This window comes from Furipterus horrens, unplaced genomic scaffold, assembly GCF_987537825.1.
Source record: "Furipterus horrens unplaced genomic scaffold, mFurHor1.1.pri manual_scaffold_5, whole genome shotgun sequence".
Classification (NCBI taxonomy): Eukaryota; Metazoa; Chordata; class Mammalia; order Chiroptera; family Furipteridae; genus Furipterus; species Furipterus horrens.
Genome location: NW_028327175.1, coordinates 122,423,128 through 122,490,927, shown reverse-complemented (window position 1 = coordinate 122,490,927; position 67,800 = coordinate 122,423,128). Strand labels below are relative to the sequence as shown.

Below are 67,800 nucleotides of genomic sequence, written 5' to 3'. Positions count from 1 at the left end.
GAACAGTAACAGTGTCAACCTCATAGGACTGCTGTAAGGATTAAATAAGGTGATATAAGTAAAGTGAATAGAACAGTGTCTGGTACAGAACAAGTGCCATGAAAGTGTTTGCTGCTATTCTATGCCAATATAGTGATGATTGTTACTCTGAGGGTGTCAGCAGTCCCAATGTCTCTGCCAGGGATCCCACTCTGCTGTTTGTCCAGGGCCTCCTCCCTCTTTTCATCTCCTGAGCCCCATTGTGCACCAGGTCCTTGGCTAGTGGCCTTGCTAACTCCTGCAAATCTCTCATGCCTCCACTTGGATCTGACACACCATACATTTGGCTTATTTATTTTATGTATTGCCTGTCTTTACCCCCCTGCACCCTACTAGAATGTAAGCTCCATGAAGACAGGAATTTTCACCTGCATTATTCACTGCTGTGTCCCCAGCACCTACAACCGTGCCTGGAACACAGTAGCTGATCAATAACTATTCATAAATGAATGAAATTATTTATTTTTAATATAAAATTTATATAGCATTTACTATGTGCCAGGCACCAATATAAGCACTTCATAAATATTTACTCATTTAATCTTCATATCAGTTCTGTGAGATAGATTGAAACTGAGGTACAGAGATATTAAGTAACTTGCCCAAAGTTACCCATTAGTAAATGAGAGAGCCAGGATCTGAACCCAGAAAGTGAGCTCCAGAGTCTATGCTCTTAACCAGTACACTATGACCCAAGGAAAGTACTAACCAGAGGTGGCTCCTGGTGTTCCATCCACCTTCAGGGACTTGCTGCCACCTATTGATGCCCTGCTTTGGATTATTTGTGGGGAGGAGGGGGGCAGGCTGCCTGCAAGACTGAGCCTTCTCCCCTCCCCTGACACAAGGTCTCTTCATTTGGGGCTGACAGCTGGGGATGTTATTGGTTCTCTTCCCTCTCATGTTTAGCTGTGTCCTCCATAGGCAAAGGTATTCATACATGTCTCAAGTAAAGGTCCTCTGTTCACTCCACAAATGTCTATGAAGCTGTTTTTTTGGCAAGCCCAAGGGCCACAGAGATGAAGCCCCTACAACTTTTTCCTCATGATGTGCTTTGGGCCAAACCTTGATCACTACTTAGAGCTTCATCTGAGAAACTCTCCTCTTCAGACTCCACACATATTTATATGGCTTTAACTGACATCCATATGCTAGCTCTCAAATCCATATCTCAAACTCAAAATTTTCTCTTGAGCTCCAGATCCCAGAATCTACTTGCCTCCTGACATTCTAGAGGTCCCACAGGCATCTCAAATTTAGCGTATTCCAAAGAGTATGCACCATCAACCCCCAACCCCAGAGAACTTCCTAAACCAGCTTCTGATCTTCCTGTTTCCTCTCTACATGGGTGACCTTCTGTCACCCATGCCATAACCTCGGCCTTAAACTTCATTCTAAAGGTGATGGATACACAATTGTCAGGATAAACTCCAAAATATACTAGAAGAACATATGGGTAAAATATTTTATAACTCTTGGTGTGAGAAAGGCCATTCCAACTACAACTCAAAATTTAGAAAATATAGCCCTGGCTGGTGTAGCTCAGCTGGTTGTAGTGTTTCCCCATAACTGAAAGGTTGCAGGTTTGATCCCTGGTCCAGTCAGGGTGCGAGGCAACCAATCGATGTTTCTCTCTCTCCCTTCCTCTCTCTCTTCCCCGCTCTCTAAAAGCAATGGAAAAAAATAAATAAAAGTCCTTGGGTGAGACTAAAAAAATTTAAACAAAATTTAGAAGCTATAAAATAAAACATTGATATATTTGTCTACATGAAAACATTCTGGCCTTGGCTGGTGTGGCTCAGTCGGTTGAGCACCGGCCTGCAAACCAAAGGGTCGCTGGTTCAATTCCCAGTCAGGGCATATGCCTGGGTTGCAGGCCAGGTCCCTGGTTGGGGGCATGCAAGAGGCAATCACACATTGATGTTTCTCTCCCTCTCTCCCTTACTCTCTCTCTAAAAATAAATTTAAAAATATTTTTAAAATAAAAAATATATCAAAAGGAGAGAAAGAAAAAAAGAAAGAATTCTGCATGGCAAAAACATCAAAGCAAAATCAAAAGACAAACAACAAACTGGAAAAAGTATTTGCAGTTCTTATCACATACAAAGGGCTAAGATCCCTACTAGTTAAAGAGCTCCCACATATTGATAAGAAAGACCAATAGTTCAATAAAAATGTGAAAAACATAACATCACAAAAAAATCATAAGGATTTAAATGTATATTCAGATGTTCAACTTCACATATAATAAGAAAATGGAAATTAAGACAATACTAAAATAACTTTATTGACTAGCAAAAACCCATATATTTGATAAAACACTCTTAGCAAGACTATGGGGGAAATAGGGACTTTGGCCCATTATTGGTAGGAATAAAAATAATACAACCCAGACAATATCAAAATTATAAGTACGTATACACTTTGAACCAGCAATCCTATTTCTCAATCTGTCTGAAAGGTATTCCTGCTACATCAGTTAGCTACTACTTCGTAAAAAAAACACCTCAATACTCACTGGCATAAAACAATGATTTATTATTTCTCCAGATTCTAGGGATGGCTGGGTGGTTTTTCTGCTGGTCTTACCTTAGATTACCAAAGTGGTGACAGTCAGCTGGCACCTCTGCTGGAGCTGGATAACCCGTGACAGTCTCTCTCACACCACCATGTCTGGGACCTTAGCTCTAATGGCTAGGTGGGATGGGACGGGGTGAGATGGAATGGCTGAGCCACTCTTTCCGTGTGGCATTTTACCCTGGGTTTCTTCATAGCACAGTGGCCTCAGGATTCCAAGAGGACGAGAGTAGAAGCTACAAGGTCTCTTGAGGCACTGCTCAGAAGTTATACAACATTACTGCTGCCGTATTTTATTAGTCAAAGCAAGTCACAAGTCCACACCAGCTGCAAAGAGTAAAGAAACAATTTTAATTCACATTATGAAATAACACATACAGCAATGTTCTTCATTGAATATTATCTGCAATAGATCAGAAATTTGTCCATCAGCTGGTATATAGTTGTCAAAAAGAATGAGAATGCTCATTATATATGAATATGAAAGTACTTCAAAATCTATTGTTAGTTAAATATTAAGGTGTAGAATGAGTGTATCATGCTACTGTTACACGAGAAGAAAGTGTGTGTGTGCATGTATTTGCTTGTATTGTCATAAAGAAATCCTGTAAAGTACATAAGAAATTAAAGTGGTTCCCTCTGGGCGGTTCATGAAAACAAGGTGGGGGGGGGGGATACAGTTGTTAGAGTAAGAATTTTCACTGTAAACCTTTTATGAACCTTTTATTTTTTGAACTATGTTAAAGTATTGCCTAAGTTATTATATCAAAGAAAGAATTGTAGAGCAGTACCTTTTTTAAAAGATTTTATTTTTAGAGAAAGGGGAAGGGAGGGAGAAAGAGAGGGAGAGTAACATTGATGTGAGAGAGAAACACTAATTGATTGCTTCTCTAATGAACTCCGATCAGAGACCTAACCCGAAACCCAGGCATGTGCTCTGAACAGGAAGAAGTCCAACTGGTGACCTTTCACTTTGCAGGACAATGTCCAAACAATTAAACCACACCGGTCATGGTGAGAGGTACCTTTGAATAACTTTAAGAAAAGGAACACAGGAAGCAATAGAGAAAAAAGAAAAGGAACAAAGTTCTATCAGCTCAGGCTGCTATAACAAAATACCATAAGCTGGGTGGCTTAAACAACAAATATTTATTTCTCACAGTTCTGGAGACTGAGAAATCCAAGATCAAGGTGCCTGCAGATTCAATTCTTGGTAAGGGCTTTCTTCCTGACTTGCAGATGACCGTCTTCTTGCTGTCTCTTCATGTGGCAGAAAGAAAAGGCTCTAGTGTCTCTTCCTTTTCTTACAAGGGCACTAATCCCATCAGGGGCCCCACCCTAGTGTCCTCTTCTAAACCTAATTACATCCTCAAAACCCCACCTTCTGATATCATTACTTTGGGGGTTAAGGCTTCAACATACTTGTGTGAATTGGGAATAGGGGTGATAAATATTCAGCCCATAACAGAATGGTATGGACAGACTTGCATTTTACAAAGATTCCTCTGGTGACCATGTACAGGGCCACCATAAATGGCTGTGCCCATGTGCACTACACAAGACACGGCACAAGTAGGGCACCAATTACATTGTAGACATCATATATTTGAATTTTTATTATAGCAATTATCTGAAAAGGGACATCTTTTTCTACTTGCACAAGGATACAGTAAGAGTTGGCAGTAGCCCTGGCTACATTAAGGTTGATTGGCAGATAAGTTAGAAATCACCCAAGGCCAAAAATAACGAGGCCTAAACTGAGGCCTGGAGGTGGGGATGGAATGTCCACTAAAGAGACAGCCTATCATAGACAGCTGCAGATTGGAAGAGGTGGTGAGGGAAGGGGAGGGTCCTAGATCACTCCTGGGTCTCTGGCATTGGCTGTATGGCTCTGCCTCAGGCAAGTCCGCTGGAATAAGAGATCTTTAAATAAATTGCTTTTATAAATCACAGTAATGGGGGTAGGGGAAATTAAATAAATAAATCACAGCAACAGACTTTTAGAAAATGTAAAAACACCATTTACAAAAATAAATAGTACCTAAGTAAATCTTCTAAAAATATGTTAATATCCTTTCTGAGAGAAATTTTTTAATTTTTGTGGAAATACTTTAAAGAGGTCCTAAACTAATGATTAGATATACTATGTAAATGGATAGGAGACTAAATATTGGAATGACATCAATGTATCTACAAAGTCAACGCCATAATCCAATCTCTGCTGCCTGACATTGACTCTGGTTTTGGTGAAGAGAAAGACTGGACTGAGCCTCCCAGGAGGCAGATAACCAGTTCACCAGGAAAATGTTTCAACAGTCCAGGATTTCTGCCTGGATTGGATCCCAGCTCCTGCATTGAGTAAACTGCTTGAACTCTTGTGCTTGAGTTTCCTTATTTATGAATGGGGATAATAGCAGTAATCTCAAATGGCCATTGCAAAGATTATGTGAATTAATAGATATGAAACAGTTTAAATGGAGCTTTGCATGTGATAGGTACTATATAAGAATTATATATAATTATTATTATTAATATTATGAATATTATATTCACCATGAAAGTTTATGATAGTTGAAGGGGCATTGGAAATAGTGAGGAGAGGGATATGCTACCAAATTCCAGGAGCCTAAGGAATAAAACCTGAAAACTGGATGTAAGGGGGTGGAGGAGTGGATAGGGGCATCCACCAGAATAACAGTGCTCATTCACCTCTGCTTAGATTGAGATTTTCAATTAACAAATGGCTTCCATGCTTGTTTTCTCAGTAAGTCCTTTCACACTGTGCCTGAGTGGTGAGCAATATAGCTCATTTTACAGATTTGGAAATTAGGGCTTAGAGAAATTAGGTGGCTGGCTCTGTGGGGCAGGTTGATGTCTGTTTTGCTCACTGCTGTGTTTCTAGCACTACAGCATAATGATGGTACAAAGAGTAGAGCCTCAATAAATACTGGTTAATGGGTGAATAAGTCAAATGGTTATTCATTTTGTTGTTTCTGAGCACAGCAAGTGTCATAGGTCTTGTGCCACGTACCATGGGGAGGCAGAGATTAATGAGATGGGGTCCTTGAATATGAGGCACTCAGAGTCCAGTATGTTGATAAACTGTGTATAAATTTCTCCACCTGAAGCACTGAGTCTTCTTTGAAGGACAGATGCTCTGAGAGGTAACCCAAACCTGCTGCAAAAACAGAGCTTTGCTGTGTTGAGTCAGTGAAATTTGGAGGATGTTTCTTACACGGCATAACCTAGCTTAGCCTTGTCTACCTGATAAACCATGGTTCCCATACTTGACTGAAAATAAGAATTGCCAGAGATGAACCCTGTTTGTGTGGCCCAGTGGATTGAGTGCTGGCCTGTGAACTGAAACATCACTGGTTCAATTACCCATCAGGGCATGTGCCTGGGTTGCTGGCCAGGTCCCCAGTTGGGGCTGTGCGAGAGGCAACCTATTGATGTTTCACACAGAGGTTTCTCTCCCTGTTTCTCTCCCTCCCTTCCCCTCGCTCTAAAAAGTAAATAAATAAGATCTTTTTAAAAAGAATTGCCAGAGGTGATTGTTAAAAACCAAGATTTTGCCCTGACCCTGGCTGGATAGCTCAGTTGGTTGAAGCATTGTCCCATACACCAAAAGGTTGCGGGTTTGATTTCCGATCAGGGCACATACCTAGGTTGTGGGTTTGATCCCTGGTCAGGACGAATAAGAGAGGCAACCGATTGTTGTTTCTGTCTCATATCAGTGTTTCTCTCTCCCTCTCTTAATCATATTCAAAATAAACATTTTTAAAAAAGAAAAAGAAAAAAACAAGATTCCTGAATGAAAATTTTCAAGGTAGAGGCCTAGCAATCTCTATATTTAGCAAGCTTTCCCTTCAGCTTCAGGAGAGTTAAGAAAGCTTCCAACAGCTAAACTCTGAAAGAAGAGTTGGTCCCTGGCCGGGTAGCTCAGTTGGTTAGAGCGTTGTCCTGATACGCCAAGGTTGCAGGTTCAGTCTGTGGTCAGGGCACATACAGGAATCAACCAATGAGTGCACAAATAAGTAGAACAACAAATCAATGTCTCTCTCTCGCCCTCTTTTTCTCCCCACTTCCTTTCTCTCTAAAATAAATAAATAAATAAAGAAGAAGAGTAGAATTTTCATTTGGGAGTATGAGAGTACAGGGTGTTCAGGGATCAGGAACAATATAAAGAAACACAGGGAAGTGGGGAAATGCGCAGACTAGCTTGGGACTGGAATCAGAGAGCATTAGGGATGATGGTGTGGCGAAAGTGCAGAGTCAGATTAGGAAGTCTGAGCCATGGGGAACTGGGGACATTTTGAGCAGAGGCCAGCCTGGTTATACTGATGCTTTAGAAAAGCTACTCAGGCAAGGAGACTGCACAGGAGGTGAATGTGTGGTCCAGGCAACTCACCTGATAGAGTTATTGGGTAGACTTCAAGTGATCATAGATGTGGTGAGTTCAAAATCACTGAACAATGAGAGGAATTACCATTATTGTTGCATCGTGTGTTGTGTGTCTGTGTCCATCTTTAGAAACGTAGTCAGATTTGAGTTGCGCACCTTCCACTCATACATTAATTTAACAAGTGTGCATTTATTGAGCACATACTATGTGCCAGCTGTCATAGTGACACTGGAGAACCAACAATAAGTAAAACAAACAAAAATCTCAACCTCTGCCCTGGCTGGTGTGGCTTGGTTGATTAGAGTGTCTCCCTGTACTTGGGGGTTCAATTCCCAGTCAGGGCACACACGTAGGTTGTAGATTCGATCCCCGGTTGGGGTGCATATTGGAGGCAACTAGTGGATGTGTATCTCTCACATCTATGTCTCTCTTTCTCTCTCTTCCTCCCTCTCTCTCTCAAATCAATAAACATATATTTTTCTTAATGTAAAAATCCCCACCTTCATGGAGCTTATTTTCTTTGTCTTTATGCCTGGGTAAAGGTGTGAGGAAATACGGCATTCACTTACTCGTTTAGTCATTTAGGTTTTTAGTGAACATCCACTTTGTACCTGCCCTTGTGTTGGTTGCTGGGGAGAAGCAGACATGAGTCAGACCCAGTCTGGTCTAGTGGGGAAGTAGACCCAGCCCACACCTCAGAAAATTGTCTGCCTGGACTGCCGGGAGAAGCCTGAACTGGGTCTTGGAAATGACCATCAGAGAAGGGGTGAAACAATGTACCAGGCAGAGGAAAGGCACATTGAAAGACTCCAAGGTGTTTGGGATCCGTAATTTTTTAGTGTGGTTAAGGCCTCAGGTTCGTGGCACAGGGAAGGTCGTGGTAGGAGAGATGAGGTGATGGTGGTGTGATTCAAATGCCAGAGCAGCTACTGAGTGTAATCAGGGGCAGTAGGGACATGGAGTTATTGGTGCAGGGGACTGATATTATCACATTGGTTTGGGGGACAATCACACTGGCAGTTGGGGAGAAAGATGGACACGAAAGAAAGGGGCCACAGGTGGAAAGACCAGATAAGAGGCTTTTCTGATGGCCCAGGTGAAAGCAGATGAGGGCCTAGACTGACCCAAGGCGGTGGGGATGGAGAGGACCCAAGAGGCAGCTCTGGATTTGGCCATTGAGGGAGAAGCTATAACATTGTGGTTTTATAAGAATGGGCTTTATAATTTAAAAATGCAAGTGAGAACCTGAGCTCTACCCTTTACTAACCTTGTGAACTTGGATTCATTATTTAACCATTCTAAACCTCAGATTCCTGACCTGTACACTCCAGACAATAGCAGTAGCTGCTATGAAATTGGGAGGATCATGTAGACTGCTCAGCATTGCACCTGGGACATGTTGGATGCTCATGGATAAGGGAAGGTGCTAAGAACAGCTCTCTGTTGGCTTTGAGTGTCAGGGTGGATGGAGGGGCCTCTACAGTTGTGGCAGTTCCAACATCAAAGCCTTGGCCTCACTCACTAGATTATGGATCTACTTATATCTCCGATCACATCTTTTGTTGCTGTGCCCTTGGCACTCTGCTCAGTGCTCAGGCTCATAGTAGGTGCTGCCTTTGAGTTGCTGACATGTCGATACAGCTGAACCTGGGGAGGTGAGAGGGTAAAGAAAGAAGAGAACCTGGCACTGGGCCCAGGGAACCCTGCTGTTGAGGGGCTGTGGGGAAAGGGAGGAGTCTGTAAGGAGCTGGGAAACAACAGCCAGAGGTGGGTTTTTTGGGGGGTGGGGTGGGGTGGGGGGGTAGAGACAGGTGGCAGATTGGGAACCAAGGAGGGGAGGCATTAAAGAAGAGAACGGTCATCAGAGTCATATGTCCCTGAAAGGCCTGACAAATGGTTGATGGATTCGATATCAAAGAGGTCACTGGGTACTTGGCAAAAACAGGTTCAAGACCTGTTGGGGGCCAAAACCCATTGCAGGAGTGGAGTTGATGTGATTCTAAGACATGGAGATAGGGAGGGGAGAGGTGGGCATCAAGGAGCAGGATGCAGGGTACTTGGATGGTCAGGGGTACCAGAATTCCCCTCCCAATAGGGATGAATTTCCATTTTAAGTTAGAACTATCTAAAGATATAGGCCAGGAGTTCTGGTTAGGTAGTGAGCATCCTGTCCCTAGGGGTAGACAAGCAGAGCTCTGAGACACCCTGTTGCCCAGGGACTCCACTTAAAGTTGGGAAAGCTGTTCAAAACACATGACCCTTGTCCTTCTCAGCTAAGCGTGGCTTCCTTGCATCACAAAAGCCACCTAGAGGGTCAGTCTTGCTATTTCTAGTGTCCAAAGAGCCTCCTGAAGGAACACGTGCGCGCGCGTGCGCGCACACATACACACACACACAGAGGTGGTTGGGCACAGGCTCACACAGATGCTCCTACAGACAAAACATAAAATTTATCTGTATCTCCTGGTGTCAAGGGATTCACAGCACCTCTCCTAGGGTATTCATTCTCTTACCCCCTCTTGCTACCGTTCCACCCCCAACCGCAGCATCTCTGTGCCTCCTGGCCGCATCTCCTCTGTCGGTCTCCACAGATCCCCCTGTTTCTCCGGCTCTGCCCTTACCCACCCCCTCCAGGACTCTTCAGTTCTCCTCTCCCTGGGTCCCCATCCCCCGGACTACAACCCCCAGGCGCCCCCAGACCCGGGTGCTGCGCATGCCCCCTGCTCTCCGCCACCTCCCGGTCCCCCCCTCCCTCCCTTCCTCTTTTCCTCCCTCCACCCCCCTCCCCCGCGCCTCGGCTCCCGCATCCCTCCATCCAAGCCTGTGCCGCAGCCGCATCGCCACCGCAGCCCCAGCAGAGCCCAGCCTGGTCCAGGCCCCTGCCCCTGCTCAGCTCTCTGCCTGCCGCCCCCGGCCCCGCCCCCGACCGCGGCGCCTCCCGCAGCGGCGCTGCCCCCCAGCGCCCTCAGACCCCGGCCTCCAGCACCGAGGCAGGAGGTAGGAACAGCAGCAGAGACAGGAGGACGAGGCGGAGGAGGAGCCGTCGCAGGATGAAGGATCGGACTCAGGAGCTGCGGAGTGTAAGCTTGGGGGTGGGGAAAATGTGGGGAGGGACCCCAGTATTTCAAGAGCGCGTGGGGGTGGAGTGGGGCAGGCGCTGGGATGTGGGGGCAAATGATGACTGGAGGTTGGTGGCAGGGGCACCACAATATCTGGAGGCACCTAATGTTCTCCAATGAACCTGCATTTTGGAGACAGTGGCTGTTAGGGGGTGGAAGCTGGTAAGACACAAGGGGCAGGAGAGATCTCAGGGGTCTTGGACACCCCACATGCCCAGGAGGCCTCCAGGGTCTAATCTGGAGATGGGAAAGAGTGAATGTCAAGAAGGAATTAGAGATGCTGTCAGCCCCAGGCTGAGTCTAGTGGGACCCAGAAATGGGGGATGATGTGGGAAGGACACAGGTTGGGACTGAGATGCCAGCACCTGGCAGTGAATGAAGTGTGTGTGTGTGTGTGTGTGTGTGTGTGTGTTGCTTTCCATGGGAAGAAGGGGGCACCACAGACACAAGGATGGAAAGGGCTGCTTCAGGAGACAGCTGGAGGGCCAGGGCCTGAGGTGGGGTGACCCCAGAGGTTGGAGGTGGGGTTGCAGAGAAGAGGAGGAAGTTTCAGGCACAAGGCCACGGAATTGGGTTGTATGACGGACTGTGCTCTGCGAGGGGAACAGGGGTATCCTGACAGTCAGGCGGGCGGATGTGGGTCCCTGCTCTGCAGGCCTGAAGGGGCCAGGCTCCAGGAGTCTGGCCAGGCAGTAAGTTGTGTTTGGGTGACAGGAGGAGGAAGGTGGCACTGGTGTCTGCAGCGAAGGCTGCCATTTGGAGCGGCTGGGGAGTGGGAGCTTGATGAGAATGGTTTCTTTGGTGGGGAGAGTACTGGCGGATTTGGAGAAATGACCTGGGGCTCCAAGGAGGCAGAGCTGACAACTTGCTGTGTGCTCAGTCAGGGCTTGTGGTGTTATGTTAATAAAGTACTAGCCCAGCCTACCTACTCCATTTGACAGATCAGGAAACTGGGGTTCAAAGATGGGTAGGAACTTGCCCAAGGTCACCAAGCAAGAGGGTGGGAGAATCAGACTGGGGTCTGGGTTTTCTGTCTGCCAAGTAGACATGTATCTGCTTTTTTGGACTTTGAAAGAGAAGTCTCAGTATGGGGTAGGGTGGGTGTAAAAAAACTGTCTTTGGAGAGCCCCTGGATTTTGGAGTGAGGAACCAGGTTACTACTGAAAGACAAGGGGACGGGGCTGGGAGGCAATTGATTGTTGTCTCCAGGGAAGGTGGGAAGGGAGGAGGAACTGGTAGTTGAGGGAGGGAATTTTGAAGATTTATTTCTGTATTAAACTTACTGAATAGGCATCAGGACAATGACAATAATAAAAATAACCAACATTTATGTGCCAGACACTGTTCTAAGTGTTTTATTACCATTAACTTATTTTGATTGTCACAGCAACTCTAGGAGGCCAGAAGTAGTCTTATTCCAACTTATAGATAAGGAAACTGAGGCCCAGGGAGGTTAAGGAGCTTGACCAAACCCACGTAGCTAATAAAGGGCAGCCAGGCAGGCCGGCTCCATTGGTGCTCTAAACTCCCCTTCTCTCCAGATACAGTCTTCATTCAAAGCAGGTTGCCGTCTATAATCTTTTAGACCTTCACCCATGTCATGGAAAGGTAGGTGGACTGAGAGACTACCTCATTTTATAGTTGAGGAAACTAAAGCCCAGAATGGTTAGATAACTCGTCCAAGGTCACTCACACAACTAGCAAATGGAGTTTACATTTGAACCCAGATCCCCTTCTGACAAGACTAGCTATGACTCCCAAACCCAGAGAAATGGAAAGTGCATTGGGGTGAGATGGTGCAATTGTGGTGTGATTAGAGAGGGAGGGAGGAAGGGAAAAGGGATGGAGGAGGAGGCAGGGGATGGGAGTCTTCATCTGAGTGGGTCAGGGGACCCTGCCCAAAGGTGAGGATTCCTGTCTGCTGGGGCTTTTGGAGGCAGCCAGGTGGAAGAGGTGGGAAAAGTGGTGTGGAGGGGAAAGGGGGCTGGGCGAGTGCTGGTGGCACTGGTGTTAGTCACAGCTCTGGGAAATTGGAGGTTTGGGAGGGGTGGGTGGGAGGAAAGAAGCTGCCAGATGCTAGGAGTGCTGAGGGTCTCCCTGCAAGAGTGAAGAGCAGGGGGGCTGGAAAGTAGGAGAGACTGGGCAGGGCCCTCTAAGAGGCTGAAAGGGATGGGGTCGGGGGCACTGGTGGGAGGGAATGTCATCCCAGGGGGCCTAATTGTCTTTCCAGCAGTACTTTAGAGTTCCCAAAGGGTTCTCAGATATGTTTATCACATAGCTGTTAAGGGCACAGTTTTGGGAGTTACACCATCTGGGTTCAAATCCTAGTAGCTTTGCTACTTCCTGTGTGTCCTTGGGTAAATTGCTTAACCTCTCTGATCCTCAGTTTCTTCACTTTGCAGAGTTATCCTAAGGGCTGAAATTAGTTACCATACAAAAAGTACCTAGAAGAAGGCATGGTGACCAGCAATGCTCTATGAGAGTTTGTTATTCTATAGCTGACTTATTTCTCCTGAACTCCTGAGATGGGCTGAATGTGACCCTAATTTATTTTAGAGTAAATTGAGGGCCATAGGGGTAACCTGAATTGCTCAAGGTCACACAGCTGTTATGACAGGCTCAGGGTCAAACCATAGTTTTCTGTTTCCAGTTCATCAGTCACTTTTGGTTGGGAGCTGGGAGGTGCTAGGCTGGAGTGGAGCATGAGGTCAGAGTTAGTCAGCTGGATTGGTGTCCCAAGATCCAAGGACTGGGGCCAGGAATAGGGGCCAAGAGGAGAAGAGGGGGAGCAAGTGAGGTAAAAGGGTTGGTGGGAGAGAGAAAGCACAAGGAGACTCCTTGTGGGCTAGAGCCTGTGAGGTGGCTGTGGAGTGGGAAGGCAGGGGACTAAGGAAATGCGGAGACTGGGAAATGGGGAAAGGGGAGGCCTGCGGTGAGAGAGGCTTGACTCTGAGGCCTGGTGGGAAATGGGGACTGTTACAGGACAAGTGCTGTGCCCTGAGGGCAGGGACTGAGTCAGATGTGTAACACGCAGGTATGGCCCGGCACAGTGGGTGCTTTAAAAAGGCAGACTTAAAATAACAAGTGAAGAGTGGCCCAGTTTGTACAAGAGGGGGCGAGGTCCAGAGAACCCTGGGTGACATACTAGTACGGCCAGCTGCACTGGGCTTGTTTCTGCTTTTCAGATGCAGCCAGTTCACCCCTGCTTTTGAGGACCTTTGCACTCGTTCCCTTCCCTCTGCCCAGAATGCTAGTCCCTCTGTTTTGAATGTTATCCCCTCTGCCTGGAACACTCTTCCCTCTGCCTTAAATTCTGTGTCCCCCAGATTGTGGCACAGCTGACTCCTTCAGGACTTAGCTCAAGTGTCAAGCCCCAGAAAAGGCCTCCCTGACCATCCTGCGTAAAGCCACTCCTGTTGCTTGTTTCTCTCAGTCACTTCTCCTGGTTTATTTAGCACAATCTGAAATTGTCATATTCATTTTTCATTGCCTGTCTCCCTCCACTGGAATGTCACCTCTTTGGAGGCAGGACCTTCGTCCTGTATCGTTCAACGCTTTTCTCAGCAGCACCTCAAAGAGAACTTGGCACAGATCATACATACTTGTTATGTGAATGAATGACTCAGTGAGGCAGAGGGAGGTTGAGGAAGGGAGTAAGTAGTAAGGCAGGGAAAGTGGAGGAGAGAGGCTGGGGTGGGAGGGCAATGCTGGATACTGGGAGGAAGAGAGGCCCAGGTCAGGGAGACAGGTGGATGGAAGGGGATTACAGTGGAGACAAGCTGCTGTCTCTAGAACAAGTGATGCTTGCATCCCTGAGGAGCACATGTGAGCACATGTATGTACATGGGCCCATGTGTGTTCACACACACACTGTGACTTTTCTATTACCCAAGTCCTGGCTCTTTTCCTCCTCTGTTTTAGTCACCCTCTCACCATCTGTCTCTGATCACTGACTTGCTGGCTCACATTGTCCCTCTCCTCCTTCGATCTATGCATCTGTCTGTGTTATCTCTTGCCACTACCATACAAAGGGCCCTTGTCGCTGATGGGGAAGGAGCCTTTGGGTATGACTACGCCTATTCCTAAGGCAGTTCCAGAAGATACCTGGGACCTCTTCTGTCTCTCATTGAATCCTCTCAAGTGCTGGAGGAGTTGTGGGCAGTAAAGAGCAGAGTGCCTGGGTTCAAATCCAGGCACCTCCCTATCAACACCCATCAGCTGTATAACCTTGGGCAAGTTACTTAATCCCACTATGCCTCAATTCCCTCATTTGTCGAATGGGAATAAGGATAGTATCTACCTCATGGAATGGTTGTAAGGATTAAACAAGAAATTCAAAGCAATTATAATAGGGCCCAACTCATTCTTATCTTCTTCATTTTGCACATGAGGAAACAGGCTTAAATTGTCCATACAGTGGATCAGGCATTTGATCATCTTCCAGGTAGTCTCATTTTCCCATAGTTGACTTTATTTTAGGCTGGCCAACTTCTTCCAGAAAGAGAGGCTGTGCCCATTATTAAACACATATGCCTCAGAGCAATGAGGGCCCTTGATGAGCACCTTTACCAGCCCACCCATTTCCCAGCCAAACTGGGGCCCAGAGAGGGGTTGAGAGTCTCTTAGGGTCACACAGCAAGTTACATGGAGCCTCAAATGCCTGTCTTCCTGTGTGAGCTCTTCCAGCAGCCAGGCACCTCTTGCTGCTTTTCTGTCTTGGCCACACGAGTTCAACAGTAGTGAGGACACAGCAGAATGGACTCTGAGGCCGAGAATAGAAGGATGGAGGGGAAAGAACCTGGGATTTAGCACCGGACAGGTCAGGTCCCACCTCTGGCCTTATTTGCTGTGAACCCTTAGACAGGCCAGACGACTTTTTCTTCTTTTTTCTTTTAAAGATTTTATTTATTTATTTTTAGAGGGAGGGAAAGGGAAGGAGAAAGAGGGGGAGAGAAACATTGATGTGTGATAGATACATGTGTGGTTGCCTCTCACACGCCTCAACTGGGGACCTGGCCCAAAACCCAGGCATGTGCCCTGACTGGGAATCGAACGTGCGACCCTTTGGTTTGTAAGCAGGCACTCAATCCAATGAGCCACACCAGCCAGGGCCTAGACAACTGCTCTGAGCCTGTTTCCTCATCTGTAAAATGGGAGGGGAAGGGAGTATTACTCCCTCATTGAGCATTAATTCTCTTTCTGGAAGCATGAAGCATTTTTCCTGCCTGGGTTCATGCCCCCCCGCCCCATTTGGGGTAGATATCATTGCCATTCATCAGGCTGAGACTCAGAGGGGAGAAGTCATATGTGGCCTTCTAGCTGCTGACTTGGATGAGTTCTTTAGCCTCTCTGTGCCTCAGTTTCTCCATCTATAAAAGGGAGATATAATAATATCTACCCCAGGGGGTCATGCATAAGAATTAAATGGATAAATATATGCAGAATGCATAGAATGGTATCCATAACATGCTATGTAAATGTTTGCCATAACTCTAATTATGTTGGTCAATGATCCTGATAGTTTTTTTTTAAACATTTTATTTACTTAATTATTTTTATTTTAAAATTTTAAAAATTTTATTGTTGTTCAGTTACAGTTGTCCCAGTTTTTCCCCTATTCTCCCCTGCCCTGCCCCTATCCCCACCCCCTACTCCCATTCCCACAATCAATCCCCACCCTGTTGTTCATGTCCATGGGTCCTTTATATTTGTTCCTTGAATGGACCCTTCCCCTTCTTTCCCGTTATCCCCCTCCCCCCTCCCCTCTGGTCACTGGCAGCCTGTTCCTTGTTTCCATGTCACTGGTTCTGTTTTGTTCGTTTGTTTGTTTTGTTCATTAGGTTCCACTCATAGGTGAGATCATATGGTATTTGTCTTTCTATTTATTTATTTTTAGAAAGAGGGGAAGGGAGGAAAAAAGAGAGGGAGAGCAACATCAATCAGTTGCCTCTTGCACACCCCCAACAGGGGCCTTAGCCCGAAACTCAAGCATGTTCCCTGACTGGGAATCGGACCAGTGACCTTTTGGTCTGTGGGATGATGCCCACTGAGCCAGAGCAGTCAGGGCCCTTGTAGAATTTTAATGAAGATTAAATGAGATAACAAAATGGTAAGGTCTATGCAGAAATGCTATTAAATGATAATATTTTGCCAGGATTTCAGGTCACAGAGCCTCACCCAGACTGGGCCTTAGCAGGAGCTACCTGAGAGGGAAAATAGCTGGTGGCAGATTTGCTGGAAAGAAGTGGTCTGGTGTCCAGACTTAAGAGGGGCTGTGTGGAGGCATGCTTTACATGCCTGTCATCTCCCTGCTCCTTTTAGCCTGGGTGCTCTCAGGAAAGTCACTTTTCTTCTGACCTCCTATTCCCTCATCTGTGAAATGGGGACAATGATATTTGTTTAGCTCCGCCTTTCTCATCAAGGCTATAGTGGTGAGGATCAGAAGGGATTATAGGTGCCCTGGCTGGGTTACTCAGTAGGTTGGAACATCGTCCCCTGCACCAGAAAGGTTGTGGGTTCGATCTCTGGTCAGGGCACGTACCTAAGGTTGCAGGTTCAATCCTCGGTCGGGGCATGTACAGGAGGCAACAGATCGATGTTTCTCTCTCTCTCCCTCTCTCTCTCTCTTTCCCTCCCTTCCTCTCTCTCTAAAATCAATGGGCATGTCCTTGGGTGAGAAATGAAAAAAAAAGGCGTGGGGATTATAGATGCAAAAGTGGTTGTGAACTGTAGAAGATTGTTAACACTCGGCTCTTTGTAATTGTTACACCAAATAGGTCCTACTTGGGTCCTCTACCTTTCTTCCTGTCTCAAGGACAGGTGCCTCAGAGCAGAATCTAAGAAACCGGTTCTGGGAATAACAGGAGAGAAGGATATTAGACTTTAGGAAGTCTAAAGTCAGCATGGGGAAGGGAAAGAGAGAATAAGAAAGTGAGAGGCCTCATGACCTGTGGGCAACAGGGCTGAGTTTTGTACTTGAAGGCAGAGAAGGCGCAGAGGACGGGCTTTTGGTGCCAGGGGAAGGAGTCCTCTGGGGGCAGCTGGCTTTTTGAGGACAGAGCATCATGGAAGGCCGGTAGGTCCTCAGAGATGAGCAGAGCATCCCAGAGTCTCTATAAAGACCAAGGTTTATCAAGGTAGTCCCGGGTCAGGTGGAGGCTTGAGAAGCCAGAAGTCCCATCAGAGTCCCCAAGCCCTATCTGGTGCCACCCCTACTTCTGGGGCAGCTGTGGGCAGAGATGGAGGAGCCTCCCTTTCCCGATGGATATTTGGAATTGTCTGGAAATTACATGTAAATGCCGAAAACACTTTCTGATGTGGTGTGGGGCCCAGTGTCTGTGGAGAGAATTCCTGGAGTCTTCGGGCAGGGCTGGGGCAGTAAGCTGGGGTGACTTTAAGAGTGTCCGACTGGGCCTTCTCTGGGCTTTCGAGTTCTTTCCAATGCTGCTGGGGCTCTGCTGATTCCAAGTCCACTTGGCTGTCTATATAGCATCTAGGTTCCATCTGGCTCTGTCTAGGTTTGATCTGAGCTGTCAAGGATCTGTTTGTGCCAAGTCTGGTTTGATCTGACCTGTCTGGTTTCTGCCAGGCCCTGTGTGCGATCTGCTTGGACCCTGTTGAGGTTCCATGTGAACTCTTGTCTTTAGATCCCAACTGGCTATGCCCCAGGTAGACACTTCCTGAATTCTGTTGGGATTTCATTCAGGTTCTAGTACTTAGATTCTGTCTGAGTTTTGGTTAGATTCTTTCTGGAAATCAGGGTGAGCTCTGTTTAAATTTCCATTGGAGCTGATTGGGCTCCAGATGTAATTAAACTTGAAGGACTCAGCTTTTGGCCTCAGATTTCTGTCCCAAGCGGAGAAGTCTTGACTCAGGGGTGTGTAGCAGTGGGGGCCCTCCCTGCCCCTCTCTCCTTTTCCCAGCTCCAAACGAGTGTCCAGACCTGAGGCTCTGAGAGGCCGGGAGAACTGGCTCAGAGGGCCCTTGTGAATGCCCCCAGGGTGCGGGTGGCCAGCTGTGTCCACACTATCAGCATGCAGCTTTGCTGTGGGTCTGTGTGCGGGTGAACGTCAGCATGTCAGTGCTTCTCTGTGTGGGTGCCCATTGATCCGTCTCTCCATGTGCCTTGTGTGTCAGCCCTTCTGTCTGTGTCCCTGGTCTGTCTCTTGGTGGAGGTGTGGGTGGGTAAATCCCTTTGTGTCTCTGAGCCCTGAGGGTGGAGGGCTGAGCCGTTGCAGGTTGCAACTAGGAAATCCAAGCAAGTGAGAGTAGGTAGGTGTGAAGTTGGAAAAGGCTAGAAGAAAGCAAGTGAATACGCTGAGGAGAGTCAGAGTCAGAGGGGGCAGCGAGGGACAGAGCAAGCTGAGGGGGTACAGGTGGGCAAGAGGAGAAAGACACAAGGAGTAAGGGAGATCAGGGTGCTGCTTGTGCCTTCTCCAGCTCTTATTAGGTCTGACTTGCTCAACCTGACACTGCCCAGAGCTGGCAGTAAATTGACCTTGCATAGGGGATGTGGCTGGAGGGGAAGAGGAGGGGAGCAAAGTGAGGCCTGGGCTGGTGTGGCTAGGGGATGGTGGAGAGGGTCAGGCTCCTGGGACTCTTTTCCAGACCCCTTCCCAGAGCCCAGAGCCAGTTATTGCAGGCTGATGTTTAGCTCATTGTTACAATATTGAAATAGTTCCGTACTGGTTGGTTAATAGCAGCTGTCCTGAGCACCACCTGCCTCCAGGGTGACTGCATTCACAGGGCCACATCCACTACCGAAAGGGTGACTTTTGCTAATTCCCTCCAAGGTGTCTTTTGGGCTATCAGCTTCCTGGCTTCCGGTACTCTGTTCCACAAGATAGCCAATGTTCATTCTGACTACCTGGGGTCTTTGCCATGTATCCTGCATATGACCCCTCCCAAGACCCCTGCTCTGAGCCTAGAGCTGGGAGCAGCAGGACCAGGGTGGGGGCTGCTCGTGATCTCCACCTTTGCCTCCCAGGCAAAAGACAGCGATGATGAGGAGGAGGTGGTCCATGTGGATCGGGATCACTTCATGGATGAGTTCTTTGAACAGGTAACTGAGCCTCCAGTACCCCAGCCAGCAACTCCTCCTCCATCCCCCACTCTCTACCCTTACACCCCTTGCCCCTTTACCAGTCCCTCTGGATCTGGCCTATTTCCCTGAACCCTGACTGAGCCCTGTGGATGACCTTGTCTGGCCTGAAGACTTGACTGGGTCTAGCCAATTTGCTGCCCCAGGTGGAAGAGATCCGGGGCTGCATTGAAAAGCTGTCAGAGGATGTGGAGCAAGTGAAAAAACAGCACAGTGCCATCCTGGCCGCCCCCAACCCAGACGAGAGTGAGTGCTGCTGCGGGCGGCTGTGGGCTGGGGGGAGATGAGGGCTGGGTTCCACCCAGACTTACTACCCACCCTGACCACCTCCTCAGAGACCAAACAGGAGCTGGAGGACCTCACTGCAGACATCAAGAAGACGGCCAACAAGGTTCGGTCCAAATTGAAAGGTGAGGAATGCAATCCCCTGACTAGGGAGAAAAAGAGTCTGGCCTCCCAGTGGACCACACAGGAATGTCTACAAACTTCCAGGAGCCAGATTCTTAAACAATGAGAAAGCACAAAGCCCTAGTTTTCCTTCTTGCTCCAGATTCTTTGGAGAAAGATACACGACAGGGAAACGAGGGAGAGGAGGCTGTCTGTCCAAATTACAAAGGAGCTCTGCTGGTTCCATCAGCATGAAGGTCCGTCCGAAAAATATAGTCTTCCAAGTGGCTTTAGTTTCATTAAGGCCTCATGTCTCCAGAACAGGTGCTAGGCATAGTGCTAAGCACCCAGAAGGTGGGTTAAGCAAATGCTTCTGAATTGGTATCCTCGGCTCAGGACAGATTGGACTGTGTGGCTGACATCAGGGGCTGGCAAGCTTTCAGGAGGGACTTGCCAAATGCTCATGCATTTGCTCTAATTTAAGGACTTGGGTGCTGCTAATAACCACATTCCCCCAAAGAACTGTGGGTTGGGAACCTCCTTGTCTGCTGGTGCCAGGGGAATAGTAGTGTTACCATGATGCTAATTCGTATGCTCATGGTAATTCAGCAACAGAAAACATTTTCCAAGCATCTCCTCTGTCCAAGCCACATTACTAGGCTTTGGGGAAAAGGAATCATGACAGATGCCTGGGCCTGTGTGCTCTGACCTTGGTCCAGGAAGATGAGAACAGAGACCTGATGCCCTCCTGGACTCTATAGGAGGCCATGTGTCAGCCTCTAGTGCTGATCTGAAGAAACAAACCTTTTGCTCTCAGGAGAGTGTGCTAGCAAGGAAAATGACCTAAACTGGGAGCACATTAAGTGCAAATCCAGGCAGAAGGAGTCCAACTTACATCATCAGCTCATTCTGGACAAGTACCGTACCCTCAGCTGGCTTTTTGGGGGGGGCGGGGGGCAGCAGAATCCTTTTTTTCCCAAATGAAATCTTACAAAGAATCCAATATGCACAGCACATAAAAGTCAGGCTGTTCTGGCTGAACTGGGACTGGGAGGCCCAGTGCCTCGCCTTCTGTCCCGTCAACAGCCCCTGACCTGACATTCCTTCTCAGAAGCAGGTTCCATGGAATACAGTTTTTAAATCCCTGGGCTCAGTTATTTCTTTGGGCCCATCAAGCTCTGACCTTAATATTCTCTATTAGATCATGAGGAGGGCTCTGTGGTTTAGGGGTTCAGGAATAGATCAAGAAAGAAACTAGGAAAAGTTGCAATAGCATAGAGAAACTGATCTTCCAGATCTCCAGAAAAAGAGAGAAAATTATCTTCTTCTCTATCTTCCTCCAGCTACGTGGTGGCACGAGCTAAGGTTTCTGTGTGACTTTGAGTTGTTTTACCCATGTGAACCTCAGTTTCTAGTCTGAAACATGGACTATTATCACTGAACTCCCAGGATTGTTGTAAGAAGTCAGTGAGACCATGTAATGTGAAGAACCCTGAAATGGGTTCTCCATCTGGGCCAGAGATTCGACACCCTGGGTGTATGTTCCTGTGCTTTTTCTGTGGCAGCTGGGGCCAAAGCTGCCACTCAGTCACTGCCCTACATTGCTGCCAGGGAGCATTGGGGTGCCATCCAGCCCCATACCGCCTCTGCTGCCAGCAGAACAGAGAGGTGATGTTCTCAGGAATGGCCTGGAGGCCGTTCCAGGTCTGAGAAGACCTGGTGGTGATTAATTCCTGCTGAATTTCCTGAGCACAGTATATCTTACCACAAGCTCTTTTTTAGAAAATCTGAATAAGTGTCAGGAGTGCATGATCCAGAAGCAGATAACACAGTCAATCTGTGCGCTTTTCCAGAACATCCTTTAGAAGTGGGAATTCCTGGGAACAGGGATCATCTTGAAGGGCAGGGGGAGAGCGACTTTTTCTGTTGGAACATCCATCCATTCACCCTAGTATTTTCCAAGAAAAGGGCGGCCACTAGAACCTGACCCACCTGGAAATGCCTGCCTTCCACCAGAAGAATGGCAGGGTAGGTTCCTGCTCCTTTCCAGAGGATGTAGAAAGTAGAGTTCCCTGCACACAAGGGGCCTTCACAGTGGACTGGGCCCACACTCCCTCGAGGGATTGGGTCTTGGGCTGCAGTTACAGCTATGGGACTTTCCAAGACCCAAGCCTCCGACAGAACAAATAGCCCCCTTCTGTCTGGTTACTCACGGACCCTCAGTCTCCCTCCTTCCTGCCTTCCTGGCCCCCTCAAACGTCTGTCCCTTTACGGCCTCCTGCCCCTCACCCTGGATCCTTTACTGTCTGCTCTCGCCACGGGTGTGACATCTCTTCACAGGCCTGGGGCCTGTCTCGGGGTGTCGGCCCTTCACACCTCCTGGACCCCCGCCCCACACGCCCCGGGTCTCCCGCCGGTCAATGCATCCTCTCTCCCGCAGCGATCGAGCAAAGCATTGAACAGGAGGAGGGGCTGAATCGTTCCTCCGCGGACCTGCGAATCCGCAAGACCCAGGTAGGAGGCGGCAGCCAAGCTGGAGCGGGACCTGGACGGAGCCGGGGGTGGGGGGGGTTGGGGGGATTGGGGGGAATCCGGTTGGTTGGTGATGGGCGGGCCAGACCGGAGCTCGAGTGAGGGGCGTGGCCAAGGGTGGGGATTTGGGTGGGGTTATAGCTGAGGGCGTGTACAGACCGCAGCTTGGTGCCCTGGATCCTGACGCTGCTGGTTTTGGCGTACGGCAGGGAAACAGGCGCTGGAAGACTGTGCACTTGGGGTGGGAGTGAATGGGGGTGGGGTGGGATCGGGGAGCGATCACCCCTTCTCTCCACTCCACCCCTGCACAAACGACTCACCCCTGTGGTCTCTGTTCACTGTCTCCTGATGTATGTACCCTGACCCCAGCACTCCACACTCTCCCGGAAGTTCGTGGAAGTAATGACCGAATATAACGCGACCCAGTCCAAGTACCGGGACCGTTGCAAGGATCGGATCCAGCGGCAGCTGGAGATCAGTGCGTGTGCCTCCCCTCCAAACTCCTCAGGCCTGCCCAAGTCCCTTTCCAGGCCCTTCCTCTCCATGGAAGGGGCGTCTGGCCTAAGACTTGGTGGAAGGGTGGTCTCCCGGGGTCCCTGCCCCACCCCACTGCCTCATGCCCCTAGGTTGGCTCAGTCCCTGAGCATGGAATCCTTCCTTCCCACAGCCGGGAGGACCACAACCAACGAGGAACTGGAAGACATGCTGGAGAGCGGGAAGTTGGCCATCTTCACCGATGATGTGAGCCGCGTGTGGGGCTGGGCTCTGTTTTTGGAAAGCATTTCCCTCTCCTCCCCAAGCTTAGGTTAAACTCAAGGTCCTAAGTCCACCCTGGAAAAAGTGGCATCGGAAAACCTGGCTCTGGAACTGGGGAATTCCATGGGGCAGAGCAGGAAGCCACCCGCATAAGCGGCAAGAAGTCGTGTTCTAGCACTGCTTTAAGCACTTTATGTATTTACGTTTACCTACTAACCTCATTTAATCCTCACCACAACCCTCTGCGGGAGCCACTTTCACAGATGAGGAGCCTTTGCGCAGAGGTTAAATAACTTGCTGAGGTCATACAGCTGGAGACAAAGCCAGTATTTGAATCCACAGTCTAGGTTCAGAGTCAGAACTCTTCCGTACTAAGGTAACCTTACTGAAGCAGGTTATTTCACCCAATGACTAAGTTCCCTGTCTTTTGAAGGTTTTTTAAAAACCCTGTTTTAATTTTGCACCATGTCCTGTTCTTTCATTTTATATGTGAATGGATGGGCTTTCCCCAGCTGTAGTTCTTCTTTCTCTTCGTTAAAATTTATCCTGGCCTGCCTAGTCCTGTCTCTCTATTTATGCTTCTGGTGGTAGAATGGCTCTGGTTAAGGTTTCTAGACCAGGATTAAAGTATGTTCAGTGACTGTATAGCATATGGTTACTTAGATAGCTGGTATTTGTTAAATTAGCTTTGAGCAAATTGATTGTGGGCAGTTAGCCTAGAGGTGTCTAAAACAGCTCTGCCCAGGCTGTCTGTCTGTCTGTCTGTGAAAGGAGGGAACCTGGTGACTTGTTCTAAGGAGGCAGAGCTGACCCCTGCCAATTAACCCATTACACTGCAGAATGGTTTGTACCTTGCTTGAGGGCTGTGCAAGATGCAGACAAGCCCTAAAGTCATGGTTAAAATTAACTTCTAGAGTCAGGGAAGGCTTCCTGGGACGTGGCATTGAGTTGTGCCTTAAGAGGCAAGGAGTATTTGACTTGGGGAGATGGGCAAAGGACACTCTAGACAAAGGGAACAGATTGGACAAAGACAGGGAAAGGGGACTACTTGCCAGACAGCCACGGGATGATTTTGGCTTTTATGTAGGAGATGAGGGCAGAAAGGGACCCTGGCCTTGACTGCTAAGGTAAAGGTGTGTAGCCTGTGGGTAATGGGGAGCCCTGGCCAGTGGCTTAATGTGGTCTGAATAGTCAGTACTCTGGGAAGTGAGTGGCCTGGCTCAGGTCAGGCATTTGTGGGGCGGGGGTGAATCTAATCGTGGGTTGGAGTCTCTCTTCCACTGACTCTTTTTATTTTTTATGCTTTATTGTTTATGCTATTACAGTTGTCCCAATTTCTTTTCCCTTTGTTCCCCTCCACCCAGTGACCTCCCTCCCTCCAGTTGTCCCCCCGCCTTAGTCCATGTCCATTGGTTGTGCATATAGTTTTTCTCAACATCTTCCTATCTACTCCACCCCTTCCTACTATGCTTCTTAATTCCTGTACCATCTCCCTCCCTTTCCCCCCTTCCCTCTCCCCACTGACTTCTCCCCAAAATGTTCCCCAAAGCTATAATTCTTTTCCCACTCTTGTTGCCTACTTAGTCTGCCTTTGTTTCAATTCCCTAGCTTCTGTTGTTGGTTGTTGTGATACAGTTTTCATTTTAATGTTCATAGTTTTGATCCTCCTTCTCCTAAACAAGTCCCTTTAACATTTCATATAACAGTGGTTTGGATCTGATGAACTCCTTCAGTTTTACTTTGTCCTGGAAGCACTTTCTCTGCCCTTCTATTCTGAATGACAGTTTCGCTGGATAGAGTAATCATGGTTGTAGGTTTTTGATTTTCATTACTTTGAATATTTCTTGCCAGTCCCTTCTTGCCTGCAAAGTTTCTTTTGAGAAATCAGCTGATAGTCTTATTGGGACCCCTTTGTATGTAATTCTATTCTTTTCTCTTGCTGCTTTAAAGATTCTCTCTTTAGCCTTAATTTTTGACATTTTGATTATAATATGTCTTGGTGTGGTCCTCCCTGGGTCCAGTTTATTTGGAACTCTGTGCTTCCTGGACCTGTAAGTCTATTTCCTTCCCCAAGTTAGGGAAGTTCTGCTTCATTATCTTTTCACATAATTTTTCAATTTCTAGTTCTTCTTCTTCACCTTCTGGCAGCCCTATGATTTGGATATTGGCCTGCTTATAGCTGTCCAACCAGTTTCTGAGCCTCTCCTCATATTCCTCACTTCTTGTTTCCTCTTTCTGCACTGGTTGACTGTTTGTTCCTTCCCTATGTTCTGATTTGTTGATTTGATCCCTGGTTTTCTTGTCCTCACCACTAGTTTCGTATGTGTTTTTGTTCATTTCAGCAGGACTAGCCTTCATTCCTTCCCCATCTTAAGATCTACTGTTAGGTCTGTAAGCATTTTTATAACCAAAGCTCTGAACTGTGCCTCAGAAAGATTTCCTATCTGCTGCTTTGTTAGATTAGATATTTGCTGTCTGGTCAGCTGCGTCACCGGGATCTCTATGATGATCTGTGCCATCCTGACCATTTTGTGTTACCTTTGCTTCATGGGCAGGGCTATCAAACCTCCTATGCTATAGGGGGCGGAGCCCCGTGCACTCGTCACAGGCGGGTGACCCGTCTCACCATGCTGTGGTGTTTTCTGTAGGGGGTGGGGGTCCAAGATGGATTCCTACCACTCACTCTCTGCTGAGAGACCAGGAGCCTCCTCCTCTGTCCCACCCCCTCCGGGCCTCACAGTCCAAGGCAATGGGGTCTGCCTTCCCTTGCTTTGGAATCGCAAGCTGACAGGTCTGGTCTGCAGCCAGGGGTGCTCCCCAGGCGCTTCTCACCTCCCCCTGAATACAGGTGTCTGTGCTTACCGCTGTCCTGCCTCTGTCACTGCTGCTATCACGGGCAGCACAGCTTGAACTCTTCTCCCTGGCTTCGCCCCTCCTACCTGTCTGGACGAGCACCACTTCTTTATAACTTCATACATTGGACTTCCATTTATTTTCTGGAACTTCTGGTTGTTTCTGGTTTTGAGGTAGTTGTATTCCTTCTTAGTTGTGGAGGGAGATGCAGCATGTCTGTTTACGCCTCCATCTTGGCCGGAAGTCACACAATTCTTTTCCACTGACTCTTGAGGCTGCAGTGCACTCCTTTATTATTTCTCCTCCATCTCATGTCATGGGGGCTCCAGGGAACTTGTGGGCACCCTGCCTTCTCATCTGGGTCCCCTTCTCTGCCTGCTACTCTCTCTCTGCTGTGTCTTCTTCCATTTCCCTATTGCCTTTGACCAGACAGGAGCCACCATGCTGGTGAGGGGCCCTGGACCCCTGTCTCTCCTCCTGGGGCTTCCCTGGTGTGTGTGATAGAGGCAGCCCTGGGCTAAGCTAAGGAGGTGGGCTAGGGACAAGTTTCACTTCTGGTAATTTAACAATCTTGTCTTTAATGCTCCCTGTGTGCCAGGTACTATTCTGATCAGTGGATACATATTAACTCATTTAATATTCACAACAACCATGAGGTGGACACTATTATGATGCACTTTTTCTAGGTGGGGAAACTAGGGCCACGAGAAGTTAAATAATTTACCCACAGTTATAGCTAGTGAATGACAGCCAGATTTGAACCCAGATGTTCTGGCTGCAGAGTCTGAGCTCTTGTGGGAGTGAAGGGTGGTATTCAGCTGCCCTGACCCCCCACCTCCCCGCCACCGTAGATCAAAATGGACTCACAGATGACGAAGCAGGCACTGAATGAGATTGAGACAAGGCACAACGAGATCATCAAGCTGGAAACCAGCATCCGTGAGCTGCATGACATGTTTGTGGACATGGCCATGCTAGTGGAGAGCCAGGTACTGCCTCTGCCCTCTTCCACACACACCATCTGGAAGCCTCCCTCAGCTCCTGGGGGTTTCCTCTTCCAGCCCAGCCCCACTACCCCCGTGCACATCCCCTCTGCAGGGCGAGATGATTGACCGAATTGAGTACAATGTGGAACATTCTGTGGACTATGTGGAGCGAGCTGTGTCTGACACGAAGAAAGCTGTGAGATATCAGAGCAAGGCCCGGAGGGTGAGCAGTGTGGGGCCTATGGGCCGGTGGGCTGGAGCTGGGTGGGTGGGGCTGGGCTGAGGCCAGGGCTGAGGCAAGTGATGAAAACCCCTGGAAGGCCTTATCTCTGGCTCTGACCTCTTCCTTTTTCTGTTTTTTCTCCCCTTTTCTTTTTCCTCATACCCTCTCCCCCCATCTTTCTGTCTATTTCTCTCACTCTCTTTCTTAATCTCTGTCTCTCTCCATCTCTCCTTCTCCTGTCCCATTGCCCTTTCTGCCTACAGAAGAAAATCATGATCATCATTTGCTGTGTGGTGCTGGGGGTGGTCTTGGCGTCATCCATTGGGGGGACGCTGGGCTTGTAGGCCCCCCCACCCCTGTCTCCCCCAGACCCTTCCCCCACCACATTGGGAGCAATACCCCCACTACCCTTTTCACTCTATCCCCCTGCTCCAGGCTCACCCCCTAAGACAGACCCAGGTAGCCCTCCCCTTTACCGCCCCCCATCAGACCCTGAAGTCCCTGGACCTCACTGCGCCATGGACCACCCCCCACCCCCGCACATAAATAGCAGCAGGCGTGATTACACATGCACACCAACATGCATGCCGCCGGCACATGCTTGAGATGAGTGGACATCCCAGTGTGTGTGTGTATGTTCATAGATGTGTGTAGACGCACCACATCACCCTTCCTGTCTACACCTGAAGTCTGTGTGTTGTCTGGGCTTCCCCTCTTCACTCGGTTGTTGTGTAGACTGTGGCTGGGTATAGCACAACAGCCCACCAAGCCCTGCTCTGTCTTCTGTGAATAGGTGTGTGTGTCTGTGTGTATGTCCACAGATCGGTGGACACATAATCTGTGTACATGGAATTTTGTGTTTAAATCTAATGTAATAGCACTTCTTCCACTGACACCCCCTCCTCCGTGTCTGCTACAAATGGGGCAGGTTGTGAGTGTACAGATACTCATTCCCAGAGGATCTAGGTAGGCCCAAATACATAGGCCATGGCAGACACCCCAGTGTGACATAGAGTAAATCTTCCTGGTTTAGTCAACCCAGGCATGTGTCCCAGGGGAGTGTGTGTGTGTGTGTGTGTGTGTGTGCACGCTGGGAGCCTTGCAGTTCAGCCTACATGAGTGGAAGCATACACATATAAATAACCTAGTTTGGCTTTTATATACATGTACATTTTCCCCAGCAGGTGATGTGAGGAACACGTGTGTGCATTTGTGTGTGTTTCAGGAGTTGCCTGAAGTGCTGGTAGGTCTCAGAAAGCCTTCCATATTGTGCACTGGACGCCTGTTTTGAGTGGGCACAGTAATCTATATCCTATGCTATCTAAGATATGTCTGTGTGAGAATGTGTGTGTACATGTACAGAGGCTTTCTACATAGTGTTTCTGTTCCCCTGTATATTATGTGCACACATATTTCTCTTTATGGACTCATGCCCCAGCCAGGTTTGTTTATGCAGATTGATTTGCCCCTCTCTCTCCCCAGAGCTGCTGCCCAGTATCTGGTATGGCCACACACTGCTACATGAACATTGTGCAACTGGCGCTTCCTGCCCTGTCAGGTCTCAGACCCCTTGAGCACACATGCCCAGATGCTTATCTTCCTCTGTGTCTCTGCCAGAGGATAGGCATGCACCCATGAGAGCTGGCTCACACATGCGCAGGGCTCAGGAAGCCTCATGTAGGTGACCACACCCACGCGCACATGTGCATGCTGACGTGGGCATGGTGCCCGTGCAGGCCCACTCCATTTGCATATGAATGTCTCCTGGAAGGGCTAGTGTGAGAGTGTTACTGATGAGGCCAATGTCAAGGGCTACCCCAGACAGACAGAAAATGAGAGCATTTCTGCCTTCCACACCAATAACTCCGGACTGGGTGAGGCCAATGTTTGTCTCCATTGCCACATTGGGTGCTCTGGGCTCTGCATCAGGGACTTTGGGGTTGGGGAACTGTTTATTGCAAATACTCTGGAATGACTGGTGTGGCAGCAGACACTCAGGTTGGGCTAAGTCCCAGGATTCGCCCCCTGGACACACTTGCTGAAATGTCTGCAATAGCTGCTCCCCCACCAGGGTAAGATTGAAGGTGGGACGCAGGCCTGAGTTCCTGATGGTGAGGAAAGGGCTAAGTCCTCCCTTGTGTAGGCAACATATGCATAGGTGGCTTTGTGCATTTGGTGGCAGATGGGCGGTACATGAGCGAAGGACAATGTTAGACGCTCCCTGTATTCTGTGGCTGAGACACATGGACCCACATGCTCAGGATTGAACACACAAGTACAGGAATGTGTCCTGCCCTGGGGTGGGCTTACATGTGCATAGGGTGTAGGACTCAGGGCTGTGTGCAGATCATTTCCCAGGGTCCCACTGCATGTGAATTGTGTGTGTGTGTGTGTGTGTGTGTGTGTGTGTGTGTGTAAGAGAGAGAGAGAGAGAGAGAGAGAATGCAGACATGACTGGAACATGATACCCTCCCCACCCCCAACCTCTTTCCTACCTGGCTGTTTGGGCCCTACCACTGTGTGGCCAGTATGTGTAAACCCCAAGGTGGGCTGTCCTGAAGAGGGGCACCTGCCTGTTTATTCCCAGAATGCCCTTCTCAAGGACAGAAAGTTTGCCCTAACTGCATTCTTCCTGCTCCCTTCTCAGACTTCTTTGGGGATGTCAGAGCAGGCCCCCACACTTCCCCCACTCTTCCCTATTTCCTTCCTGCTGCGCAGCCAGGACACCCTTTCAGTCCAGGTGTTTCCGGGATTCTCACAGCCTTGGGGCCACAGGAGAAGAGTGGAGCTGTGGTCAGAGTGATGCTGCTGCCTCCTTGAGTGAATATAGGCCCATAGCTGCCCATCTCTGGGCCTCAGTTAGACAGAGGATCCCTGTGGGTCTGCTACCCTGCAGCTTGCATAAGTCTCACACACCATGTGCTGTGTTTGCGTGTTGGCTGCTGTGTCTGTATATGTCCTGTAGTGTTGTCTGAGGGCTAGTGTCTTTTGCATGGTTTTGGAGGAGTGTGTGCTGTCTACCCTTCCACACCTATAACTATGTATGCCCCATGGGTGGTCCCTGGCCTGGCCAGGGCTTGCTGCTTCCCCTTCCCCTTTAACCCTAGCTCTGCCTCTCATGAAGCACACTGCGCGTGTCCATCCCATGTGCCTGTGGGTTGATGCACGCTCTTGCCACGCCTTGAGCGTGTACATGATGTATTCTATGCATTCACCCTGCCCCCCCACAGCTCACCCTGCAAAGGACAAGGTGGTGGCCCCTGGCTCCTTTCTGCCTACCTGCCCTGCCCCCTGCCTGCTGTGCAGCTGTGTGCGTTAGCGTGTGTTTCCGTGTCGCTGGCGTGTCACGTGATATAGCTGTGTTTGCTGACATGAGCCCCTGGTCCTTCTGTTTCTCCATTGGTTTCTAGAGTTCTTTCCCTCTCCTCTCCAGAGGGGACAGGACTCCTGGGGCCTGGCTGGGGGCCCAGAGCCAGGCCATCCTCTCCTGTTCGCCCTCAGAGACCCACTTCTCTCTATTGGTGACCAAGTTGCAAATGGATAAAACACAGGAAAATTCTGCCCTCTGTCCCCAGCCCTGCATGTCCTGTCCCCAGAGCCCCTACACCCACGCTGGGCCGGGTTGGGCCCCGTTGGATGGGAGAAATAGCAACCAATCCAACAGCGGGCGTGCTTCGTGATCACTTCCTTCTGTCCCCACATGGGACGGGCGCCGCGGGGAGGGAAGAAATATGGAGGGAGGCGGGCCAGGGAGCTGGGCAGGCGGCTGGACACAGGCACAGATAAGGAATTTTAATCCAGGGATAGGGCAGGTACAGAATTACTGGGACAGCCCCAGGCAGAGATCTCACTGTATTGCAGGAACTAAATTTGGGCACAGGGGTGGGAAGAAGTGAAAATACACAGATTTCCTCAGTTTTCATTGAGGAGACTTAAAAGATAAACATCTAAAGGTGGTAAATATTTTAAAATAATGGGAGTATGACCCCCATGGAGGGACAAAGATGGTAGGAAGAGCCCGAAAGCCTCTTCACTCAGAATCCAGGCCTGAGGATCATGCTTGGACATGAGGAGGACAGCATGAGGCCTGTGGAACTCACACGCACTTCCTGCTTGAAAAGCCAGTAATGGGATGGCAATTGAGAACATCAGGGAAATCAGATCCTTGCCAACCAGCAGGCCTGGCTTGAGAGTGAAGGCGCTCCTGCCCTGGAACTGAGAGGCATCAGGACACAGATGTGAGGCTCATGGATTTAACGGTGGAGAGCTCTGGGACAGCCAGTCTGGCACTCGACACTCAAGCTCTAGAATGCAGCCTTCTCTCCCCAGCCAGGGTCTGTGGGCTCTGGACCTGGTTGGATGTGCTGCGCTGGGCTCCAGGCCCCAGCTCCACCGTCACTGGGCTGAACTCTCCATGGTCTGCATCCAGTGGATGGTGCGGGTCCGGCTTTCCTCCCATGAGAATAGGGGCTCATAGCCAAAATGGCGCTGAGCCTTGTTGGTGCTGACAGTGAAGGTGGTGTTGGCCACAGCCAGTGTGTAGGGGTTAAGCAAAGGTGCATAGAGCAGCAGTGGTCGCAGCAACCACTGAAGCAGGGCATTGAGGGCAGCCAGAAGCACCAGTAGACAGTAGGGCAACAGCGGGCGGGTGCCCACCAACCTCAGTCCACAGGGGCCCAGGAACTCCATGTTGAAGTCCTCATAGCTCTTATAGGGTGACTTATCATAGCAGAAGTACACCTGGCCACCCATTAGTGCTGCTCGCTGCTCCAGCTTCCGGGCTGCCAGCACGTGCATCCAGGCCACGTTGCCTGCCAGTGAGAGAAGTGGGGTGGATGTGCCCCTGAGCGTCCTTGTGACTGTGTAGATTCTGCTGTCTCCCAGGCCAGCCCATATACATACAATTCCTTAGCCTATGACATGGTTTTTACACCTGCCTTCCCAACTTGCATGGATACTGTTTAGTCTGTGGCAATGCCCACATATAGTCTACCCTGGCCCATGTATAGACTGCTCTTTTCTATCCACGGTACACACTGTATACCTCCCAGAACCACACAGGTCCTCCCTTATTTTTAGCCTTCCCCCTGCCTAGCCCAGGCCTCACCTACATAGACCCGTCCATGCTCCACAGAGGCTGGGATAGCCCGGAAGAGCCGGCCTCCTAGGCGCAGGCCCTGGTGGTAGATGTCCCTCATGATCTGGTGGCCTTCACCATAGATTCCGGTGGGACGCAAAGCACATGTCACCAAGGGCAGCCCCCCACGGACCTGGCAACAAAAGGTAGGCACTGCTAAGACCTAGGATCCAGTGGCCTGCCCTCTGCCCTGGCCTCTTCAAGTTGGAAATGGAAGGGAGGTTTCCAGGGCAGGATGCAAAGAAGCCCAGCTGGCTGTGGCTCTGCATCTCATCTCCAGTCTCACCTTCCTTCCATTGGCTTCCAGCACTAGCTGCTCAGCTAGGGCCTTGCTGCAAGGGTAGGGGTGTCTGTGTACTGCTTCATATGGGGTGTCCTCGTTGCCCCTAGGTGGGGAGAGGGAAGGTTCTTAATGTCAAGGGAAGATGGAGCCCTTAAAGTATTGGGGGGAAACTCAGCTCACCTGTAGAAGGGGTGGCCTTTGATGTTGGGCCCCATAACTTCCATGCTGCTGGTGTAGACCAGGAACTGTGTTCCAGTCTGCACACAAGCTTCAATCACATTCTTCGTGCCTGGGGAAGTGGGTGTGTGTTCAAACTGAAGCTTCCTCCCTCTCTGTATCTTTCCCCTCCCCATCCCAAATCCGGATGAAGGCACATGGCTTCCTCCCCTAGGTCCAGGGAAAATCACAGCAGGCTGGCACACAGGACAGACTGACACAAGAGAACTGCAGAGGGCAAGGTCCAAGGTTGGGTGGGGGTGAGCACGGACACAAACAGTCACGATCAGGGCCTATGCCAGGAACTGTTCTGTACGTTATTAGAATAGTTGGGAAGCATCTCACCCTGCACGTTGACCTCATGGATGGTCTCAGGACTGGCCCTCCCAAACACGTCCACCAGCCCAGCTGCGTGGATGACCACATGGGCCCCAGCCATAGCCGCTGCCACCTCGTGGGCCTGGGTCACATCCCCCTGGATGGCAGTCACTTGCACTGGCCCTGGTTGGGGTAGGGGCAGTCAGGAGCAGTGCCAGAGCTGGGGCCACCAGTCAGCTGCTTGGTTCAGCCTACACCCTTGGGAACCACATGCTCCTAGTGTGACTCATTCACCCCATCCATGTGCACTAGAGAACATAAACAGGCATCATCTTTTCCACCACAGTGAAGGGAGTCCACATCCTCCCCTCAACTCCCCACCACGATCACCTGTCTTCAGCTCCTCCAGCCAGGGACCCAGGTGCAGGTCAAAGATCCGCAGCTCACGGAGCCGGGGTTCCCGCTGCAGCAGCATTCGAACCACGTGCTCCCCCAGGAAGCCACAGCCACCTGTGACCAGGTATACCAGCTCCTGGGCCTGCGCAGAGTCTGCCATGTCCTCCTAGGGAGACACACTGATTCACCTGAGTTGCCTGCCGCTACCTGCCTCAGCACTGGCAGCCTACCTGTTATTCTTTGAAGGGGCCTCTAGCCTAGGAGACTGTAGCAGTGACCCAGGGGCCAGAACTGTTCCTGGTGGCTCCAGCTGTGGGTGCAGCAGCCAGGCTACCTGTCCTCACCCTGCCAACTACAGTTACTGAGAAGATGAGGGTTTGCAGGAAGGCTGTGTTTGAGGAGGGGGAGGCTCTGGGACAAACACAGGGTAGGAGGCAGGGAGTTGGGGAAGAAGGGCAGAGGAAGGTGTGCAGGGCTGGGACTGGCGGAAGGGACCCCTGGCATCACCTCTGCCTACCTGAAGCCAGTCCCAGGGTTCCCAAACTAGCCACCGGAGGAGCTGGTCGTTTCTCTTTCTCGTTTCCGGCCAGCAACACACCGTTGTCCCCTTCCGCTTGCTCCTCCTCCTGCCCATTCCAGGAACAGACCAGCCCAACCTCCACCCCCTCGTCTCCCACTCTTACCACAGGGCCCCCCCTGGTGGCCAGTGTGCTCCACTGGAGTCTGGTTCCAGCGAAGAGCTTTGGGAAGGGGGATGGGGGAACCAAAACTTGTAGGGTAGGCACTGAGAGGCTTGGGTTGGGTAGAAATGGAGCAGACAGGGTGAACTCACTCCCACTGCTTGTTGTTAGTCCTTGCTGGATTTCCCAGAAGGCCAGCTGTGGTTCTGGGAAGAGAGGCCTGACCTTGGCCAGGTCTGGCTGGACTTGCTGGGGGATTCTAGGTGGCTGTTTCAGCCTATCAGGTGGCCCAGAAAAATGGTGGCTGAGTCTGCAGGTCTGGGATCTTGCCCAAAAGCCTCTACCCACCCAAAACTCCAGTCCTCCTCTCCATTTGTCCCACCCTCTGTCCTCAACCCTCAGCCCATCCTATTCTTTCCCGAAGATACTGACGAAGCACTTTTGTACAATAAAGTTTAATCACAATTATAAAAATGTGGCATTGGGTTTGTGCTATTAACATATGTACAATCCAGCCCAACAGGAAGGGCCCGCTCCCCCCACCATCCTGGCCTGGCCCAGCTGGAGCTTCCAGACGCCAGGGTAGGAGGGTGACCCACAGGGTCTGGCAGGAACAAGAAGATGAGGCAGGGTTCCAGGCACAGAGTCCCCAGGACTGGGAGGCACAGGGCCCCCCTCCCCAGGGGGAGAACATGGCCACTGCCCATAGAGACCCCTAAACTGGAGAGGGGTGCACGCAGGGCACAAAAGGGAAGTCCCCATTAACACAAAGCAAGGGGGGTGTGCAGCCCCCAAGAACAGGATCTGTACAGGCTGGCACCCCAGGTTTCCACAGGAAACAGCTGCTGGCAGCTACAAAACATTTACAGCTTCTTCTCCGCAAAGAAAAAAATTAGGGGGTGGGTGGCAGGGGTGACAGGGGAGGCAGACATTGCCTCAAGCACTGAGGCTCCCTCGCAGGGCTCAGAGCCCAACCCCATATTCAGTGATGGGGCATGTGGGCCCTCCTGAGCCCACTAAGGCTGGGGGGCTGAAAGCTCAGGGCACCAAGGGGAATAAATAGGGGTGTGGGCGCCAGTCCCGCCCACCTCAGTTGAGGGAGCCACGGCAACTCTCAGTGCCACACAGACACGGGATCTTGTTGTCCTCTAGCGGGAACTTGTAGTCATAGGTGATCTCCTCGTCAACGCCAATGGGCTGCTTGGAGTAAATCACAATCTTCTTCTGGGACTCAATGGTGATCACCTTGGCGTAGCAGTTGGGCTGTGGAAGGGGAGGGCAGAGTGAGCTGGATGGCCACTCTCAGATCCCACCCACCCTGGCCAGGCCCCCAGCACACCGTGCAGCAGTGGTTGATGAACCTCGCCAGGTTGCCACACTTGGTAGCATCAATGATGGTGTCGTGGTCCACCCGGAACAGGTAGCTGCTGCCAATGCCCTCCTGCACATAGCGCTTCTCCCGCATGTCGGCCACCATCTGGTAGGATGAAGTGTGATGAGGAGGGAGCTGGCCCCCAGCTTCCTACCATGCCAGTCTCAGTCTCCCAGCTACCATCCTGGGAGCCACAATGATCTGCCTTATCTGCAACTCTCTCTGACTCCCACTAACCCAAGGCATGCACGGACACTCCTAACTTGCTTCCAGAAGCCCTCCCTTCATGGCCAACCCCCTACACCTTTGGCTGCCATTGTAAGTCACCCAAAGAGGACCCCGGGGAAGTCTGCACTGGTCACTGGGCAGAAGGAGCCCCTGGCTGCTCCTGCAGTGTCTGCCTGTCCCACAGTGGAGCACCGAGTCTGCTGTGGGGCAATGGCAGTTCCCAAGATGACTGGCCATTCATGGACTGAATCCTACCTACTCATCGCTAAGCCTCTGCACTCTTCCCTTGGGTGCTCTCTCTTCCAGGGCTTCAACTGCCAGCTAGGTGCTGGGGCCTCCTCCTCAACTTCCATCTCCAGCCAAATCCACCTCAGTGGGGCTTCTGGGTGTCATTTTTCTAATGTTCCCTGGGGATTGCAACTTCACGTGTCCTGATCGGAATTCATCTGAATCACCCATCTGCTCCTCCTCACTCCCACCTCACTGGCAGCCCTCCTACTCCCAGCTGCTAAAGGCAGCGCCCTAAGGAATGGTCTCACCTACACTCTTGCCCTCACTCTCCAGAGCTGACTTGTCCCCCGTCTTGCCAGCTGCCTTGGACCCCCAGACTCCTGTTACCTTGGCTGCCACTGCCACTGCCCAGGCACCCTCCTTTGGCCAGGACCTTTGTAACAGCCCACCTCCCACTCCACTGGTCTTTGTCTCTTTTCACACTGCAGCCAGAGGGAGCTTATAATCTCCGAAGTCCTCAACCTTCCTCCTCTCTCACCATCCATCCAAACTTATTAATGTGGCTCCTAACTTCTAGGGAGTCTGGCCTCCACCTGCCACTTCAGGTATACATTACTGCCGCTGGCCCAGGTTTTTCCAACTAGCCACAGTGCCCTAGCCCTCCTGAGACTGTCCTGCCTCCAGGCCTTTGCATGTTGTCCCACAACCAGGAGCACCTCCCCTCACCTGAGCCTGGGAGTTCATCACCCTTCAGTTCCTGGTGTGATCATCACTGTGCTTGAGCCAGCCCTGCCTCACTGACCTTCTCCTTTTGTAACCACCAAACACCATCGTTTATTATAGTTACTTGTTCACTAAACTGTCTTCCCCACTAAACTGAGGTCCTTAAAGGGAGAGATAATATTAAGTCTTGTTTCTTGCTGGGTCATTAACATCTAGTTTACCACTTTACTAGTACCCATTACTAGGAAGGAAGGAGGGAGGGAGGGAAGAGGTGGTTTCCTTGGTTAAGCCTTGGAGCCAGGAGAGTATCTGGGGCTTTAAGCAGAGGGCTGGATGGGGCTCATGTCAGTATCCCATGCTACCATCAGATGGGGAGCTGGGCATGGGCCTCCTCACCTGGCGGATGTTCTGACCCACATATTCAATGACCATCTCATCAGCTGCAATGGGTTCCATGGCAAACAGACCCCACTCGTGGATCCGGCTCCGGCCAAATCGAAGCTTCTTCTTCCGGAACTAGAGGGCAGAAGGTAGAATGTGCTGCTGGGTGCCTCCCTCAACCTATGTCTTGGCTTTTCCTGCAGACCTCCAGGGCAGGAGGGTGTCCTGGTCACTCATCCACCCACCCACACCCCTAGGGGACTCCGCGATGCTGCCCTTCCACTGAGTGTCTGTCCCTCACCTTGAGCTGGTTTAGCTTTAGCAGATCACTGTCCATGATAGCTGAGGTGCCAATGGCGCTCAGCAGCCGCCGCTGCTCAGATCGGCGCTCCGAAAGCACACGGTTAGTCCCCTGTGAGGAGCAGGGCAGAGGAGGTAAGTGCCAGGAGAAACGATGGGAAGAGGATGCCAATGGCCCATACGTCAGGGCAGAGCCTTACCTGAGTGTCCGCCCCTTCCAGCTGCCTGGCTGAGACAGGGCACACATCCAAGTACCTGTCCTTTTCCTTCTTGCTGATGGGATAATAGCCTTCGCTGCGAGCTGAGCCTGTCTGGTGCTCACGGGGCCCATCCTGGGGTCGCCGCTTACGTTTTGGAGTGCTCAGGTTGGTGAGTGCAGGGTGTGTTAAGGAAGAGAATGGGTTCCTCACTGACCAGACCCCTGGGGCCCCACTCCCCTCTGTCCCTCCAGTCCCAGTCCAAGGAAAGGGTGACTGACCTTCACTGGAGGTCCTGAGCATACTTGGTGTGAGGGGTACAGAAAGATGAGGAGAAATAAATCTTAGGCCCCCTTTTCTGCCAGAAAAACTTTGGGAGGCAGAAAAGAGGCATGAGGCAGAGGAAAGGGTAACTTAGTAGCCAGGGGAGAAATACCCAAGGCTGAACAAGGGTGGCAAAGAGAACTGGTCAGGGAGGGAGGGAATGGCAGACCCTAGAAGCTATCTGAAGAGAACACTGCTCGGCTGTGTGAGCTCAGGGAAGCCCACTGCCACTCCCTGCTACCCTGAAAAGGCCGGCCTCGGGTGCAGGATATTGGTGTGATGGACCCAGTGGGTGTCATTAAGCCAGTCGGCCCCACTTGTCTGCTGCAGCAGTTGCTCATATGTGAGCCGTAGGTAGCCCATGTCCTCCAAGTCCAGGCCTGAGTTCCAAATGTCATACAGGATGGTCATCTGCTCAAACTCACTGCGGGGTTCAAAGGTGGGAGGCGGTGGGGGCGGGGGCGGTGGTGGTAGCCGCCGGCGCCGGGTGTGGGAACGGAGGCTGCGCCGCCGGATAGCCCCCTCCCCATTGCTGCTGCTGCTGCTGCTGCTCTCAGATGACTCAGACTCCTCCTCCTCCTCCTCCTCCTCCTCACCCTCCTCTTGCTGCTGCTGCTGCTGCTGCTTTGGTTCCTCTGCCTCAGCCACCACCACCTCAGGGGCCTCCAGAACCTCATCCGCAGGGGAGCTGAAGAGGGCTGCAGGGGCAGGGACTGGCTCCAGGGGGCGAGGGGACGGTGTGAAGGGCGGGGGCTTGACGGCCAAGGCATAGTTGTGCTCCAGTAGGATGTGGCTGAGCAGGGGGCCCCGGCGGTCTGCCTCGTCTGATGTCTCTGTGGCCTCTGGGTCATCGCCAGTAGGCAAGGCAGCCAACCCATGCCGGGCTGGGGTCAGGGCCAGGTTGGCCAGCACCGCCAGGTCCACTTCTGTCCCTGGCTCAGCCTCTTCTTCCTCGGTGGAGCGGCCTCGGCCTACAACCCGGCTGCGACTTCCTCGAGACATTTCCTCAGGCCAACTCTTGACCAGAGATGCGTGGTCCAGGGGCAAATTGCGAATGGTCCGCTCCACGCCCCGAGGGGCTTTGCGGGAGGTGGGGCCCAGAGACTTGACTTGCTGTGGGGCAGCTGGGGAAGGCTCCGGGGTTGGCACCTCCTCCACAGCAGAGAAGGAGACAGTTTTTCGGCGTTTCTTGGGTGGGGGCAGGAGGGGGATCGGAGAGGAGGGGCGCTCATCAGGGCAGGGGGCAGGGGCTGGGGGCCCAGCCAGTGGCTCTGGGGGAGGCTGGGGCACACTGGGAGCTGGTTCCTCAATGGAACCTGGGGAAAGAAGCACACAGGAAAGGGAGAGGGTCAGCTTCTTGGCCTGACATCACCGGACTTATATTGGTTATAGGCAGGAGACCGGCCCACCTCACCAGGAAGTCCACACTCCAGCTGCCTTCATTCCCCTCAGCTTCCAACAGACACTCCTGCTCGCTCAGTAAACACACTGCCTGCCTCTCCCACCTGCAATGTCTTCACCACTACAGGCTCCTTCAACAGGATGGGATTTTACACCTGTTCATTCCTACGTTCCACCTTCACTGAGCACCGACTACGTGTCAGGTATGGAAAAATCATGTTGTGCAGACACTTGCAAAGCCCTCTGAGTTTACAGTCCAATGGAGACAATTACATGAAACAAATGCACAGTCCAGACTGTGAAGAGTGGGAGTAGGGTGGGGGCACTAAGGAAACCAACACTCAAGACTTCAGCCCTTTTATCGACAACTAGACACACAGACCAAGACAATTTTTGCCAGCTGCATTTAGGAGAATAATGAGGCAGATCTGAATGAAAGTATCCATTATTTCAACCACAAACAATATTCGCTGTTTGGTAAGGTGAAGAAGATACAATGTAAGAAGCTGAATCTTTGTAGTAAAGTATTTTATAACATTTGCCTTCCTCCCCAACCCCCTCCAAACAGCACTGGGATTTGCCCAAGTGAGGAGGTGGTCAAGAAATCTCCCTTAAAGAAGGTGAAGGTCAAGCTGCGATCCCAAGGAGGAAAGTGGGGCTGGGGAGGAGAAACCCAGTCTTTGGGCAGGCCATGCTGTCTCTCCCTAGCTAACCACACACAGGACAGGCACACATCCTCCCTCTGTTGAGACCCCCACCCCGCCACGTACGCTGCGGAGTGCAGGAGTCTACACATTACTCAATACACGAATAGCGCTTTCCCTCGAGCAGACCCTGTCCTGTAAACCTGACCCATCGGACAATCCCCGAGAGGCCAGTCCATGCTCTGCCCTCTCATCCTGGGTTTCAGCCACCCAAACAGGTATGGCCTTTCAGACCTCTGGCCCATTGCTTACATGCTTCACTTTGTTTGAAATGCCCCTCTCCTCTTGCCTGTCAGGAAAGCTGACATGCAGCTTTTAGACCCAGCTTAATGCCATCTCCTTTGTGAGGGCTTCCCTGACTTCCTCAGATGTTAGTAATGGTGTCCTCTCAGAACCAGCTGGGTGTTCTCAATTGCTAGTCTTCAGTTGGCTGCAGCAGATTAATAGCTAATATTTTATGCCAAGCACTAATCCAAGCCCTTTACATATAGTAACTACTCAATTAATTCTCACAACAATCCTAGGAGATGGGTGCTATTAACCTCATCTGACAGATAAGGATACTGGGCAGAGAGAGGTTTATAACCCGAGGAAGGTCACATAGCTAGCAAATGACTGAACAAGAATCTGCACACTGGACAGCCTGAGTTGAGTTCGTACTTTTCCTACTGCCCCACACTGCTCTGGGCGCCCTGCACTGGAACGCAGTTATGTCACATCTGGCTCTACCACTCACAGAGCTAAAGGGCAGCCAGCACCAGGCCTGGCCCAAGCAGGCAGTTATCACATGTGTCCAAAGCCTTAACAGATGTTCTCCAATCTGGCACCCTGAGCAAGGCCCTCAGCCTGCATTTCCCAAGGTTCTGGATGCCATCTGGGGTCCACTGTGAAGCTTGCAAGGCACCCTGGGATGTTCATCCCAGGTTCTCCAGTTTGAGTCCTCTCACTTCTCTCCAACATTTTGGGACAGGTTCCACCTCTGACCCATCCTCTCTCCCAACCTGGCCCACTCTGCCCTCTGGAAGCCTGGCTCTTGCAGAGAACAAATTCCCCTCCTAGCTCAGCTTCTTCACACAAATTTCCCTGTCCTAAAGGAAACCTGGCCATGCCTTTCATTTAGGGGACAACTTTTAGGGTACCTTCCCAGTTTATACAACTCCCAGAAGCCACTGTTTCTACTGCATGACTAACTCATTAACTGATGGCTGCCTGACCTAGGCCAGCCCAGCCAGAAATAAGGACCAAGGACTCGTGGGTCTGCCTGTGGGGGCAAACATTTTCTGCTGGAATGGGGAAGAGGAAGTCCATTTGTAGAAGGAGAAAAATGAACCAGAACAGAAGACAAAAGAAAAGCAAGTCCACAAAGAGTCTAGGTCCCTGCCTTTGGGTTCCACCACAAAAGCCCTGTGCCAGGCTCCTGCCATCTGGCCACATAGCTTTCTATCCTACTGCATCCTTGATAACTTGCATTTCCCTGTCATTCTCTAAAAACCAAGGGACCTGCCTTAATTGTCCTCTCCTCTCCCACCTCTGCTACCTACCTCAGGGACTCTGATATCCCACCTGTTTACCTAATTCCACATCTCCAGGGATCTCCTTCATCCTCAGCTCCCATCCACAGTCACACAACTGACCTTGTCATCCTCTAGAATAGCTCCACCATGAACTCTTACACTCTGACCCCCTACCCTCTGACCATAATTGCCCAGGTCCTTTCAGTTCACCCCACTACAACTTTTCAATTTTCCATCCTTCTGTCTCCCTCCAGCCCATCCTCCTCCTGCTAAATCAACTTCTTTCTCGTGCCCAGACTACAGGGGCCCTTTGTCCTCTCCTTTCACAGAACTTGCACATTCTCCTACCACCTCCACCCTGCAGACCCCCAATCCTGAATCCACCCAACCACCTGCTTTTCTCCTCGACCCCCAGCTCTCAGCCTCAGCAGGGCTTCTGAGTTGCTGGCCAACCCAGGCAGCTTTCATCCTCTCTCCCCATTTTCTTCTTTCTCAGGCTCCTATTCCACCCATTACTCTCAAGCTCAGAAAAATGTCCTACTTTCCTACTGCAATGTGAAAAAAGGGCACTTTAGGCATAAAAGCCCACATCTCTCTACCTCTGCATTTACAGAGAGATTTGCATCAGATCTAGAGAACACCCCTTCCCCCGATGCTAACCCAGCAAGTACTCTTCTCTCTCCTGGTTCATCTACCTGTTCCTTCTTCCCTTCAGTGTATGGACATGCTCAAGTCTCACCTACTTTGAAAAGCTAACCCTCCATCAACCCTGCTTCTTGCTTATCTCTCCGATCCCATTTGGGTAATCAAAGTCCTCATCTGTAAAATGGAAATAATAAAGATGTTGAGGACTGAACGAGAAAATAAAACTGCAATATGTTATGCCCAGAGCCTAGCACACAGGTACTCAATAAATGCTATTATTATTAATTACAACCTCTCAACTCTCTTTTCTTCCACAAGAGCAGTCTATCCTTCTAGAAGATTGGTTATCTCTGTTGCCTATCCTCACTCCCCAAAACCTCAAAACTTGGCTCCAGTCTGATCCACTCTACTGAATTGATAAGGTCACCAGTGACCTAACTGCCAAATCCAACAGACACTTTTCCTATCTTACAACATCTCTTGTGGCCTGCTGATACAAACCACTCTCTCCTTTAGAAGCTCCAAGCTCCCTGCCCTGACTGGTGTGGCTCAGTGGGTTGGGCATCGTCCTGCAAAAAGGTTACCAGTTCAATTTCCGGTTGTGGGCCAGGTGTCCAGCTGGGGGCGTGCAAGAGGCAGCTGACCTATGTTTCTCTCCCTCCCTCCCCCTCTATAAATAAATGAGTAAATAAATGAACAAATAAATAAAATCTTAAAAACAGAAAACTCAAAGCTCACTGCTTTCCTTCCCACCTGTCTGATCGCCCCTTTCAGCCTCATCTGGCCTCCCTTTGCCCAGCTGTCTCTTACGATACTATAAGGCTCTGGCCCCCTTCTCTCATCCCAAACATCTTTCTGGGGTATACAAATGTATTCAAATCCATACTTTCACTACTCTGAATTATCTACCTCATTTCCAGCCTACTGCTCTTTCCAGAGCTTCACATCTATTTATCCAACTACCTGTTCAATATTTCTACCTGGAGATCCCAGAGGCATGTCAAACTCAACCCCAGCTAAGCACATCAACTTTCTTCCTAATTCTGGTTCTCCTTGAGTTTCCTTTCCTGGTAAGTAATTTAACCAAGTAGCTGTATCTTCCAAATTTCTCGCAAATCCTCACCACCACTTCGACTCCCCTGTACCTCACTACAACCGCCCCCGCTTTAGTTCATAGCCTTCACTCACCTACCTCCTCATGGGTTCTCCTACAGCCTTCCTCACCTCTTCCAAATCCCCCTCCCTCCTGCCAGAATGATCTTTTTGAAATGCAAATCTAATCATGCCCCACACTCCTACTGAGAAAAGACTACTAGATTCTCTCTGACCCCACTGGCTCTTCAGCTACCAACAGGCTAAGGGGAGAGTATGTGAGACACCTTAAGATTAATGATAGCTTCAACTCCTCCTCTCATGGGGTTTGGATCAGAACATAGTGCACCAGTGTAAGGATCTCTTCATGTGGTCATTACCCATCTCAGACCATGGGTTCTCAATGATGTTCAAGAGAGATCTCTGAAAGGCCATGTGCATCTTTGAAGCACATCTTAAAAAAGGAATTACTAATTCCATTAGAAGAACACTGTACTCGCAAGTTACTACCATTGCTTGCTTTACTTACTTACAACAACAGTCTCAATCTTACTGCATAAATTCTGACTCCTTTCCAAGTTTTCTCTGCACTAAATCTTTTCAGAACACAAATATAATCGGGTCATTCCTCTAATGGTATTCCACTGCCCTCAAGATAAAGAGCAAATTACTAACATGGCCTATTCATTTTGCATGGTCCACCCCTTGCTCACCTCTGCAGTTTCAACCCTCTAGGTTAGTCTTCTTTTATGTCTTCCAACATGCTGTCTCCTTTTCCTTAGGGCCTTTGCAGGTGCTAATCACTCCTTCCTGACTACTGTGCCTGTATTTCACAGCCCAATGATGCTTCAGCAGGAAAGACTTCCCCACAGATGTCCTCAGGTTCTCGGAATACTCTGCACTTTTTTTTTTTCCATAGTGCATATCACAGTTGGTAATTACAGATTCTTATGTATTTATTATTCAACTGTCTCCCTATAGACCATAAGCTTCATGAGGGTGAAAACAGTGCTGATTGTGCAGCTACCATCATATCCTTTACACTTATGGTAAGTATTCAATAAATAAGTATTGACTGCCTGAGCAAATAGTTCACTCAGCACGGTCAATTATGTGTACATGCTATAAAATAACAAGTGAAGGAAAGGGGAGACTAAGAGAAAAGGAAAAGGTACAGGGATTAAGAAGCATAATTGGTTGGTACAAAATAGGGGGAAGTTAAGAATAATATAGAAAAGGGTGAAGCCAAAGAACTTATATGCACGATCCATGGACATGAACTAAGGGAGAGAGGGGATTGCTGGAGGGAATGGGGGTACTGGGCAGAGGGGGACAATGGGGAAAAAAACTGGGACAATTGTAATAGCATAATCAATAAAACTTACTTAAAAAATATAATAAAATAAAATAACAAGTGAATATATAAATCCACAAAGGAAAGCAAAGAAAGAACTAAGTTCTGAGTTAGTGGTTTTAATAGTTGTTTGCTACCTATTTGTCCATTTAATCACAAACAAGTAAACAATACACATTAAGTAATGGGCTTAAGAAAAATTAAAGGAGGAACTTGTTAAGTTGGAAATTTTCTCAGCTTACTTGGGAAGAGACCATTCTGTTTCACTTTAGCAGCCAAGCACCTGGACCAGCTTGGTAAACCACTTATGGCAGTGCTGCTTGAGTAGATTAGGCCATGAACGTCTCCCAGGGAAGAGTGACAGGAAATAGTGACTTTTGTCCAACTTTGTATGCTTTCTAACAGAGCCACACATTGTACACAATGAATAAATGCTGAGTGCACTGTTCTCATGGGGAGAAACACAGACACACACACACACAGACACACGCAAATCAAATCAACAGCTCCCCACCACCTACCTGTAGGTCTTGCCGGAGACTTCTCCTGTTCAGGGAGTGGCATGACTGGTGAGCCTGCACTCCTTTCTGGCTTGGACTCCTCCACAGGTGCTGGCAGCGGGGCAGGGACATCTCTGGGGGGTGTTGATACTGAGGGAATGGTTGCTGGCTGCTCTTCTTCCTCTTCTTCAGAGGACTCAGATGATGACGACGATGACGAGGAGGAGGAAGATGAGGAAGATGAGGAGCTGGATGAACTGCCACTTTCCGAGTCCGAGGTGCTATCATTTTCACCATCTGAGTCAGCATACAGAGAATATTTGGAGGACGAATCGCTTCCCTCGTCCTCGCCTGGAAATCCAGAAGGGGCAATCAGGCGAGGTGCGAGGTAGGAAGATCCCCCACTGGGTCAAGCCACCGGTTCCTTCACTGACCACTACTGTGGCTGTGTCAGGCTCTGCGCTAGGTGCTGGGAAGTTCTGGCTTCAAGGAGCTGGGTCCGCACACAATTTGTTCAGTGATAAACCTAAATGTGAAGGGCTGGGGGAGCATGGCAAGGGGAAGCCCTGGATTCTGCCTGGAGGGTGAAGTCAAGGAAGGCACTCCTGTGAAGATGTTCAACTCAGGAAAGGAGTTGTTCACCAAACAGACATGGGGCTAAGCGGGGCCGTCAAAGGTTAGGAGGAGATGGGGCACTCAGACCGGCAGGCAGTAGTCTCTAACTACTGAAGCTTTCCCCATAATGGGTCTTAGAGCCGCTGCCTGGACGAAAGACTCTGAAAATGGATTCCAGGGTAAAATAAGCTTAAGAAATGTTACATGTGCTGTGCCTCTAGGAGATGATAAAACATCAAAAGGCTCTAAGAAATTAAGGACTTTGCAGTCTTTGAGGAACCTCATTGGATAAACTTGACTAGAAGGCAGTGGTGGTGAGTGAGGGGCTGAAAAATGACAAGATGAACCCAAACAGGTAAGCAAGAGCTGGATTATAAATGGCCTAAAGTGTCAGGCTGAGGAGTCACCTTGTGGAAAATAGGGAACCAGGAAAACACTTTACAAAGGGGTCCAGTGTGCATTTCAAGAAAGAAAATTCTATCAGCAGGCTGGAAAATGGATGAAATGGAGGGGAGAATGGAAACAGAGACAGGAAAATCAGACACACTGCTGCAGCCTCTAAGTAAGAAAGGCAGGACAGTTGGAGCAAAGGTGACAATTCCAGAAACACAGAGGTGGTGACCCTGGAAGGAGCTGGTGACCAAATGGAGATGTAGAGGTCTGCACACTCATTCTAACAGATGACTTTGCCTTGTGCTTTACTGAAAAGAGGCTCTCGGGTCATCAGTCTGCCCATTCTGACCTCTGCAGAAATGACAGCAGTCAGAGGCATCCCTTCACCATCAGACATAACACAGTCGTTCTTCCCCCAGCTCTCCCACCCTGTTACTTTCTACCTCATTAACTTATTTTATCTTCTTCAAAGCTTGTATCTGTATCTCAAGTTCTATTGTTTGTTCACTTGTTTATCAAGTCTCCCCACCTTCCCAACTGGCCACAGGCTCTGCAAAAGCAGGAACCATGTCTGTCTTGGTCACTGAGGTGCCCCTAATACCTAGAACAGTGTCTGGCACATAGTAGGGGTCCAATGTGCAGGCTGGGGCAAATGTAGGTTTACAGTTGTGAGTAAGCAAAAGTTTCTTCTTGCATTATTTTCCATATGCACTGTAAGCCTATTTTTGCCTACCCTGCATATTTCTGAACAAAGAAATTAAAAGACTCAATCAAAGCTTTAGTGAATGTGGAGGAACAAACAGGTTTTCAACTGAAGAAGAGAACTGGGTCTGGTAGTGGCAGCTGCAGGGAGGGGAACAGGGCGGCACAGTGCAGTGGCTGAGCCCTGAAGGAAGAGCAGGGCTCACATGGAGAGGCGCAGTCTGAGAGCATCAAAAGGCAGCACGAGAATGCAACCCCTTACCTCAAGGGCCTGGGAAAATAAATAGACTCTATTGTGGTGTCTTCAGGGGACAGTGTGTTTCAGCAGCACAGATAAGCAGAAGGGAACATCCTGCGTACTGGGGTTATTGTTTACAATTGGCCACTGGTTCCAAAGGACAGGGCTAAGGAAGTCGCTTTTGGGGAAGGCAAAGGTGGCCAACAAATCCAACAGGGTGTTACTGGGTTCAGGAAAAAACAAGTGGCCAAATCCCTTCTTCCCCAAGCCAAAATTCTACTGTAGTCTGCTTACCGTCTGATGCCTCTGTCTCCTTCTTTGCAGTATCCATGGCTTCCTCATGATCTTCATCTTCCTCATCTTCCTCATCCTCCTCCTCATCCTCCAGGAAAGGGATAAATAGGGACTAATGAGAAAAGGACAACTGGCCCTCTAGAAGGCTCCCGCCCAAAGTGAAGTTGGCCATGGGGAAAGAAACTCAGAAGGTAGGCCCCTCACAGGGCCTGGTGCTCTGGCTCCTCACCTTCTCTGAGGAGGACTCCTGGGATGCCTCCTCCCCTTCACTGTCCAGAGCGAAGGACTTGCGATGCTTGCCCTGGGTCTTGCTTCGCTCTTCGTCTCTCTTTGGGGGCTTGGTCCCTGGACGTCCTGACTCTCCAGCCTCCTTGTCTCGCTCAGGGTCTAGGCCTGGGAGAGTGGTAGTTAGGACAATTAACCATCAGCAGTAAGTTACCATTTCTTGACCCTGTGAAAGGAGCTGTGCATATGCTGTTGCTGATCTTCCTCACAGTCTCACAAGACAGACCTCATTTTATAGACAAGAAATTGAAGCTCAGCAGAGAAACACAAATACCACAGAGATACCTAACATTTTACATATCACACTCATGTTACCTTACATCGTTTTCTGGGTTGAGTGAAAGAGGTAGCTGACTTGTTATGCCTGGCCCAAAAAATATTTCTAAGGTCAATGGGTTTGGATTTTCAGGGAAGTAGATCAGACTCAATAAGGAAGTTTCCCACATACAAGCTGCCAACCAATAGCTTAGACTTAGACAAACTGGTAAGGAGATATAAGAGCGCTTAAGCATTGGATGGCTAACTTGGTTGGTGACCTATTTAACCTTAAAATTCCGTGACTTTTAGATGAGTAAGTTATTATTTCTATTTTACAGGAGAAAACTGAAATACAGAAATTTAAGTCAGCATGCCAGATTAAGAACCGTAACTAAAATCCAGGGACAACCCTATCTGAAGCTTCTCGCATCGCAGAACCGCTTTATTTTAACCCTGTACCAAAATCTCCACTTGACTCCTTGCCTTTAAGACACCTTCATCCCTTTGTCCCAGCTTCTTACTTGCCTACCAGAATTTAAGCAGCCTTTCCCCTTTCTCCTTCTACCTGACCTTCCCTCTCACCATCTTCATCTTCCTCAGCTGGAGTGGAAGGCCGGGGCCTCTTTTCCTCACTGGCCTCTGAAATTTCCGAGGGTTCTTTTCGTTTTACCTGGGGGATGGGAAGAGCCAGAACCTATTTAGAATTCAAACACTCATGGTTCCCAACCACTGCTATCCCAAGTAAGGGGGGGCCTCCACCCCTCACCCTACTAGGCAAGACCACAGTTCTGGGTACCTTGAAAGAAGGCAGTCGCAGGGCCCCTCGTAGCCCTGACCCAAAGGCAAAGGCCTCAATGCCTGTGGCACCCCCACTCTTCGCCCAGTCTACAAGGGACAGCAGGCCTGGCTCCTTGAGCTTTGTCTTCTCTTTATCTTCCTCCTTGGCTTGCTGTTTGGCTGCATTCTGGAATGGCTGCAGGCAGGAGGGGAACTGAGCCCCAGAACGCAGGTGCTCCCTCCTGCCTGGGTACTCCCAGGCCCCAGGAACATAGAATTGCATCTACTCACTCCTCCATCTGATGCACATCTACACTATACCTCCCCTGCACCAGCCCCTGTAGCGGCATTTCCTCCAAAGTCTGCTCATTTAGCCTCAGCCGGTAGCTCAGTTGATTAGAGCATCATCCCAACATGCCAAGGTTGCAGGTTTGGTCCCCAGTCAGGGCACATACAAGAGTCAACCAATGGCCCTGGCTGCTATGGCTCAGTGGACTGAGCGCCAGCCTGTGAACTGAAAGGTTTCTAGTTCAATTCCCAGTCAGAGCACATGCCTGGGCTGCAGGCCAGGTTCCCGGTTGGGGGTGTTCAAGAGACAACCGATCAATGTTCCTCTTGAATATCTCTCCCTTTCTCCCTTTCTCTAAAAATAAATAAATATTTTATCTTTTAAAAAAGATTTTATATATTTATTCTCGAGAGAGGGGAAGGGAGGGAGAAAGAGAGGGAGAAACATTGATGTGTGGGTGAAACATCTATCAGCTGCCTCTTGCACGCCCAAAACCAGGGACCTAGCCTGCAACCCAGGCATGTGCCCTGACCAGGAATCAAACTGGCGACCTTTTGGTTTGCAGGCCAGCACTCAATCCACTGAGCCACACCAGCCAGGGCAATAAATAAAATCTTAAAAAGAAAAAAAAAAATAACCAATGAATGCATAAATAAGTAGAACTAATTGATGTCTACTCTTTCTTCCTTCCTCTCTCTAAAATCAATAAATGAAGATTTTTTTTAAAAAGTCTGTTCATTTATAGTCCCATCAACCTTAGAAAGCAGCTACTATTCTTCCTACTCTACAAACAAAAACACTGAAGACTAAAGCCCAGAGACATTTAAGGGACTTAGCCACTGCAAGTAAGTGGTGGAGCCAATACAAAGCCTTCAGGCTCTCAGGTTCATACTTTCCTGCTGTTCTGTGTGCCTCAACTCCCTCGCCCAACCAGTGTTCCATGAACTACCCAGTCTCTCTCCACTTGCCTTGATCATCCCTCTTCTCTATTTTTGGCTGTGTAGCCTGGAGAAGCAAGAGGTCTACTTCCTCCAATGGAGCCCCAGGTTTCCCTAGTCCCAGACATTGGCCCTCACCTTGGCCTTCTCTTCTTTGCTCTCCCACCACTGGTCAAAGGCTCCGAAGGCCACATTTTCAACCATCTTGCGGTTGAGGTCTCGCTGCATGATGCTCTTCATCTCTTGGACGAGGGTGGCCAGCACACGGCCCACAGTGCCTGCTGATGGGAGGGCCTTGCCCTCTGCCAGCTCTGCTTCCTCCCTTGGAGGCAGCCGGGCCTCCTCTCCTGAGACCGCAGAGGAGGGCAGGGGCTCGGCCGCCAGGGGCAAAGGCAGGCGGTAAGCCTCTCGGGTGTACGCCCCTCGGCCTTCCTGCCCTTGTGTGTACAGAGCATAGGGTAAGCCATAGGCTGCCTCTTGGAGGGGTGGGAATGGGAGGAAGGCCTCCCCAAAGGCCCCACCATGGGGAGCAGCGGAGGCAGCAGTCAGTCCCTTGCCTTGCCGCAGTTGGTGGAGTCGAGTTAACATCTGGGTCTGCATCTGGAAGGACATGGGCATTCCTCCCCACTGAGCCCCAAGTCGATCCATGAGTTCTAAGGAGTTCACAAAGTCATAGATGTGGGGGGGTGGCGGAGGAGGTGGGGGGTACTCAGGGGGTGGTGGCCCATCAGGTCGGGGTGGGAGGAGGTAGGCAGGCTGGTGGGGAGGATAAGCAAGGGGGAGGGAAGCCAGGTAGGGAGGGGGAGGAGGGGGAGGAGGAGGAAGAGGAGGGGGTGGGGGCTGTTGGGGGGGTGTTGGGGCTGGAGGGGGTGAGCCGCCCCTGTCATCGTCGGAGATCTCCATGTCCTCTCCAGAAGAGCATGGAGAAGCCTGTAGGAGTGCAGAGGAGGGTCACAGAAAGCCTCTGCCTATTCCCTTGGCTTTTCCTCAAATCCCTGTTCTCTTGTTCAGTTCTCTTCCCCCTGCCCTGGGCCCAACCCTGCCGCCCGGATCCCAGGTACCTCCACCGGTTGACCCCAACCTCACCTGGTTCTGTCCGTTGGCCTTGGGAGACTCCCGGGTAGCCCCTGGTTCCCCACTCCCTGTAGGTGCCACATCCTCAAAATTAGCTGGGGCTGGAGGGGGCGTGCAGGGCCCATGACCTGAACTGGAAGGCACCTCGATCCCTGTGTCTCTAGCCCCAGGGCCTGTGGTGCTGTTCTCTTCCTCTTCCTCTGTGTCAGAGGCCAGGAAAGAAAACTTGGAGCGCTGCTCCTTCAGCAACATCTCAATGCGGGAATCCAGGCTGCTGTGTTGAGCAAAGGGCACACTCTCATTGGTGGTCTCAGGGGCTGGGGAGCCGGAACGAGCAGGTGAGGCTGGACGGGGAGAGGTCCGAGCTTCTTCTCTCTCAGGACTAGGCACCCCAGTGCCACTACCTCCACCAGGTTCTGGGGGCTCCGGGGGTGGAGCCTCTGAGGCAGGAGGCCGGTAGTCCTGGTCAGTGGGCCGGCTGGGCTCAGGGGTCAAGTAAGAGGTGTAGGAAGGTGGGAAGCGCTCAGCTGCATTTTCAGCAAAAGGCGCCCCGGAGGGATCCTCCCGAGTTGCCCGGTGGGGTGGGTAGGAAGAATGGCGTTGGTAGCGATTCCAGCTTTCATAATATGCTGGGTAGTTTGAGTCAGAACCACGAAAATGAGAGGATGAGGAAGAAGAGGAGGACGAGGAGGACGAAGACAATGAAGAGGAAGAGGTGGAAGATGTGGCGGTGGCTGCAGTGGTGGCAGAGATGGCTGCAGAGGTGGTCGTGGGAGCTGAAGATGCAGAGAAATGGCGACGGGAAAAGGAATCTTGGTAGCTGTTCTCTGACCGCCGGGGCTTGAAGGAGGTTGAAGTGGTACTGGAGAAAAAAGACAAGAGTTAGCTGGGTTCAGTTCTGTATGTCCAAACCTGATGGTCCCCATTCTCCACACCCAAAGCTCTTCTACACTGCCCCCAGAGGAAGATCTAGATGCAGTCGGGTTCTAGCTAGAGTGAGTTCTCTGAGAACAGGGATTTGTTGGCTAAATCCACAGAGGAATTAGGACAAATTATTCCAGCGTCCTCTAAAGAGACTCAGGGTTTCTTCTTCCCAGGGGCAGCTTCCAGGATCTGAGGGTCCCAAAAGGTGTTTTACTCTGTACCTGCTGGAGTAGGCAGAGTCCTGAGAGTAGGGGGTGCTGCCCCGAGACGTGTAGGGGGTTCCTTGGGAGGACTGAGGGGTGAACTGGCCAAAGGAAGATGGGGTGTCTTGTCGGCTGCTGGAGAAGCTTGTGTCCTGGGAGCAGGGGGTGCCATTGCCAGGAGTGCCCACCACAGCAGTGCCTGATGGGTAGGCAGCTGTGTCAGAGGAGGGGCGGCGGCGGGATTCAGTCTGGAGGGGGAGAGTGGAGCAGGGAGAAAGGAAAAGAGATCAAGTACCACTTAACAACTCGCCCTTCCCCAAACCAAGAATCCCAGTTGCTTGTCTTTTGAAAGCATCTTAGAATCTCTTGGCTCTTCCTATGCTTAACAGCAAAGTCCAGAACCTCTCAAAGACTGGTCCTGTCACTCAAGGACCATGTCCTCACATCTAGGGCTATGGCAACCACAAGCTTCTCACCGTCTCAGTGGCTGCAGCAGAGCCCTGGAACTTCTCACTCAGGGCTTTGCCTCCAGTGGGCACCGTCTGAGGGGTATAGGAGCCATTGACTATCAGTTCATAGTACTTCATTCGCTGCTGTCCTGGAGGGAGAAAAACAGGAACCAACAGAATCAGATGGAGAAAACAACTCCTTCCTAATATGGTATTCCCACTTATTCCTCAGGCCTCAAGTCCTGCATTTGGCGATTTCAATTCTTCTACCATATTTTTAACTTGGGGATCTTCTACTTCATCTCCACCTAACTCCACCAACTACAGTACAACACTGCACAGTTTCTTCTACATGTGTTACTGTACTGAATGACCAACAGAAGCGAAAAGCAATAGTCTTTCTACTTTATAGGCTTAAAGAAAATTGACCTACACACAGTCAGAAATTGGTTAGTGGCAGAACTAGAATTCAAATGCAGGTCATCTGATGCTCGATCCTATCCGGCGCTTCACCCTATAAACTTGGGATTGCAAAATGGCAGCCTGAGGACTAAATCCAACCCAAGGTTGTGTTGTATTTGCCTTAAACAATCACTTAAAAAAAATTTGGGGGTGGGGGGTGGTGGGGACGCAGCATTTTAAAACCATGAGATTTGACACTAAAACATAGGTTTCTGGCTACAAAAAAAAAAAGAGAAAAAAATAAGATCATTTGACAATTTTAGTCCTCATTTCCACTTACAAAATGGCTAATGCCAACTACCAGCTGCCTCACTTAGATGGCACCGTACTATAGTATGCTACAGTCCCTACCCCTCCCTATTACTCCTAACACTAAAGCTCAGACTGCTCCCTTCACTTACCTATACATGTCTTTAACTCTTCATCCAACATTTTAAAACCCAAACAACTCAAAACCCAGTATTTTTGGGAATTCAGTGTCAAAACCTGACCTAAGCTGAAGCTATATACTCTAGTTTTTATTCATCGAACCTAGTATGACTTCATACACTTTCTTACAAAAGTAGTCGTATGCTAGACTATAGGATGCTATCCCAACCCTGCTGAAGATAACGCACAAAAAAAATATATGTACCATAATTCCTTTGAGCTTCAGATAAGAAATCCCGAACCCAGTCATGTACCTGGCTCCAACAGGCATTTGCATGTACAATCTCTGCCGGAGCCCATCTTTAGCAACAGGCATGGGAACCCTCACCTTTGATGTCGAGCTGGGCATGGATGATGTTGCCCATGACAGAGGTAAGGTGGAGGTTTTTGACTGTTTCCTTGGCTCCTCGAGTGCTGGTGAAGAGCACGCGGGCCAGGCCCAGGTGCTTGCGAGTACGGGGGTGAAGGAGGATCTCTACCTCTTCCACCTCACCATACTTTCGGCACATATCTTTCAGGAAGGTCTCCCGCACGTTGTCATTCAGTCTTGCAAAAGTCACTTCCTTCAGTGGGATCTGTCCAATATAGAACTCATCCAGCTGCGGAGAGGACAAGAGTTAAGTCTGGGGTCTTAGTACTTCTCTTTTGGGAAACTTTAGAGCAGTGGTTCTCAACCTTCCTAATGCCGCAACCCTTTAATACAGTTCCTCATGTTGTGGTGACCCCCAACCATAACTAAAGCACAGTGATTAATCACAAAAACAATATGTAATTATACACGTGTTTTCCGATGGTCTTAGGTGACCCGTGTGAAAGGGTCATTCAACCCCCAAAGGGGTCGCGACCCACAGGCTGAGAACCATTGCTTTAGAGAGATCTATAAGATCAAGAGAGACAGGACTGGGAAACTGAGAGGCAAGGGATAGGGAACCCAACAAGGGATACATCAATCTTGACCCGTTTCTTCCCTGAATTCTTCTTACCAGAATAATGGCAAGAACCAGGAAAAGGTGCAAACTGAGGACTAAGCACACATGAAGGAACTAGCTCTGTAGAAAAATAATTCACTAACTCAGCTTTTACTAAGTGATTACCATGGACTGGGTACTAGGAATACAAAGATAGAAAAAAAGGAGATTCCTGTTCAGAAAAGTAGATAAGATATAAGGCCACATATAATCATAACATGACACAGTAAGTGTCGGAAGAGGTGTAGAGAGGGTGTTTGGGAGCCCAGAGAAAGAAACCTTTGTTCAGGGTGGAGGCAGGGAAGCATGCGTACAGATGGTGTCATTCGTACTGGGCTTTTTGGATAAAAAGGAGTTCACCAAAATGCAAGGACTTACAGGGCATGAAACTATAAAATTACTTGGCATTGCCTAGGATAGAACACAGGTGTGCAGTATCAAGGCAGGAGATAAGCCTTGTTCAGACCAATAATCATACACTTCAATGCACAAAAACATGGACTTGGCAACAAAAGTAAATTAACAGTAAAATCAAAATGACAATGACAGCAGGGTGGAACATGAAATGGAGAAGAGAATGGAAGCAAGTAAATCCAATGAAATTATTATAACAGTCTGCACTAAAGAAGAAAGGAAACCAAGTGAAATGATTACAAGAGTCTGCATTAAAGAAATGGCAATGGAAATAGAATAATTAAGATAAAAAGGGTCAGCAGAACTCTGACAGATTATGATAGATAAAGGAGGCGAATCATAGGATGACTCCCAGGTTTCTAGCCTGTGCAGCTGAGTAGATGGAAAGGAAAGCAGGATTAAAGGGGTAAAGATAGTTTTGGATCTCTTGAGTCTGAGATGACCATGGGGCCTCCAGATGGAGCTGTCTCACTACCAGGCATATAGGTTTGAAGTTTGACATTGATCTTTGGAAGTCATGAACATTTTGGTAATAGTCAAAATCATGGCTGTGACAGAAATCATCCAGGAAAAGTGTACAAAGTGAAAAAAGGGGTGAGGGAACGCCACAAATGATTTACTTAAAAACAGAGAAGAAATAAGAATTAGTGAGGGAAACTAAGAACCACCAGTTTTCAACAAGGAGCAGACTGACAGTGATGAGGGGGGAGGGGGAAGCAGGAATGGGGAGAAGAGGGAAAAGAAGGGGAAGGGTCTAGTTTAGGAACTAGTATAAATGACCCATGAACATGGACAATGGGGAGGGGATTGACTGTGGGAGAGGGGGTGGGTGGGGTGCGGGGGAGCAATGGGGGAAAAAGTGGGACAACTGTAATAGAAAAATGATAATTAAAAAAAAAAGAACCACCAGTTTTCTAGACCCAGCCCAAGACCTGATGAGTATCCTGCCTGGGCAGGGAAATGGGAATCCTCCAAGGAAACAAGATGGAGGATCAAATGGCCAAATGAACGGTAAGTAACAGTGGACTCCAGGGACAGAGTCCCTAGCCTTGTCACTCCCCTTAATTGTTGAGAAACTGGGGTATCACACCAGGGAACTGTCAAGAGATGCACTATCTAGGAATGCATAGTGATAGGTATAGCAGCGAACCTGTGTCTTTATGTTATTCTTCAAGAAGTCAACACCCCTGCTTGCAACTCCTCACCTATACCTTTCAAGAAGACAAACATACCTCCAGTCCAGAACAACTCAGTCTCAGAGCCTCAGACTGTTAAATCTGGCTGTGATCTTTTCATTGGAAAACTTTTATTGAGCTACATTGATTAAACTACCAAGATGGATCCTCCACACCCCAGGGGCCACCACACCAGGAGACTAGCAAACACATACCTTAAACTTAGGGACTGGGAGGGAAAAGTCTCTGCTTTTGGACCTGACATGGCAACGGGGGTCTTGGAGGTCTTCAACTGGTATATACTTTGAGTCCTAGAAAGGAAAGCAGGAAAAGAAAGATAGCTCAAGGTAAAACCACATTGTGAGCTCTGAGAAGCCCATTTGGAGACCCACAGGCAAAACAATTGGGTTCTGGTTAGCCACCTTTTAAGAAGGCAGGCCATGGGTATAGAAGTTCTAGGTGTTGAACAGAGGCAACAGGAGAATGGGGCCTAGAGTTTCCTAGATGGCAAGGAGAAGCCTGGGGCACTCACATTGACACTGAAGTGGACTCCATCATAGCGGTACACCTTTTGTGAAGGCCTGCGCAAGGCAGGGTCCAAGGCAGGATCCACGATGAGCTTGTAGTTCCGCCACTGGAAGCTCGGGGCCTTCTGCCCATCTCCCCCACCTTCCTGATCCATCTTTGCTCATTTACACTACTATGAGAGAGAAATACGCAAGGGGGTTCAGGTCTTAGGCCTGACTCCCTTGCTGCCCCTTACCGAGTAGCCCAGACTCCAGATTCTCTCTTCACCCCAGTTTCCACACCTCACCAAGACCCATGGCTCCCCCAGATTTCCCCCCAAGTACACTCTTTCACCATAACAACCCATTCTCTCTCCACCTCCCAACTCTCCCATCAGACCACCAGGCCCATCTCGTGCCCCCGCTCTACCTAGCGCGAGCCCCACTTGCCTTCGGAGCAAGACCCCTCCCCCGCCCCCTGGCAGGCCCCGCCCCCTCCCGCCTCCTCACCCGCCAGCGGCCCGGGCCAAGCCCGGCTCCCGCTCCCACACACCCGCTCGCGTCCCTGCGCCCCGATTCTCCGGCCAAGAGGTGGCACCTATTCGGGGCGTTGGAAACACCGCGAGACCGAGCCCGAGACCCGGCTTCGGCCCCGAATCCGGGCGGGGGAGTAGGGGGAACGCGCGCCGCTGCCCTCTTCTCCCGCCCCGGCGCGTTCTGCCCCCCCATCTCCGCGCACGCGCGGCGCGGCCCCACTCACCCGCTCTTGTCGAGCGGCTCCCCCTCCCCCCACCCCGCGCGGCACCTTAGTGGCGCGAGGCGGTGGCGGCGGCGGCGGCGGCAGCGCGAGACCCGGCCCCGCAGCGGTGGCGGCGGCGGCGCCCCCCCACCACCACCTCCCCGGCGCGCGCACCAAACACCACCGCCACCTGCGCGAGGCCCAGCAGGCACAGCGTCGACATTCGCACTTTCGCCACGGGCGCCACCAGGAGACCAACGGGGCCGAGGATAGCGGTTTCGCCTCGGCCAGCGCCCTCTATGGCTCGAGAGTTGCGGCCTAGGGAGCCTGGAGATTGGCCGCATTCCCCGGAGAGTGGGCTTCACCACGACTATCCAGCTGTTCTGGCCTGGGGTCGTTGACGAATCGGTGGCGACGAAAGCAGCGACTAATCCCTGAGGAAAAGGGGGCGGGGCGGAGGAGAGGAGGACAGCCAGAACTGGGGAGATTTGAGTGGCGCGTTGAACTGGCGCAGATTCGTCAGGCAGGCGGGGCGAGTGAGTGGACGGGATCCGCGCTCCTTTGCCCCTCTTTTCTGCCCCTTGCGCGGCCAAACCTCCAAGAGGCTGTAGATTCGTCACAGGTCCTGGTCCCAGCTGTTGCTTCCCTTTACCCTCCTTGGTGGAGTCAAGAAAATAATGCCTGGTTAGCCCTGCTGGCAGAGTCGACCACTGTTATGGATTTTCTTACTAGTACAACTCAGAGGACTGCCCAATTCTGACCCGGGGAAAATAGTTATGGCTCAAAGCTCCTCTCGGAGTCCGATGAGAATTTTCCGCCAAGCATTGGGGCCTGAGTAATTCTGAACAGCCGGCCCACCGAATCTGCAAATGTTCTGTGGGCGGAGCCAAGGCGCCGTGCGCAGAGGGCGTGGTCAGAGCGTGCGGAGTCTGGCGTCGCGGGGGTGCTTCCTGTAGGACCCACCGAAACCCGGGCGGGCTGGGAGGAACGCTGTGAGATGGAAAAGTACAACCAACGATGGTGACTCAGGCCGTTTGCTTGGCGCCGTACACAAATGCAGGGAGCGTTAAACTTCTGTTATCCCCGTTGGGCCTCCAGCTGCTTAAGATGCCCGTTTGACAGACGGGAAGACTGAGACCGGCAGTGTTCGCATTTTGCCCGTAGTTGGCCACCATTGGTGATGAAATCCGAAGGCTATCCTAAAGCTTTGTGATAAATCTGGTGAGGCTTAAAGACCCCTGAGTGGGTCTTGTAAACAAAAATCAACTAGGTTTTCCAAGAACTAGGATAGCACGGTCGATTCTCCAGGCATCATTGTCCCAGTGTCCGCCGATTTCAACCAATCAGTGATGGTGCTATACTTATGCAGTCCCGCCGCTGGAGGGCAGCACTAACCCAGGCCTACACCTGGGACCCTGGGATTAAGGTCGCCTGATGCTAGGCACCCTTTATCGCCGTCTTGGACGTAGGGTATTCTGGTCTCTAGGTAATGACATTCCAAGGACGCCACTCTGCCTGAGTTGAGGATGTCCTAGGTTCCAGACCTTTCTACCTACATCTTGCTGTAGGACCTTGGGTAAATCATTGACCTCTCAAAGCTTCAGATTCTCACTCTGAAATGGATATTAATTCCTGTCACATAGGATTATTGTAGGCATCAGAAAAGCACAGGAAAGATCCTTGAAGCCTGGTTCATGCAAATTCACAATTTTAAGTAACAGGAAGAGAGAAAAGGGGGACCTTTTCAAAGTCTCACACCATAAAAATAGAAGGGATAGGAATGAGATCGTTTAAATTTTGAGGGAAATGAGGATAAAAAAAAGAATTTACACGGAAGCATGTGTGATGAGTTCACATTCCTTTCTCTAGTCCCAGTTGAAAGGTATTGGTTCCTGCCCTGGCTGGGTACCTCAGCTGTTTAGAGGGTCCTCCTGACACGTCAAAGTTGCAGGTTTGGTCCCCAGTCAGGGCACATACAAGAATGAACCTATGAGCCCTGGCTGGTGTTGCTCAGTGGATTGAGTACTGGCCTGTGAACAAAAGTGTTGCTGGTTCAATTCCCAGTCAGGGCACAGGCCTGGGTTGCAGGCCAGGTTCCCCTTTGGGGGTGTGCCAAAGGCAACCACACATTCATTTTTCTCTCCTTCTATTTCTCTCCCTTACACTCTTTCTAAAAATAAATAAATAAAATGTGTTTTTTTAAAGAATCAACCAATGAATGCATAAATAAATGGAACAACAAATCAATGGTTCTATCTCTCTCTAAAAATCAATAAATAAAAAAATTCAAAAACCACAAGAATACCAAGAAAACAAATAATTCAAGAGGTTCTTTTAAAAAAAAAATGGTATTGCCTCCTTTCCTCAAGTCAAACAGAAAGATTCCCCATATAATGGAAGAGGTAGTCCAAGTTTTCACTGACTTAACTGTGTGGCTCTAGGGAAGATCCTCAGCCTTGTTAGACCTCAGGTCCCTTACCTCTGAAATGAAAATGAAAAAGACTCGTCTGAGGGTTAAATGAGATAATCTATGAAAAGCCCCTAGTATGTCGTTCTCACTCAAGGAAAAATACTTAGCGTAAAGAAACTTATGCTAAGTCCTCAATGGAAGAGATAGAGACCATGGGCTTAGAACAAGAGTGCAAAAGTCTTTTGCCTTGGATAACTCAAGTCTCTACATTCAGAAACTACTGGTGCCTGTCAGCACCAGAAGGGGGTCACACCTGGAACCTACTCTCCCACACCCTTGCCCAGTATCCAGGTATACTTGCCTCTACTGGTCTCTTTAGGAACAAGTCTCCTGATCCCAAGGAGGCCTCCCCTTCACCCCATTCACAGCCACAGAGACATCTGTGAAACACAATTTATTATACAAAACAAGGTGCATCAAAAATTCAGTGGCAGAATAGCTCTGTATTCTGAGGGTTAGGGACTGGACCTTCTTCCTTAAAAGCTTATCACCATAACACTTGCTAGGTAGTCAAACTGGGTGCACAGGCCCTCAGTTTCCAAAGACCCCCCCAACCCTGGCACAGATGAGTGAGAATCAGGTATAGAAGCATTAACTGTGGGTCTAGGGAAGTTGTACAGGCACTTGAACCTCCAAAAATAGGGAGGCTCCTTTTAGGAAAGGCTGGACCTATGCCTGAGGCAGAAACATACAAATCTCTCTATACAGCAACTAAAGCAAGAGTGTGAAACCCATTGAAATCTAGGGACAGGGAAAAGCTTCCCAATAAATGCCAACCATAGAATAGATTCTACAAGCCCTGGCTGGGTGCCTCAGTTGGTTGGAATGTTGTCCATACACCAAAGGGTTGTGGGTCAGGGTTCGAGCCCTGGTTAGGGCACATACCTAGGTTGTGGTTTCTATTCCCAGTCAGGGCATGTACAGGAGGGAGGCAGCCAATCGATGTTCCTCTCTCACATCTCTCTCTCTCAAATCAATTTTTAAATAAAAATTCTACAAAAATAAACCCAGGATTGGCTGCCTTCTGGATCAATCGTGTGGGTGTATAAACTGCCCTCTACATCCTGTATAGGGGCAAGTGGCTAAGGGTCAGCACCAAAGGTCTGACCAGGGTCTCCTTGCCTCCCTTCCACCTACTGTATGAACCTTGGCCTGAGGACCTTCCACATCCTCCCTTGCTGCTCCCAGACCAGGTGTAGACTAGAACTTACAAAACCCATGGGACAGGTTGACAAGGAGAATCCCTGGGAATGTGGGAGCTGCCCCAAGGCCCAGTCCAAAGGACCCTGAGGCCAGGAATCTGTTATCTACCTAAGTGCCTCCAGGCAGGGCCAGGGAGCAGTGGTCTGTAGACCTGGGGCCTCTGGCTGACCCCTGAGGAAGGCAGTGTTTATAAGGGTGGCTAACATCAACTTCATACAGCTTGCAGCTCCCCCTGCAGGCGACTCAGCTCCTCTAGCTCCTGCTTGTGGCGGTCTGTCTTGTGTGCCACCAAGGAACGATAGAAATGCAGGGCAAAGGCCACAAACACAAGCCCTACAGGCACCATGATTGCTGTGGAGGCCATGGCTGCTTGCCAGCCTGGTCCATGGACCGCACCACCACCACCACATGCTTGCTGGGGTGGGCAGGCTTCAGATGGCTCAGGCTGTGATGGGGCTACAGAAGCAGAGGGTAGCTTAGAAGGTAGACTAAGGGAGGTGGCCACTGGTGGCAGAGTCCCAGGTACCTGGGAGGCAGGTACCACCGGGGTTGCTGTGCCCAAGGGCGCCCCAATAGGCACAAACTTGACCCAGCCAACCAGAACGACTTCAGCGAGGAAGAGGAAGGTGCCCAAGGCAGTTGAGAAGCCCCATGCCAGCTCCACATAGCGGTGGAGTCGCTGGTGTGGAGACTGGTGGACAGAGTTGAGGTTGTGGATGTTGCTAACAGCTTCAATGTGGGGCAGCAGACACGTGGAGACCATGAGTGCAAAGAGGTGCACAGCCACCAGTATGGTGGTGCAGGCACTGAAGGCCACCAGCAGGCCTGGCGGGTATTCATGGTTGCTCTCCAGCTGTACCTCCACCATGGCCACCTGTGGGGACAAGAAGGGATGGATTGAGTGCCCATAACCTTCTGAACAGCAGCAGAGTTTTTTCCTGTTGGCATACATCAGTGATGTAGCCTTAGGACCTATTGTCTGCCTGGCAGAAAAAAAGACTGTCTTTGTTGAGTGCATGAACAGGCAGCTTTGGGAAAGCTCTTACTTGTTCTGGGCCTTAGTTTAGCCTCCTAGCTATAGAAATGGCTGGATGACCTGTTACTGACAATCTTACCTTGTTGTAACGTAAGGGCTAAAAAGCACAGATTCTGGAGCTGGGCTGCCTGGGTTCATTCTCAGGTCTGTAAGCTATATAGTCTTGAGCAAGTGAGTTAGTCTCTCTGTACTTCAATTTCCTCATCTGGAAAATGGGGATTGATAATAGCACTCACCTGCCTTATCAAATTGTTGTGAAAATTGAATGAGATGATATACATCAAGTGATAAGAATAGTTTAAGGCACATAGTAGATACTAAGTAAGTGTTTGCTATTATTATTAAGAATTAACACTAAACTCCAAGGCCAGAGTTTGCAAATTGGCACACTATGAACCAAAGCCAGCTTGCAAACATGTTTTGCTTGGCTCAGTGTGTTTCTTAAAAGAATTAAGTTGCCAACTTTTAAAACTCAAGAGATTTCATATCAACATCCCAATATCCAGATGCTCTTGAAAATATGGAAGATCTGGTTATACCAGGCCCATAGTCATGGCTGCTGCCTTTTAACAGTTCATGGGTATCTTTTCATAGCCACAGTCCCCACAAAACCACCTTGGCTTCCATTTGTCTGCTCACCTTTGTGAGCATTTGAGCTGATGATCCTGTTCTAGCTTTGTATAAACTTGAACTCTAGAGCCAGACAGCCTAAGTTCAAATTCTGCCACTTACTTGCTGTGGGACCCTGAGCAGTTGTCTTAACATCTCTGATCCTCAGTGTTCTCATCTGTAAAATGACCACAGTAGTGGTACCTACTTCATAGGATAATAGATGTTGCACATAAAAGCCCCAAGCACAGTGACAGGTCAATACAGTTTGTATGTTATTCTAACCCAGACCACCTGAATTCCAGAATCTGTACCTCTCCCCAATAGTTCTTGTAGAACCCATTAGATTGCTCTGGGGCTGAGGCAAGGAAGGTGCAGAGCCTGGAGAGAGGTGGTAGAAAGACAAGAATGAGTATTTTGGGAAACTGGACCATGAAGGGTGTTAGCAGGTGTTTTCCACAGACAGGCATCTGGTCTAGGCCTACTCATTTCTGCCATAGCCTGACCCATCCTTGCTCTCCCCTGGCAAGACTGGAGCCAATCCTGCCCCCATAACCTACTTGTCTGGCTTCTTGATCCTGCAAAGAAGATCCTGGCCCTTAAGCTGTCACCCTAGCAACATGCAAGCAGAAAGGCAGGCCAGGTTGAACCATGGGGTGGATGGAGGTGGGGAACATCCCTCATATTGGTCCATGGGACTGCTTCTTCCCTCTGCAGTCTATATAGTTGAAGGAGAGCCAGCTCCCTATCCTGAGATGACTCCAGTCAGGAAGAGTGGCTGGCCTGTGGATCCTGAGCAACGCCCCCTCCCCCCCAAAAAACCCATAGAACTAGGATGACCCTTAGGGATAGAGACTTTCCCTGTCAGCATTTCAAATATAAAGGCTGTGGCACTGAGATAGAGACTAACCCAAATCACCTAGTGCTCTGACCCTTTTATTCCCATCTCAATTTGCCCTCAACAGGAACATGGTCTTATAAAGATCTCTGCCACTCCTGCCAGGCACTTTCTCCTTCTTCCTGTCATAATGGTGGGGAAACCCTGGACTAACAGGCCAGTGACTCTGGGTCCTAGTTTTTCCTATATCCTTCCTCTGCTGAATGCTCTTGGCAGAGCCACTGCCCCATTCTGGGCCTCAGTTTCCATGCCTGTCCAATTAACAGGTAGTCCGAGCCATCTTTGATGTGTGTCCTGCTCTAACATGCTTGGATCTAGGGTTTGATGACAAGAATCAGCTCATCCTGGGGCAAATACTTGGCAGCTACAAAGGGCACACCCTCCATGATCTCACAATTTCCCACTGACCTGCAAAGTGGTGGGTGCCTGTTCAGGGTCACACAGCTGGCCACAAGCAGGAAAGGGCCAGGAGTTGCGTCTGCTGACTCCTGCCTTCTTGGGACCTCCCTCAGTCCCACTTCCTATGAGGCTTTGCTGGGACCGTTAGTTGATAACATCTTTCCACATGCCTAGATTATCAGCTCAGGAATCACGTATCACCTTCCTAATCAGCTACTTTTCCCACAGGCTTCCTCACAAGCAACCTCTCCTCTCAAAGCTTCCTGGGCTAATCTAAACACCCTTTGTACTGCTGGGGGCTAGCCGCCCTCCTTAGGGTGGGGCCCACCTTCAGTTGGGTAAGGGACTCTATCCAGTTTACTTTCTTTGATCCTGCTCCCCACCTCCCAGATCTGATAAGCCTTTGTCTGATCACCACTCCTGCCTGGAGTATGCTTTTGGACCTCTTTGCCCCATTCTTGCATGTATTCCTGTTGGTGATGTCTGTCTACTCCCTGAACATCATTTGTGCCCCCATGGCATTTTTAACACCTGTTTCTTTCCTGTGGCCCAGTTTATGCCCGGGGTGTTTACATACACATATGGACACACCCATTGAAGGGCTTTATGTCCTCCCTTGGAACCTTGTTTGCTCCCCTTTTATCTCTTAAAACCCAGCCTTTCCCTTTCCTTTTGCCCTGCCTCCCTTGGGTACCTGTTTACTTTGCCCATGACCCCGTGCCTCCAGGTGCCTCACCCCCATCCTGTGCACCCCTCCCTCCCCTCACCATGGCGAAGCCCGAGAGCAGGGCAGACGTGCGGCTGGAGGCTTTGAGCTTGGCCCGGCTGAGGTAGAGGCGGCGCCAGCTGAGCGCCCGCAGCGAGTGCTGACTGGCCCCCATGAGGTCCAAGTAGCCGCGGTACACGAATTCTCGGTACGTGGCCGAGCCCGCGGGGCACTCCGCCTCCGGGTTCAGCGGGGCCTGTTCGCCTGCGTGCCCCTGGCCGCCCTTCATCCTGGGGGGCCGCAGCACCAGGTGGGTTGGGCAGTCAGGGCGGGACCAAGTAGCCTCCGGGTGTCCAGGAAGACCAGCCCAGGTCAGGGGGCGGCCCCATCCCCCTGCGGGATGAGCAGAGATGTGGGTGGCAGGCGCCCAGGAAGAGGTAGGTAGTCCAGACGGAGAGGGAAGAGCTGGAGTCTGCGGGGAGCCCCAGGGGCCGAAGCGGGACAGCAGAGGCTGAAACAGGAACTGGGGCAGAGGCGGAGCCGGGATAGCCACATGATGGGGTGGAGCACGGGGGTGGGGGTGTGTCTGGCAAAGATCTCAAGGGACCCAGGGACACCAGTCCATCTAAAATGTCACGCAGGTGTCCTGGCTCCGCTGAGGTTAGCAACGAGCCCCAGTTTGTGACTGGGAGTTCCCGCACCCTGGGCCGTTCCAAGTACACCTAGACACACCCAGATGTCCAGAGCTCCAACCCCCTACCTAAATTGCAAACTCGGGAAAGGTGAGCCCATCAGTCTGTATCGACCACAAGGGGGCCTGCAAGCTCAGTTCCGGGAAGCAGTAGTCCAAGGCTCCAAGATTCATCCAAACAGCCCCGCCTCCGAGAGCCCCAAGGGATAAGCATTCTGTCCCCTACCCCTTATTCTCCCGACGCTTTAGACAGACACATGAACTCAGTGGCACCAGCTGGAAGATTCTGAGTTTTATAGCAAACCGTATTGTACAGACCCGGGGCCCAGCCCGGCTGGGTCCCCAACTTATCCCCCGCCGGGCTGCCTCTTCCCCCCTCCCCGCAAGCGGCCCCAACCTCAAGCCTTTCACTTCCCCCAAGACCCCGCTCCCCACCTCCCCGCCGACCTTTGGTCCGCCCATTCCCTCCCCCCACCCGCGCACCCCCCTGATACCTGAGGTATGTGGATAAATTCCCCCCTCCCCTACTTGGTACAACCCAGCTCCCCAGAAGACCTGGGCTGAGGGGCGTGCACTGGCTCCCCTAACCCCGCCCCGGCACTGGAGGAAGGGGCAGGGGCGGGCTAAGAGTGTTACTAAGTTCCCATAGCAACCAAGAGGGGCTATTACCAGCCTTAGCCCTGGCTTTGGGACATGTCCACTGGCTGCTATTTCCACGGCAACCAGGAGTGGCAGTTCCCTGGACAAATGGGATACAAGTTTCCATGACGATGAGTGGAAGAGCCAAACTGGAGGAGTTCCATCTTCCCCATCCTTGGGCTGGCACCCGACCCCACTTCAGGTCAGGAGGGGTGGAGCTGCTCAATACAGTAAAGCGAGAGAGCCTGGTGGTGGCACAGTCCAAATTGGGTGCCCACCGGTCCAGTCTCAGTCCAAGCAATCGCGGGCCCCTCACACTCCGGCTCCCCTAGGTCCGAGGTTCCCCAGGTTCAAGTAACACAAGTACAGATGAATGTTCAAGTATTGAGCGGGGAGGCAGGTAGGGGGCTGGGGTACCCCTCACCACTCCCCTGGGCCACGCTGAACAGCAGGTAGGCCAGCTGGCCCCCACTCCTCGCAATAGCTGCCATTGTCAGTGACTTTCAAAGAGTCAGGGTTGGGGGGAGAACTGAAACTGGGGAGGGAATAAGGGGAGAAGTGACCCCCTGAGGGAGTACTACTACCCCCACATCTGTTCTTGCCTCAGACCCCTCACTTAGCTCTGGCTTTCCCTGGTTGCCTGAGTCCCCCTACCTCTAACACTTGGGCTCCCCAATTAATTGCTCCTCTGGTTTCTCTTTTTGCCCCCTCCCCTCCCAACTCCAAATACCTGGTCTGTTACCTGCACCGTTGGTGGTCTGCTTTCTGCCCCTCCACCTCCCCCAACCCCTGGCTCCCAGTATCCTGTGTGCAGATATGTTTCCCCCATTCTCCCTCCCTCGGACTTGCACCTTACCCCCCTCCCACCATCCCTTTGGCTCAGCAACCCCTAGTACCTCTGACCCCACTCCCCCCAGGGGATGGACAATGAAGCAAGTGGAAAGGGGAGGAGATGGGAAGGAGAGACCCCCAGAAATATCAGTGCAGGGGGTAAAGAGTAGGGAGGCTGGCTCAAGTCCCTGGGCAGGAATCCCAAGTCAGAAAACTCAGGAATCCCAAGTCATGAGGTGGGTAACCTGGCCTCCTGGGAGGAGTGAATTGAAGGCCCGAGGTCCAGGCTCCTGACGAGTCCTGGGGGAGGGTGGGGGGCACCCAACTAGCTGTCCTTGAGAAGCAGCTTTTCCTCTGGGCAGCGGAAGGGGCCGGGGGGCCCAGCAGCTGCCAGCCGGGCACAAGCTTCTGGTGAGAGCTGGCGGCAGGAGCGCAGGTCTAGGCGGCGTAGGCGAGGGCAGCGGCGGAACAGCGGAAGGCAATGGTCAGTGAGGCGGTGGCAACCTGGGGATGGGGCAATGGTAGCCAACACCAGGAAAGTGAGTAGGGGTAAGCACTGGTCATGGGGACCAACAGGCTAGCAGGATGGACAGACAGGGGACCATGCTTACCAGCGAGATTGAGGTGTACCAGGGTCTCTCGGAGTGGGGAGGTCGGGGCCGTGAGGAGATGGACACTGGGGTCCCCGACATGGGCGCAGTGGCTCAAGTCCAGGGCACTCAGATGGGGTGCATGGCGCAGCAGGAGCCGCAGGGAGGCATCTGTCAGCTCCAGGCCTGCCAAGCGGAGCTCTGCTACCCCCTGCAGCCGCCCACGGCTCTCTGTTTGCCCTGGACAAGTACACAAGAGGTCAGCACTTCCCTCTGCTTCCATACCTACAACTAGGCATCCAGACCAACTATGTTTCTATACCCATATTTCTCACTGTCCCCAAATCTGCTCCCACTATATGTGAGCCTCACTGGTGCTCTCTGTGTGGCCTGCTCTTCACCCAAACACCCATATACCTGACCTCATCTCATCTATTCATTTGCTCACATTGCCTCCTTGGTGAGGTCTGCCATGATTACTCCATTAGAAACTATAATACTCCACAAAGTCCTATCCCTTCCCTGTATTATTTTCCCCCCTTTCCCATCACCTCACATACATATATTTTTCTTTCCTTCCACTAGAATGTCAGTTCCATTAAGGCAAGAATTTTTATCTGTCTTGT

The 67,800-nt window shown here is 50.4% G+C and overlaps 5 protein-coding genes across 8 annotated transcripts in view; 1 reads left to right on the top strand and 4 right to left on the bottom strand.

Annotated features, from left to right (window-relative positions):
* The first annotated feature begins 9,813 nt into the window (after positions 1-9,813).
* STX1B (syntaxin 1B) lies at positions 9,814-34,472 on the top strand. Of its 2 annotated transcripts, none has more exons than XM_090277643.1 (10): positions 9,814-10,098; positions 19,124-19,198; positions 19,384-19,483; positions 19,573-19,647; positions 22,065-22,138; positions 22,526-22,634; positions 22,824-22,897; positions 26,617-26,754; positions 26,864-26,974; positions 27,238-29,400. In XM_090277643.1, the coding sequence occupies exons 1-10, from the start codon at positions 10,069-10,071 to the stop codon at positions 27,316-27,318; spliced, it is 867 nt and encodes a 288-aa protein (XP_090133769.1). In that variant the 5' UTR covers positions 9,814-10,068; the 3' UTR covers positions 27,319-29,400. The 2 variants fall into 2 exon arrangements, with proteins under 2 accessions (XP_090133769.1, XP_090133770.1); XM_090277644.1 differs by lacking the exon at positions 27,238-29,400 and adding an exon at positions 33,275-34,472 and having other exon boundaries at positions 9,815-10,098.
* HSD3B7 (hydroxy-delta-5-steroid dehydrogenase, 3 beta- and steroid delta-isomerase 7) lies at positions 30,752-33,964 on the bottom strand. 2 transcript variants are annotated; one of them, XM_090277641.1, is made up of 7 exons: positions 33,842-33,962; positions 33,319-33,490; positions 32,956-33,111; positions 32,575-32,683; positions 32,398-32,497; positions 32,082-32,244; positions 30,752-31,785 (listed from the first exon to the last, which is right to left on the bottom strand). In XM_090277641.1, the coding sequence occupies exons 1-7, from the start codon at positions 33,956-33,958 to the stop codon at positions 31,370-31,372; spliced, it is 1,233 nt and encodes a 410-aa protein (XP_090133767.1). In that variant the 5' UTR covers positions 33,959-33,962; the 3' UTR covers positions 30,752-31,369. The 2 variants fall into 2 exon arrangements, with proteins under 2 accessions (XP_090133767.1, XP_090133768.1); XM_090277642.1 differs by lacking the exon at positions 32,956-33,111 and having other exon boundaries at positions 33,842-33,964.
* Positions 34,444-57,189, bottom strand: SETD1A (SET domain containing 1A, histone lysine methyltransferase). The gene is made up of 19 exons (XM_090277645.1): positions 57,124-57,189; positions 56,390-56,557; positions 56,073-56,168; positions 53,629-53,899; positions 52,437-52,558; positions 51,979-52,208; positions 50,846-51,695; positions 49,898-50,689; positions 48,552-48,728; positions 48,338-48,425; positions 47,442-47,599; positions 47,213-47,300; positions 44,992-45,321; positions 38,033-39,076; positions 37,440-37,612; positions 37,241-37,351; positions 36,955-37,074; positions 35,344-35,481; positions 34,444-35,267 (listed from the first exon to the last, which is right to left on the bottom strand). The coding sequence occupies exons 2-19, from the start codon at positions 56,537-56,539 to the stop codon at positions 35,094-35,096; spliced, it is 5,112 nt and encodes a 1,703-aa protein (XP_090133771.1). The 5' UTR covers positions 56,540-56,557; positions 57,124-57,189; the 3' UTR covers positions 34,444-35,093.
* Positions 57,190-59,951: 2,762 nt separating this feature from the next.
* ORAI3 (ORAI calcium release-activated calcium modulator 3) lies at positions 59,952-65,516 on the bottom strand. The gene is made up of 2 exons (XM_090279205.1): positions 64,485-65,516; positions 59,952-61,649 (listed from the first exon to the last, which is right to left on the bottom strand). Exons 1-2 carry the CDS (start codon positions 64,710-64,712, stop codon positions 60,987-60,989), a joined length of 891 nt encoding a protein of 296 aa, XP_090135331.1. The 5' UTR covers positions 64,713-65,516; the 3' UTR covers positions 59,952-60,986.
* Positions 65,517-66,601: 1,085 nt separating this feature from the next.
* The window catches only part of FBXL19 (F-box and leucine rich repeat protein 19), an 18,377-nt gene continuing 17,178 nt past the window's right edge, over positions 66,602-67,800 (bottom strand). The window contains exons 10-11 of one of the 2 annotated variants that reach the window (XM_090277639.1): positions 67,196-67,414; positions 66,602-67,088 (exon numbers count right to left, since the gene is read on the bottom strand). In XM_090277639.1, coding sequence (XP_090133765.1) covers positions 66,910-67,088; positions 67,196-67,414 — 398 coding nt within the window. In that variant the 3' untranslated portion in view covers positions 66,602-66,909. The remainder of the gene's footprint in view (positions 67,089-67,195; positions 67,415-67,800) is intronic. The other variant, XM_090277640.1, reaches the window with a different exon arrangement.

Excerpts from the sequence above, each read along its gene's own strand:
- HSD3B7 (XM_090277641.1), bottom strand. The coding sequence starts at position 33,958 with ATGGGCAGGAGGAGGAGCAAGCGGAAGGGGACAACGGTGTGTTGCTGG. Across the intron at positions 32,684-32,955 it reads CCATGAGGTCAACGTGCAGG|GCACGAAGAATGTGATTGAA; the intron begins GTGAGATGCTTC and ends CCACTTCCCCAG. Across the intron at positions 32,498-32,574 it reads AAAGGCCACCCCTTCTACAG|GGGCAACGAGGACACCCCAT; the intron begins GTGAGCTGAGTT and ends CTCCCCACCTAG.
- SETD1A (XM_090277645.1), bottom strand. The coding sequence starts at position 56,539 with ATGGATCAGGAAGGTGGGGGAGATGGGCAGAAGGCCCCGAGCTTCCAG. Across the intron at positions 56,169-56,389 it reads GAGTCCACTTCAGTGTCAAT|GACTCAAAGTATATACCAGT; the intron begins GTGAGTGCCCCA and ends TTTCCTTTCTAG. Across the intron at positions 37,352-37,439 it reads TGGAAGGGGCGGACACTCAG|GGGACTAACCGTGTGCTTTC; the intron begins GTAAGGCTCTGC and ends TGCTCCTCACAG.
- STX1B (XM_090277643.1), top strand. The coding sequence starts at position 10,069 with ATGAAGGATCGGACTCAGGAGCTGCGGAGT. Across the intron at positions 19,484-19,572 it reads CGCCCCCAACCCAGACGAGA|AGACCAAACAGGAGCTGGAG; the intron begins GTGAGTGCTGCT and ends CCACCTCCTCAG. Across the intron at positions 26,755-26,863 it reads CCATGCTAGTGGAGAGCCAG|GGCGAGATGATTGACCGAAT; the intron begins GTACTGCCTCTG and ends TCCCCTCTGCAG.
- ORAI3 (XM_090279205.1), bottom strand. The coding sequence starts at position 64,712 with ATGAAGGGCGGCCAGGGGCACGCAGGCGAACAGGCCCCGCTGAACCCG. Across the intron at positions 61,650-64,484 it reads TGCTCTCGGGCTTCGCCATG|GTGGCCATGGTGGAGGTACA; the intron begins GTGAGGGGAGGG and ends TTGTCCCCACAG.